This window comes from Musa acuminata, chromosome BXJ2-9 (assembly GCF_036884655.1).
Source record: "Musa acuminata AAA Group cultivar baxijiao chromosome BXJ2-9, Cavendish_Baxijiao_AAA, whole genome shotgun sequence".
Classification (NCBI taxonomy): domain Eukaryota; kingdom Viridiplantae; phylum Streptophyta; class Magnoliopsida; order Zingiberales; family Musaceae; genus Musa; species Musa acuminata.
The window spans coordinates 25,621,163-25,693,251 of NC_088346.1; the positions used below are offsets into that span (position 1 = coordinate 25,621,163).

Below are 72,089 nucleotides of genomic sequence, written 5' to 3' on the forward strand. Positions count from 1 at the left end.
GCAGCAATGTACTCCGCCTCTGTGGTCGAGTCAGCAGTGGTATCTTGCTTGGAACTCTTCCTGCACACTGCTCCTCCATTCAAGATGTACACATACCTTGAATTCGACTTGCTATCATCGACATCAGACTGAAAACTTGAGTCAGTGTAGCCTTCAACCTTAAGGCTATTACCTCCATATACTAGTAAAAGATCCTTAGTCCTTCTTAAGTACTTAAGGATACACTTTACTGCTTTCCAGTGCTCCAAGCCTGGATTCGCCTGATACCTGCTCGTGACACTCAGAGCATGCGCTATATCAGGCCTAGTACATAGCATGACATACATGATAGACCCTATTGCTGAGGCATAAGGTATCATATTCATGTTTGCCCTTTGGAATTTTCCATGCCAAACCTTTTGACAATGGTTTTTATGTACCTGGACTGGGACAAGCCAAGCATCCTCTTGGATCTATCTCTATAGATTCTAATCCCCAAGATATAGGATGCTTCCCCTAAGTCCTTAATGGAGAAGTGTCTAGATAACCAAGTCTTTACAGTGGATAGCATTCCTACGTCATTCCCAATGATGAGGATATCATCCACATATATCACCAAAAAGGTAATAGCGCTCCCACTTACCTTTCTTTATACACAAGGCTCATCTTCGTTCTTAACGAAGTCATAAGATCTGATTGCCTCATCAAATCTTATGTTCCAACTTCGGGAAGCTTGCTTTAGTCCATAAATGGATCTAAGCAACCTACACACCTTATCTGGGCAGTTCTTGGACACGAATCCCTCAGGTTGCATCATATACACCTCCTCCTCCAGGTTCCCGTTGAGGAATGCGGTTTTCACATCCATCTGCCAGATCTCATAATCATAGTGTGCTGCAATAGCCAATAGAATTCTGATGGATTTTAGCATTGCTACGGGTGAGAAAGTTTCGTCGTAGTCAACACCTTGCCTTTGACGATACCCCTTAGCCACTAGCCTTGCTTTATAGGTCTCTACCTTTCCATCTACTCCGATCTTTTTCTTAAAGATCCACTTGCAACCGATGGGTACAATACCTTCGGGCACATCAACTAGGTTCCAAACCTTATTGGAGTACATAGAATCCATCTCAGAATTCATGGCTTCTTGCCACTTCCCGGAGTCTATACTCATAATAGCCTCCTCGTAGGTCTGAGGATCAATATCCTCTACATCCTCTGCTCTAATATGTCCCACATATCTCTCAGGAGGATGAGATACTCTATCAGACCTGCGTAAAGTTGATACTTGTGTATTAGGTACCTGAACAGACTCGGGCTGTAGAGTGGTGCTTGAGCTTGGTTCTCTAACTTCGCTCAACTCTATCATTCTCCCACTATCTCCGCCAAGAATGTGTTCCTTCTCAAGGAACACTGCTCTCTTAGCTACAAAGACCTTTTGGTCCTCGAGATGATAGAAATAATACCCACAAGTTTCCTTGGGGTGTCCCACAAATTTGCATCGCTTTGTCCTTGATTCTAACTTATCGGGGTTGTGTCTTTTAATGTGGGCAGGGCAGCCCCAAATCTTAACAACCTTAAGATCAGACTTCTTCCCTTTCCATATCTCATATGGTGTAGACACTACCGACTTAGTTAGAACTCTGTTCAGAAGGTAAGCTGCGGTCTCTAGAGCATATGCCTAGAATAAGATGGGTAGGTCAGCGAAACTCATCATGGACCGTACCATATCTAATAATGTACGATTTCTCCTTTCAGAGACACCATTGAGCTGAGGTGTATAAGGAGGTGTCCATTGGGATAATATCCCATGGTCCTTGAGGAAGTGAGTAAACTCTGTACTTAAGTACTCACCTCCTCGATCTGATCGAAGAGTTTTGATACTCTTTCCAATCTGGTTCTCCACCTCATTCTTATACTCTCTGAATTTCTCAAAGGCCTCGGACTTGTACTTCATTAAGTACACATATCCATACCTTGAGAAATCATCAGTAAATGTAATGAAGTAGGAGTAACCTCCAATGGCATGAGTTGACATGGGTCCACATACATCACTATGTATGAGTTCCAACAACTCAGTGGCTCTCTCTCCAGTTCCACTAAATGGAGAGTTGGTCAGTTTTCCACGAATGCAAGGCTCACAAGTTGCATATGACACATAGTCGAATGGATCTAGATATCCATCATTTAGCAACTTTTGAATCCTTCTTTCATGGATGTGACCTAGCCTACAATGCCACAGGTATGCACTGTTCAACTCATCTCGTTTCCTTTTGGACACATTTATATTCATGATATGTGGAGTGGTGTCTAACATAAATAAACCATTATGCAATGTTCCTTTCGTGATGATCTTATCATCTAATAATATCGAACAACCATTGTTCTCAAAAATAAATTTATATCCACTAACTGTTAAACATGAAATGGAGATAATGTTTTTGATAATAGAAGGAACAAAATAACATGCATCTAATGCAATAAAAGCTCCACTAGGCAGATGTAGGGCGACCTCGCCAACAGCTAATACAGTAACTTTTGCTCCATTACCCATCTTGAGGTCCATCTCGCCTCTCTCTAGTCTCCTAGGCCTTGCCAGAACCTGCAACGAATTACATATATGATAAGCACTATCGGTATCTAATACCCATGTGTTATCATAAGAGTCTGACAAATGGAGACTGATCATGAATGTACCTGAAGCTTCATCAAGCTTTTGTTTCGCCCTTTCTGCAAGGTACTCTTTGCAGTTTCTCTTCCAGTGCCCATCTTTACCACAATGGAAGCACTGGCCTTTGTCCTTTGTTGGGTCTTTCTTAGCAACCTTTGCTTTACCTTGTTTGCCCTTGCCCTTTCCCTTCTTAAGGGACCTTTCTGCTTTCCTTTTCTTTCTGGTCTCACCAGTGTAGAGAACTGGCTTCTCTTTCTTAATAGTACTCTCTGCCTCCCTCAACATATTGAGGAGCTCTGGGAGAGTCACCTCAAGCTTGTTCATATTAAAATTCATTATGAACTGTGAAAAGGAATCTGGTAGGGACTGAAGCACAATGTCCACACACAAGTTATCCTCTAGGACCATTCCTAGACCTGTGAGTTTCTCTATCCACTCAATCATCTTTAGGACATGGTTCTGAACCGGTGTCCCCTCAGTCATCCTAGCGCGGAAAAGGCTCTTGGATATCTCATATCGTTGAGTCCTTCCCTGTTCCTCAAACAATTTACGGACATGTAGGAGAATGGATCTGGCATCCATCTTTTCATGTTGTCTCTGTAACTCTGGAGTCATAGAGCCCAACATATAGCACTGAGCAAGAGTGGAGTCATCAATGTACTTCACGTAGCGAGCGATCTCATCCTCGCTTGCCCCTTCTTCGGGCGTAGGCATCACTGTATCAAGGACGTACACGATTTTCTCCGCTGTGAGAACAATTCTCAAGTTACGGAGCCAATCCGTATAATTTGGACCAGTGAGGCGGTTGACATCAAGTATGCCACGTAAGGGATTTGAAAGCGATATTTTCTGAAAATAAAGATGTAGCAAAAATGAATAACATGCAGATTTTGCAAGAAATAAACTATCAAGATATGGACTTCTATCTTAATATGCTCCCACTATTTTACTAACGAGTCACGCGACACCCTCAGCACGTGAAACGGAAGTCTCCGGCAGACTTCTAGTGGGGATCAGGATCCAATCAGCGTCTTAGTGTAACCTCGAGGGACTCGACCAATCACACTAAGCCTAAAAGGTAGACAACTCTTGCCGATCACAACTCCTTGTGATTCCCGTCCTGTTCGGCCTCCGAATCACTATGGCCTCGAGGGACTCGACCAACCATGATGCTCGGTTAAGTCAACACCTTCGTTACAAGATGAGTCTGATTTGATGATATACCCTCGAGGGACTCGACCAAGCATATCATGCCCTCAGGTCACCGGTGACATCTCTATGTCGTAAGCAAGATAGCGAATCGCGATATAGGTGAGTCTCGAGGGACTCGACCAACTCAACCTACACCGGGATTCGGTTCCTACTCATAACGATGGAAGGCCACGTGGGTCAATCTAATTGCCTCACGTTTACCGACTTAATATTATCGAGAGATGTTTCTATGATTTGGTCTCCTAATATGACATGTCACACATATACATATTTAATATATATCTACATCGCATGCAAATATATATACATATCTAGTATGTGTATAAGCAATCACACCAGATGATCATGGACCACAACCTAATATGATTAGGCCCGAGCCAGTAGGCCTAATCACTCACATCAAGATCTATGTGTGCAACGGTGCATCTCCATGCCTTGTGATCGTCCATCTCGTCCTCGTCGGTTCCGTCGACATCTTGATGCATCTCCATGCATCACGATCGTCCGTCTCGTGGGTCCCGCTATGGCTTCCACGCTCCCGCTGTGCCTCCTCATGTGATTACAACTTAATCATAGGCACGCAGGCCCGACAATAAACGAGAAATATAATGGAGGTTCGCAGACCTCAATAATAATAATCACAAGTACACACATCACACGGTCCATGATCATCCGTCCACTCATCATACATCACATGTATAAATAATCATCATCATGTAGGACTACTAGATAATAATAAAAATAATAATCAACTAAACCTTTTAATTAATTAATATTTTCTGAAATCAGGGATATATAGGGAATTTCTCAATTCCTAAGGGTATTTTCGTAATTTGGACAAAAGACAGAAACTAGAATTTCTCAAATTCCGAGGGGGCAAAACTGTCTTTTTGCCCAGAAAACCCTAATGCCCTTCTCCCCCTTGCTGCTGCGCCGCCGCCGCCGCCACCCTGCTGGCGGCGGCCTGTGCGGCGAGGGCGAGGGCACTGCCCTCGCCTGCAGGTGGCACGCCCGCTGGGGTCGCTGCCGCTGCAGGTGGGCGCCCCCGCGGGCGCCGCCGCCTCCGCGGGCGATTCTGCCCGCGAGTCAGCGCCCGCAGGTGGTGCTGTCTCGCTGGCGGCCGCCCCTGCGGGGTTTTTGCCCGTGGGAGCAGCGGCCACAGGCGCCGCTGCCCTGCGGTGCCTCAGCCCGCGCTGCTGCCCCGCGGCGCCTCTGCCCGCGGGCTCAGTGGCCGCAGGCGCTTCTACCGAGCGGGCTGCCAGCCCCGCCAGCCGCAAGCCTGCTGCAAGCAGACCGCCGGCCGGCTGCTGCAGGCATGCAGATCGAGGGCAGCAACTGTTGCTGCCCTTCCTTGCTTTTGCGTCAACGATTTTGACGTCAATATTCTTCCTAAACACAACACACGCAGTTCAAAAACCAATCATTCGCACGAACAACCTGGCTCTGATACCACTGTTGGGAAATCATAGGGGGGGCGACATCATATGCACAGCGGAAGAACAAGAAAACAAAAATCCCCGATTCCCAAAAAGATGTTCATCGTCGTGCGAAGATTGGTGCGCAAAATCCGCAAAAACACAAAACTGCGTATAGAGATTGTGTTACCTAGGGAGATCGTATATCCCTGTTTCCTTGCAGATCCTTAGGAGAGGGTGAAGGAGGTCAAGCGTCCTCCTCTCTAGCGGTGATCCACACAGCAGGGTTGCGACGACGCTCCTCAAAACTCCAAGCCTACTCTGAGGTGGAGAGGGAGAGGAGAATAGGAAGGGCAAGCAAAGACTCTAGCCTATGAGGCTGTGAATCCCTCCTATTTATAGAGATCCCGTGTCAAAACCCTAATGGGTCCTTTCCCTAGTGGGTATTGGATCTGCATCCAATAAGACAAGGGCTCCGTCGGATATCTCATATCCGAACCTCTACTCATCGCAATGCCTACCATATGTGTGTGACCCTCTAGGCCCAATATCGAGCTGGCCGTGAGTCATACCTGTCAGAACTCCTTCTAACTCAGTGAATTATTATCTTTATAATAATTCACTTGACTCATCGACTACGGAAGTACTAGGCCACTACGCCGTAGTCCCTAGACGATACAGGGGAATCCAATCCATTGGACCTGTCTGTCCTCAGTTACCATGTACCTATAGTCCCTCATCCATCTAATATCCCAGAGACCGTATATCGAGCATGGTGCTGTCAGACCCATACGGTTTCTACTCGAGTCTCGCTCTAATCGGATTCTCCCGGAGAACTCTTTCTCTCTCAACCCGAATGACCCTGGCCAGGGATTTGTCTGAGCAAGAACATATGGGATATTCCTCTCATGATGCCGAGAGTGGATGATCCTCTGTCGACACTCAATAGCCCTCGTAAGGTCGACTACCACTCCCAATGACCAGCTGTACTAGATCTGGGAACAGCCAAACCTATAAGTCTGGTATCAAAGAGTGGAGCACTCATACAGGACATCCTTGGTGTCTCAAGTCTAAGGACCAGATACACCACTAGGACTACGGAATCGCTGTCTGACAATAAGGCATCATCAACCATCCAGCATTCCGTAAGCGGATCAATCAGTGAACTCATTCTCCAATGAGCACCTGTACTGTATCCCTAGTGTCCCTACACGAGCAGCTATGAGACCAGCTGCATCCATCATATGGACGGGTATACAGCACACCAGTCTATCCGGTTATCACGATGTCCCTCTCGAGTAACCTATGACCGGGATTATTTAGGATATGTGTTTAAAGGTGAATCGGTCTCATTATCGTGATCTCATCACGATCCGATTCCCATTGCACAAATCCAAGGACATCACAATATATATGCATTTATGCAATAGTTATAAAGTGATATACGCCAAAATATAATAAGCAAAAAGATTCTATATCAAGTCACACGTGCCATCACTCACGTGATTGGCTTGCTGGGCACTTATGACTAGCAGAACATGCAGAGGCAATCTCCAAGTACCTTGACAAGACTGAAGGGCAGAGGCCAAGAAATTTCGTAAGACTGGTGTCAACAAGTTTCTTATCAAGATAGCCGAAAGTGACGGACTTCGGGTCATGCAAGAGTGCACGACCAAGGAACGAAGTAGGCAGTACGTGGTACTATACCTTCACTACTCAAGGGAGTAGGCAGCAAGGTTAATGGAGAAGACGGTACAATCCCAGAGGCGACCTCATCTATTAGAGAATTACTCCAAGTTGGGGTGAAAACTTCCCGCATTCCAGAAGTTCGATGGCATTGAGAAGGTGAATCACAATAGTTAACTCAACGCAAGGAGTGCAAACACTTTAAGTGCTTCAGAAGTGTGAGCAAAGAGCAGGCGAAGGCCAGTAACCAGCTCGATGCATGAAGTACAACCTCGAGGAGGCGGGCGAAGTCAAGTAACCTTTTCCTTCTCAACTCTTAAGAGAATGGGCGAAACCAAGTACCCCAAATCTCTTATCTATCCAGCAGAGGAGCTTTGCACAAGTTCAAAGACCCTTCGAAGATAATGAAAAACAATAGTTGTCAACTCCTCACCAACGGTGATCAGTGCTACTGAGAGTAGATTATCCGCTTCATTTCCCAACGAAATGCCAATCGAAAGCGGAAGTGATGCGAACCTACTTGGATGTGACAACTAAGTGAAAGAAGAGTCAATGAGCAAATTTTATAGAGAAAGGACCCAAAACTTTAGAAGTTTGCGAGATGATGCTCGTTAAAGCTCCAACAAGCATCCACCCAGTTCAAGCAGCACGAGGAATTTGAGAGACTAGCGCAGTAAGGATGGTCTTTTCCTTCATCTGGGGGATCCGCAGGAATCAACAAGGATCAACACAACTCAGCCAACCCCACACCAGAGTCAGAGTCATTGGTGAGTTGAAGCAGCATGGCGGATCAAAGGTTCGACTACTCAAAAACAGCAGCAGAGAGCAGCTAGGAGCCAAGAGGCGCATTGCAGCTAGAGTGGAAGATTGAAGACTCAACAAAGGCGAGGAGTTGCAATGTTCACAAAGGCTTCGACGAGGACGTCGAAGGAATAAGTGGGGGAGAATGTCATGGACAAACTTCTAAACAAGATGTTTGATGTAATGCTTATGTATGTCCATGTCTTTTGGTATGTTCATACCTTGTACAGCATGTAGAGGGACGTTCGAAGGCTTAATAGTCCCATTTTACTTAGGTTGGTGGCCTCTTTAGGCTTGTAAATAAAAGTTGTGTCATGTGTACACGTGTGAGAGATTTTTGGTCTATAATGAACCATTTTACCCTTTGTTGTGCAACTGTTCAGAGCTTGTAAAGTCTGTTTGTAATTTGCATTGTCTATGAAGTGTTTTCGGAGATATTTGCTTATGGATCCCGAATGAGGCATTTTCTTTAACTCGTTCTCTCTTTTGTGGGTCCTAAGGGACATGAGAGGCTTCAGGGAGGTTGACCTTTGCGGACAAACACGCAAGGGTGCCACTCGACTTAGGCAAAACCAGCTAAGTCCGTGACAAGACGCTATAGGGGAATCCTATCCATTGGACCTGTCGATCCTCAGTTACCGTATACCTATAGTCCTTCATCCATTTAATATCTTAGAGATCGGATAACAAGCATGGTGATATCAAACCCATATGGTTTCTACTCGAGTCTCGCTCTAATTAGATTCTCCCGAAGAACTCTTTCTCTCTCAATTCGAATGACCCTAGTCAGGGATTTGTTTGAGCAAGAATACATGAGATATTTTCTCATGACACCGAGAGTGGATGATCCTCCATCGACACTCAATAGTCATCGTCAGATTGACTACCACTCCCGATGACTGGCTATGCTAGATCTGGAACCTCCAGACCTATAAGTCCTGTATCAAAGAATGGAGTACTTATATAGGATAATAAGGCATCATCAACCATCTAGCATTCCATAAGTGAATCAATTAGTGAACTCATTTTCCAATGAGCACCTGTACTATATCTCTAGTATCCCTACACGTGCAGCTATGAAACCAACTGCATCCATCATATTGATGGGTATACAAGACACCAGTTTGTCTGGTTATCTCGATGCCCATCTCGAGTAACCTATGACTAAGATTATTTAGGGTTTGTATTTAAAGATAAATCGGTCTCATTATTATGATCTCATCACGATCCGATTCCTATTATACAAATCTATGGACATCACAATATATTCAAGCAATAAGCAATATAAAGTAATAAAATGTCAAAAAATAATAATAAGCAAAAAGACTATGTCAAGTATGTTGGGAAATCTTTGTGGGTGACATCACATGCACAGCGGAAGAACGAGAAAACAAAATCCCCGATTCCCAAAGAGATGTTCATCGTCGTGCCAAGATTGGTGCGCAAAATCTGCGAAACTTAAAACTGCATATAGAGTATAATGTGTTACCTAGGGAGATCGTATATCCCTATTTCCTTGCAAATACTTAAAAGAGGGTGAAGGAGGTCAAGCGTCCTCCTCTTTAGCGGTGATCCACACAGTAGGGCTATGACGACGCTCCTCAAAACTCCAAGCCTGCTCTGAGGTAGAGAGGGGAAGGAGAATAGGAGAGGCAAGTAAAGGCTCTAGCCTATGAGGCTCTGAATCCCTCCTATTTATAGAGGTCCCCTGTCAAACCCTAATGGATCCTCGCCTAGTGGGTATTGGATCTGCATCCAATAACCCAAGCCTTTTAGATTAGTGGATCTCTATCCAATAATCTCTCATGGGCTCTTATTGGATCTTGTCCATGGGATCCAATAATTCAGGGGCTTATTGGATATCCAATAAGACAAGGGCTCCGTCGGATATCTCATATCCGAACCTCTACTCATCGTAATACCTACCATGTGTGTGTGACCCTCTATGCCCAATATCGAGCTGGCCGTGAGTCATACCTGTTAGAACTCTTTCTAACTCAGTGAATTATTATCTCTGTAATAATTCTCTTGACTCAACGATTACAGACGTACTAGGCCACTACGCCATAGTCCCCAGATGATACAAGGGAATCTAATCCATTGGACTTGTTTGTCCTTAGTTACCATATACCTATAGTCCCTCATCCATCTAATATTCCAAAGATCGTATATTGAGCATGGTTCTGTCAGACCCATATGGTTTCTACTCGAGTCTCGCTCTAATCGGATTCTCCTAGAGAAACTGTTCTCTCTCAACCCAAATGACCTTGGCCAGGGATTTGTCTGAGCAAGAACATATGGGATATTCCTCTCATGATGCTGAGAGTTGATGATCCTCTATCGACACTCAATAGCCCTCGTAAGGTCGACTACCACTCCCAATGACCAGTTGTACTAGATCTGGGACAGCCAAACCTATAAGTCTGGTATCAAAGAGTGGAGCACTCATACAGGACATCCTTGGTGTCTCAAGTCTAATGACCAGATATACCACTAGGACTATGGAATCGTTGTCTGGCAATAAGGCATCATCAACCATCCAGCATTCCGTAAGCAGATCAATCAGTGAACTCATTCTCCAATGAGCACTTGTATTGTATCCCTAGTGTCCCTATACGAGTAGCTATGAGACCAACTGCATCCATCATATGGACGGGTATATAGCACATCAGTCTGTCCGGTTATCACGATGTCCCTCTCGAGTAACCTATGACCGGGATTATTTAGGATATGTGTTTAAAGGTGAATCGATCTCATTATCGTGATCTAATCACGATCCGATTCCCATTGCACAAATCTTAGGATATCACAATATATATATATGCATATATGCAATTGTTATAAAGTGATATATGTTAGGATCGACAGCACTAAGAGGGGGGGGGGGGGGGGGGAGGGGGGTGAATTAGTGCAGCGGAAAACTTTCTGCGATTAAAATCGAAAGCTACGTTCGAACGATAAAAACAACTTATGTATGAAAGTTGATACTAATCAAGGTTAAAGTCAAACTAAGCAGGTAGTTTGCAGCTATGATGAAAACCAGAATATCGGCGCAAACTGAAATCCGACGTTCGTACGAAGAAACTGATTTACGTCTAAATGCTGATTCGTAAATCACTTGATTAGATAAGAGGCAGTTTAAGCAGGAGTATAAAGGCAGTGTGCAGTATTGGTAAAGCTCAAAACGTAAATGCAATATGCAATATGATGATCATACGAAAAAGCAGATTTACGTCTAAACGTAGAAACTTGTTCGTAAAATCGCAGAGGGCAGTAGCTATTGAGAAGTTTGCAGTGAAGGTAAAATGCTCAAAGGAAATACAAACCGAGATTTAGAGTGGTTCGGTCAATCTTGACCTACTCCACTTTTGGCTTCCTCCACCGACGAGGTCACCGGCGTCAACTAGAGGCCTTCCTTCAATTGGCGAAGGCCAACCACCTTCTTATAGATTCACTCCTTTTGACGGGCTTAGGAGACAACCCTTACAGAAGTTTTCTCTCCTCTCTTTACAACTCAAACTTTAAAGAACAGAAAGAGGAGAGAACTAGCAGTTTTGAGCTCTAAGAACCACAGAAAGATAGCAAGATTTCGAGTGTGTTCTGTGCTTTCAGTGCTGAATGGGTGGGGTATTTATAGGCCCCAACCCAATTCAAATTTGGAGCTCAAATCTGTCAATTCCCGGAATTCCGGGATCAGGCGGTTGCACCTCCTGACTGGGGCGGTTGCACCGCCTGGCAGAGCTCGAAGACTAAGCCTCTGGGCGGTGCCACCTCTGTTAGGGGTGGTTGCACCTCTCTGCCAGAGCTCGAAGACCGAGCTCAGGCGGTTGCACCGCCTGGCAGAGCTCGAAACTTGAGCTCTAGCGGTGCTACCTCTTGACAGAAGAGGTTGCACCACCCAGTCTCGCTCGGAGATTGAGCCCGGGGCGGTTGCGCCGCCCAGTCTCGCTGGGAGACATAGTCTGGGCGGTGCTACCTCCTGGCTTGGGCGGTTGCACCTCCCACAGCAATCAGGGTCCGAATGGGTTAATCCATTCGGCCCAATTTGATTCTTTCAGGGGCCCAATTGCCCCAAGATTAAGCTAATGGGATCACCTCCCATTTCTAACTTAATCAATGTGCTAACAACGATTATTTCCTAAGACATATTCTGCAGCTTGCTCCGGTACTTCAATCGCTTCTTCCAGCGAGTTTCCGGCGATCTTCCGTCGATCATCCAACGAACCCTCGGTGATCCTCCTGTGGACTTCTGGCAAACTCCTGGACTTGCGACGATCCACTTGGCAAGTTCCGACGAGCTCCTTTGGCAAGCTTCTGGACTTCTCGGATTTGTTCCCGCAGAACCTCCGACGACTGTCCGAACTTCCGTCGAGCTCTTGAACTCCCAACGTGATCATTGTCATGACTCCGGTGCAACTCCTGCTGCATGTCTTACTTTCATCGTAGTTAATCCTACACACTTATCTCAACACACAGATTAGACAAACAATTGACAATTGATTTCATCATCAAAATCTGAGATTCAACAATCTCCCCCTTTTTGATGATGACAATCAATTGATAATAGAGTTAACCTTAACTCCCCCTGTCTATATGCCATACTTCTTGAATTTAAAAACTTTATAAATTCAAGAGACATATTCCCATCATGATTCCTATCATGATGTATCTCTTTGAAGATGATGTCAAGGCTTGACATTCATTTTCAAATATAACAAGTTTGAATGATGGTAATTGTAGCAATTCATCATATTGTAAGATATCGACATGTAAAGTTGTGAAGCAAGATTTTGATATCATTACATGATATACACATTTCGAATATTTCGAATATTTAGCAAGTGTAGCATTGCATCACATGGTAAGATATCAGTTCGTACGATGAAAATTTTTGTTTGATATCTTGATATAGGGCATATAGCAATGATTGCAATCATATATTTCTTGGTGATGCAAGTATAGCTTAATCATAATAATGATAGCAATCATATATTTCTTGGTGATGCAAGTATAGCCTAATCATAGTAATGATAGCTGTTGAATCTCGTATTTTGATGATGAAACCACTTGATATGTGTTTATGATTTAAACTACATTTTGAGCGATGCAGGTCTACTCGATCAGGTTTAGACAGTTGACGCAGGAGGAATTGACATTGCGCCGGAAGAGATCATGTCAGGATATTGGATGGCTGAATGCTTCGAACGTTGGGCATCGGGCCAAGGAGAGCGAAATTGCGCCAAGGATATCGGGGTTGTGGAGGTCAACCGTCGATTGGGCAACAAGCCATAAGAGAGGACGATGCACTGAAGAATCGGACGAAGTGCCAACCAATGATGTGCCGGGCAACAGAATGTCAATTCGCGTTGTAATAATTGTCTAGATCGGAGTTGAGTTTCAGTTTGTGTGTGCAGGATTAACTATGATAACGATGAAGACACAAAGCGAAACAAAGTGCTAGAGTCAAGCGCGAAGGATTTGTTGCGAGTTCGAGAGTTCGACGGAAGTCCGAAGGTTCGTCGGGAATGCTGTCGGAACTAGCCGAGAATGAGTAGGGAGCTTGCCGAAGGGTTTTTCGGAAGCTCGCCGGAAGATTCGTTGGAAGTTCGCGAAGCTCATAGAGAAAGATCGGAGCTTGCCGAAGAAGCTCATTGGAACTCGCCAAGATCAAATCGTGAAGTCTAGGAGCTTGCCGGGAGTCCACAGAATGGTTTTCGAGAGTTTATCGAAAGACCGTCGGAAGTTCGCCGGAAGCTCGCCGGAAGAAGTCTTGACTTACGGACTTTGTAATAGCTTAGAAAATGTCTTTAAATTTGTAGTTAGCACGTTAATTAGGGTTAGGATTAGGTGTTAATCCTATAACCCAAGTAGGGGCCAATTGGGCCCGAGTTCGGACTGGTTTGGGCCAAGTTTGGAGCCCAACCAGTGAGCTGATTTGGCCTAGGCGGTGGCACCTCCTGGGCTGGGCGGTGACACCTCCTGGGCTGGGCGGTTGCACCGTCCAGCACCTGAGCACTGGGCGGTGGCACCGCCAGTATCGGGAACATAAGAGAATTCAAATTTTTGGAGCCCAAATTTGAATCCTCTTGAGGCCTATAAATACCCCTCAAGTCTCAGCTGAGAATACAACCTTTTGAGAAGCTAGAAGTTGAGAAAAGCTTTAGGAAAAGTCTTGTTTTCAATAGCTTGAGTGTTCACCTCCTTTCTTTTCATTGAAATCTTTGTAAAAGGGTGAACCACTTGTAAGAGGTTGTAAGAGGGGTGTAAGAAGGAGGTTGATCTTCGCCTAGTAAAGGAAGATCATTAGTGGATGCCAGTGGCCTCGACGGAAGAGGAATCAGAGGAGTGGATGTAGGTCACGATTGACCGAATCACTATAAACTACCATCTTCTCTGGTTTGCATTTTATTCTTGCCATTTACATACTGCAAACTACTTTACTTAGTCACTACGCTTCCATATGCTTCTAAGTTATTAAGCTTTTCAAGTTCGATTTTTTATCGTACGAAAGATTTTTCCAAAACCGAAGTTTTAATCCGCTGCACTAATTCACCCCCCTCTTAGTGCCGCTCCGATCCAAACAATAGCAATCATATATTTCTTGGTGATGCAAGTATAGCCTAATCATAGCAATGATAGCAATCATATATTTCTTGGTGATGCAAGTATTGCCTAATCATAGCATCAGTGATAGCAACCATATCAACATCAGTGATAGCAAACATATCAATTCATATATTTCTCCCCCTTTGTCATCAACAAAAAAGCATGGTAGATGTGATTCTAGGAGAACAATATAAGTAGGTTATCAAGCACATAAAGGAAGGCATGACACGTATAATGCTTTGAATACCTCTTCTCATTGTATGTTATAATTCTTTGTGCATGAAAGAGGAAACTCATTTTTCCAAAAAAAATTTACATAAGAGTGTACAGGAAAATCTGATTTTTGGCATTCAAATTGTTAAGCAAATCCGAAAATGAAATGAACTTTTCCAAAACATAATTTCCAACATGTTATTTGATCAAGTGATACCAAAGCATGTAATACTAATCAAGTGATTTGATCATTCAATAAAGTCCGAAAAATAATTTTAGCTAGTTTAAGTATTCGGACACATCAACATTCCTAATTCTCTTCTTATAAAATCAAATTGTTCTTCAATTAGAGGTTTTGTAAAAATATCAGCTAGTTGATGTTTAGTATCAATGAACTCTATGATTACATCATGATTCATAACATGATCTCGTATAAAGTGATGTCTAATATCAATATGTTTTGTTCTTGAGTGTTGTATAGGGTTCTTTGTTAAGCATATTACACTTGTGTTATCACATTTAATTAGAATATTTTTAAGATGAACTTTATAATCTTCTAAGGTGTTTTTCATCCATACAACTTGTGCACAGCATGCACTCACTGCAATATATTCAGCTTCGGTTGTTGATAGTGCAACCGAGTTTTGTTTCTTAGATGACCAGGAAACAAGGGCATGTCCTAAGAATTGACATGTTCCTGATGTGCTTTTTCTATCTAATCTACAGCCAGCAAAGTCCGCATCAGCATAAGCAATTAACTCAAGATTCTCTGATTTTGGGTACCATAATCCTAGATTTGTGGTACCATTAAGATATCTGAGTATTCTTTTAACTGCTTTGAGATGAGAAATCTTAGGGTTTGATTAAAATCTTGCACAAAGTCCTACACTGAACATGATGTCTGGTCTTGTTGCAGTGAGGTAAAGTAAACTTCCTATCATACCCCTATAAGTTTTTTGATCGAAGCTTTCTCCACTTTCATCAATTTCTAACTTAGTGGAGGTGCTCATAGGAGTGTTAATGGCTTTTGAGTTCTTCATATTAAACTTCTTTAGTAAATTCATAGCATATTGAGTTTGACTAATAAAGATGTCATTGCTTAGTTGTTTGATTTGTAAACCTAAGAAGAATGTTAACTCTCCCATTAAACTCATTTCGAATTCAAGACTCATAGTTTTAGCAAAAGATTCACAGAGAGATTCATTCGTAGAACCAAAGATAATATCATCAACATAAATTTGAACAATGAGAAAATTATTTTCAAAATTCTTGATGAATAATGTAGTATCAACCTTGCCTTTTATGAAATTATTTTCAATGAGAAAAGAACTAAGTCTCTCATACCAAGCCCTTGGAGCTTGTTTTAAACCATAGAGAGCTTTAGATAATCTAAACACATGATTAGGGAGACTATTATTTTCAAATCCAGGAGGTTGTTCAACATAGACTTCTTCGGAAATAAAGCCATTAAGAAAAGCGCTTTTAACATCCATTTGAAACAACTTAAAATTATTACTACTAGCGTAGGCAAGGAGCATCCTTATGGCTTCTAATCGAGCCACAGGAGCGAAGGTTTCTTCATAATCGATACCTTCTTCTTAGTTGAAACCTTTGGCCACTAATCTAGCCTTGTTTCTAACTACGATACCATTTTCATCTTGCTTGTTTCTAAAGACCCATTTAGTACCAATAACTAAATGGTCATTTGGCCTAGGAACAAGCGTCCACACCTCATTTCTCTCAAATTGATTCAATTCATCTTGCATTGCGATAATCCATGAATCATCTTTCATGGCTTCATCAACACATTTGGGTTCAATTTGGGAGAGAAAAGCAGCATTGGCACAAAATTTTTTAAAAGAAGATCGTGTTTGAACCCCCTTTGATGTGTCCCCTAAGATTAACTCCTTAGGATGAGCATCTACATACTTCCAATCCTTGGGTAAGGAAATTTGGGAAGTGGATGCATCCAAGTTGCCAGTTGGAGACAGGGTTTCATTTAAATTCAAGGAATCAAAATTAACATCATCATCAAGATCATTTTTCCTAATTTCGGAAATCTCATTGAAAACAACATGAATGAATTCTTCAATAATTAAAGTTCTTTTATTGAAGATACGAAAAGCTTTAGAAACCGAAGAATAATCAAGAAAAAATCCTTCATCAGATTTAGCATCAAATTTTCCTAAGTTATCCTTTTCATTCAAGATAAAACACTTACACCCAAAGACTTTAAAATATGAAACATTGGGTTTTTTATTATTCCATAACTCATAAGGAGTTTTGGTGAGTAGGGGTCTTACTAGAACTCTATTCAAAATATAGCATGCAGTGTTTACGGCTTCGGCCCAAAAATATTTGGGTAGGCTATGTTCATTCAACATGGTTCTTGCTATTTCTTGTAAATTTCGATTTTTTCTTTCTACTACCCCATTTTGTTGAGGATTTCTTGGAGTAGAGAAATTATGGTTGTATCCATTGAGTTCACAGAATTCTTGGAAATCATGGTTTTGAAATTCTCCACCATGATCACTTCTAATTGACGAAATCATAGAACCCTTCTCATTTTGAACAAGTTTACAAAACTTGGTAAAATATCTAAAGCATTCATTTTTCTGTTTTAAGAAGTAGGTCCATGTATATCTGCTATAGTCATCAACAATGACAAAGGCGTATTTGCTACCTCCTAGACTCGATGTAGAGATTGGTCCGAACAAGTCCATATGGATCAATTGTAAGGGCCTAGAGGTGCTTATTTGTTCTTAGTCTTGAAACTACCCTTAATTTGTTTACCTAATTGGCAAGCATCACATACATTATCTTTGATGAACTTGATATGAGGAATTCCTCTTACAAGTTCTTTAGATGATATTTGAGTGATTAGTTTCATGCTAGCATGACCTAATCTTCTATACCATAGCCAAGCATCCTCATTCAAAACCGAAAAATATATTTCATTGCACAAATCATTTATGTCAATAGTGTATATGTTATTTTGTTTTAATGCAATCATGGACATGTTTTTATGTGGTTTTTCAATGATGCAAGCATTAGATTCGAATTTGACAGTGTATCCTTTATCACATAATTGACTAATGCTCAAGAGGTTATGTTTTAAACCATCAACTAACAAAACATCTTCAATAAAGAGGTTGGATTTGTTATCTATGGTTCCCTTGCCAATGATTTTACCCTTTTTGTTGTCTCCGAAGGTGACATAGCCTTCGTCTATGCTAGTGAGCTTAGAGAATTGAGATGGATCTCCGGTCATATACCTTGAGCATCCACTATCAAGGTACCATCTCTTGCTCCTAGCTTGCGATGGTGTGGGTTTCTACAAGAAAGGATGATTTTTAGGTACCCATTTGCTTTTGGGTGCCTCAAAGATAGATCTACATTGTTTATCATGTTGCATAGAGTTTATCATGGTTCCTTTAGGAACCCAAGTCAGTTTGTTTGGACTTATTTTCTTGAATGGACAATAATGCGTCTTGTGTCCAAATTTGCAACAAAAGTTGCATTTGGTTTGGTGTTGAACATGTAAGATGGGGCCTTTTATGAAGGTGGTTGGATTTAGGTGAGGACTTCTCACAAATCCAATTCCACTCCTTTTTGGAACGTGACCCTTGTTTGCAAGGATCATGTTCAATGACTTGCTACTAACCTCGAATTTCTTCAAGGTGTCCTTAAGTAGCAGGTTTTCTTTTTGGAGAGTTTCTAGATCATGGCATTTGATACATGAATTTAAACTATCATGATATTCAGTTTTTAACTTATCAAAATCACAAGTAAGACTATCATGCTCCTCTTTTAGCAATTTATATTTTCTATTGATAATCTTGCATTAATCAAATAAGTCATGGAATGCATTTAATAATTCATCGAAAGATAAATCAGCATCTAATAAATTCGTTACCTCATCTCCGATGGCCATTAAGGCATAATGAGCAACTTGCTCGGTGTTGGACTCTTCTTCTTCGGATGCGCTCGAATCATCCCATGTTGCTTTGAGCGCCTTCTTCTTTGTTGTTCTCTTTTTGGCTTGGGGACAATCACTCTTGTAGTGTCCCGGCTTTTTGCACTCATAGCAAATAACTTGGTCCTTCTTGGGTTCAAGTTTATTTTTAGTGTCATTCTTAAACTTGTTTCTTTTAATGAATTTTTTAAATTTTCTTGTTAGAAGTGCCAAGTCATCGTCACGGTCCTCATCACTTGAGTTTTCTTTCAAGTGGTCTTGCAAAGTTCTAAGTGCCATATCCTTCCTGTTCTTTGGAAGGATGTCTTCTTGCTCTTTATGAGCTTTGCAAGTCATCTCATTGGTCATTAATGACCCAAATAGCTCTTCAAGAGGGAAGTTGTTTAGATCTTTTGCTTCTTGAATAGCAGTGACTTTAGGATCCCAACTCTTAGGAAGGGATCTTGGAATCTTATTTATGAGCTCAAAATCTGAAAAACTTTTTTCGAGTCCTTTTAGACCGTTGAGGACATCCGTGAAACGGGTAAACATGTCGCCAATAGTCTCACTCGGTTTCATTCGGAAAAGTTTGAAAGAGTGTAACAATAGATTGATTTTTGACTCTTTCACTCTACTTGTGCCTTCATGAGTCACTTCGAGTGTGTGCCAAATATCGAATGCAGTTTCACAAATCGAAACACGATTAAACTAGTTTTTATCAAGTGCGCAAAATAAGGCATTCATAGCCTTTGCATTGAGAGCGAAAGCCTTCTTCTCCAAATCATTCCAATCGATCATTGGAAGAGAAGACTTCAAAAAACCATTTTCGATAAGATTCCAAAGTTCAACATCCATAGAGATAAGAAAGATCCTCATTCGGGTCTTCCAATAGGTGTAGTCCGTCCTATTAAATATGGGTGGACGTGTAATAGAATGGCCCTCTTGGTTTCCGGCGTAAGCCATCTCTCTTGGGTTTTAATCCATTTGAGAGTTAACCGGGCTCTGATACCAATTGTTAGGATCGAGAGCACTAAGAGGGGGGGGGGGGGATTAGTGCAGCGGAAAACTTTCTGCGATTAAAATCGAAAGCTGCGTTCGAACGATAAAAACAACTTCTATATGAAAGTTGATACTAATCAAGGTTAAAGTGAAACTAAGCAGGTAGTTTGCAGCTATGATGAAAACCAGAATATCGGCGCAAACTGAAATCCGACGTTCGTACGAAGAAACTGATTTACGTCTAAATGCTGATTCGTAAATCACTTGATTAGATAAGAGGCAGTTTAAGCAGGAGTATAAAGGTAGTGTGCAGTATTGGTAAAGCTCAAAACGTAAATGCAATATGCAATATGATGATCATACGAAAAAGCAGATTTACGTCTAAACGCAGATTTACGTCTAAACGTAGATTTACGTCTAAACATTGAAACTTGTTCGTAAAATCGCAGAGGGCAGTAGCTATTGAGAAGTTTGCAGTGAAGGTAAAATGCTCCAAGGAAATGCAAACCGAGATTTAGAGTGGTTCGGTCAATCTTGACCTACTCCACTTTTGGCTTCCTCCATCGACGAGGTCACCGACGTCAACTAGAGGCCTTCCTTCAATAGGCGAAGGCCAACCACCTTCTTACAGATTCACTCCTTTTGACGGGCTTAGGAGACAACCCTTACAGAAGTTTTCTCTCCTCTCTTTACAACTCAAACTTTGAAGAACAGAAAGAGGAGAACTAGTAGTTTTGAGCTCTAAGAACCATAGAAAGATAGCAAGATTTCGAGTGTGTGTTCTGTGCTTTCAGTGCTGAATGGGTGGGGTATTTATAGGCCCCAACCCAGTTTAAATTTGGAGCTCAAATCTATCAATTCTCGAAATTTCGGGATCAGGCGGTTGCACCTTGTGACTGGGGCGGTTGCACCGCCTGGCAGAGCTCGAAGACTGAGCCTCTAGACGGTGCCACCTCTATCAGGGGCGGTTGCACCTCTCTGCCAGAGATCGAAGACCGAGCTCAGGCGGTTGCACCGCCTGATTGGGGAGGTTGCACCGCCTGGCAGAGCTCGAAACTTGAGCTCTGGCGGTGCTACCTCTTGACAGAAGAGGTTGCACCGCCTAGTCTCGCTCGGAGACTGAGCCCGGGGCAGTGCCACCTCTTGGCTGGGGCGGTTGCACCGCCCAGTCTCGCTGGGAGACATAGTCTGGGCGGTGCTACCTCCTGGCTTGGGCGGTTGCACCTCCCACAGCAATCAGGGTCCAAATGGGTTAATCCATTTGGTCCAATTTGATTCTTTCAGGGGCCCAATTGCCCCAAGATTAAGCTAATGGGATCACCTCCCATTTCTAACTTAATCAATGTGCTAACTACGATTATGCTTGCTCCGGTGCGTCAATCGCTTCTTCCGGCGAACTTCCGTCGATCATCCGACGAACCCTCGGTGATCCTCCTGCGGACTTCCGGCAAACTCCTAGACTTACGACGATCCACTTGGCAAGTTCCGACGAGCTCCTTTGGCAAGCTTCTGGACTTCTCGAATTTGTTCCCGCAGAACCTCCGACGATTGTCCGAACTTCCGTCGAGCTCTTGAACTCCCAACGTGATCATTGTCATGACTCCGGTGCAACTCCTACTGCATGTCTTACTTTCATCATAGTTAATTCTGCACACTTATCTCAACACACAGATTAGACAAACAATTGACAATTGATTTCATCATCAAAATCCGAGATTCAACAATATACGCCAAAATATAATAAGCAAAAAGATTCTGTATTAAGTCATAAGTGCCATCACTCACATGATTGGCTTGCTGGGCACATGACTAGCAATCTCCCACTTGACCGAAAGCCAATCACCTATGTGTTTGATCCCCATCAGACCCCTGTGACGCTCAAAGGCAATATGAGACAACGGCTTTGTCAGTGGATCTGCAATGTTATCTTCGGATGGAACTCTTTCCACTGCTACATCTCCTCGGGTTACGATCTCTCTGATAAGTTGGAACCTCTTCAGAACACTTCTGATGAGACCCAGGTTCCCTTATTTGAGTAATCGCCCCATTGTTATCGCAATATAAGGAGATCGGCTCCTCGCTACCCGGCACGACTCCCAAATCTGTGAGGAACTTCTTCACCCAGACTCCCTCCTTTGCTGCATCTGATGCAGTAATGTACTCCGCCTCTATGGTCGAGTCAGCAGTAGTATCTCGCTTGGAACTCTTCCAGCATACTACTCCTCCATTCAAGGTATACACATACCCTGAATTCGACTTGCTATCATCAACATCAGACTGAAAACTTGAGTCCGTGTAGCCTTCAACCTTAAGGCTATTACCTCCATATACTAGTAAAAGATCCTTAGTCCTTCTCAAGTACTTAAGGATACACTTTACTGCTTTCTAGTGCTCCAAGCCTGGATCCGCCTGATACATAGCATGACATAGTACATAGCATGACATACATGATAGACCCTATTGCTAAGGCATAAGGTATCATATCCATGTTCGCCTATTCTTTTGCAGTCTTTGGGGACATACTCGTAGAAAGCGATATCCAATGTCTCATCGGTATGAGACATCTCTTGGAATTTTTCATGCCAAACCATTTGACAATAGTTTCTATGTACCTGGACTGAGATAAGGCAAGCATCCTCTTGGATCTATTTCTATAGATTCTAATCCCCAAGATATAGGATGCTTCCCCTAAGTCCTTCATGGAGAAGTGTCTAGATAACTAAGCCTTTACTATGGATAGCATTCCTATGTCATTCTCAATGATCAGGATGTCATCCATATATAACACCAAAAAGGTGATAGCGCCCCCACTTACCTTCCTATACACACAAGGCTCATCTTCGTTCTTAACGAAGTTATAAGATCTGATTGCCTCATCAAATCTTATGTTCCAACTTCGGGAAGCTTGCTTTAGTCTATAAATGGATCTAAGCAACCTACACACCTTATCTGGGCAGTTCTTGGACACGAATCCCTCAGGTTGCATTATATACATCTCCTCCTCGAGGTTCCCATTGAGGAATACGGTTTTTACATCCATCTGTAAGATCTTATAATCATAGTGTACTGCAATAGCCAATAGAATTCTGATGGAATTTAGCATTGCTACGAGTGAGAAGGTTTTGTCGTAGTCAACACCTTGCCTTTGACGATACCCCTTAGCCATTAGCCTTGCTTTATAGGTCTCTACCTTTCTATCTACTCCGATCTTTTTCTTAAAGATCCACTTGCAACTGATGGGTACAATACCTTCGGGCATATCAACTAGGTTCCAAACCCTGTTGGAGTACATAGAATCCATCACAGAATTCATGGCTTCTTGCCACTTCCCGGAGTCTATACTCATAATAGCATACTCGTAGGTCTGACGATCAATATCCTTAACATCCTCTCCTCTAATATGTGTCACATATCTCTCAAGAGGATGAGATACTCTATCAGACTTACGTAAAGTTGAAACTTGTGTATTAGATACCTGAACAGACTCAAGCTGTAGAGTGGTGCTTGAGCTTGGTTCTCCAACCTCGCTCAACTCTATCATGCTCCCACTATCTCCGCCAAGAATGTGTTCCTTCTCAAGGAACATTGCTCTCTTAGCTATAAAGACCTTTTGGTCCTTGAGATGATAGAAATAATACCCACAAGTTTCTTTGGGGTATCCCACAAATTTGTATCGCTCTGTCCTCGATTCTAACTTATCGAGGTTGTGCCTTTTAACATGGGCAGGGCAGCCCTAAATCTTAACAACCTTAAGATCAGGCTTCTTCCCTTTCCATATCTCATATAGTGTAGACACTACTGACTTAGTTGGAACTCTGTTCAGAAGGTAAGCTGCGGTCTCTAGGGCATATCCATAGAATAAGATAGGTAGGTTAACGAAACTCATCATGGACCGTACCATATCTAATAGCGTACGATTCCTCCTTCTAGAGACACCATTGAGCTGAGGTGTATAAGAAGGTGTCCATTGGGATAATATCCCATGGTCCTTGAGGAACTGAGTAAACTCTGTACTTAAGTACTCACCTCCTCGATCTGATCGAAGAGTTTTGATACTCCTTCCAGTCTGGTTCTCCACCTCATTCTTATACTCTTTGAATTTCTCAAAAGCCTTGGACTTGTACTTCATTAAGTACACATATCCATACCTTGAGAAATCATCAGCAAAATTAATGAAGTAGGAGTAACCACTAATGGCATGAGTTGACATGGGTCCACATACATCACTATGTATGAGTTCTAACAACTCAGTGGCTCTCTCTCCAATTCCACTAAATGGAGAGTTGGTCAGTTTTCCACGAAGGCAAGGCTCACAAGTTACATATGACACATAGTCGAATGGATCTAGATATCCATTATTTAGCAACTTTTGAATCCTTCTTTCATGGATGTGACCTAACCTACAATGCCACAGGTATGCACTATTCATCTCATCTCGTTTCCTCTTGGACACATTCATATTCATGATATGTGGAGTAGAGTCTAGCATAAATAAACCTTTATACAATATTCCTCTCGCCAATCTCCCCTCGGCTTTACTAGAATTTACAATAAATTGTAGATGTGATAAGCAATACTGGTATCCAATACCAATGCACTATCACAAAAATCTAACAATTGGAGATTGATCATGAATGTACCTAAAGCTTCTCCAAGCTTCTATTTCGCCCTCTCTACAAGGTACTCTTTGCAGTTCCTCTTCCAGTGCCCATCTTTACCACAATAGAAGCACTGGCCTTTGTCCATTATTGGGTCTTTCTTAGCAACCTTTGCTTTACCTAGTCTGCCCTTTCCCTTCTTAAGGGACCTTTCTGCTTTCCTTTTCTTTTTGGTCTCACTAGTGTAGAGAACTGGCTTCTCTTTCTTAATAGTACTCTCTACCTCCCTCAACATATTGAGGAGCTCTAGGAGAGTCACCTCAAGCTTGTTCATATTAAAATTCATTATGAACTGTGAAAAGGAATCTGGTAGGGACTGAAGCGCAATGTCCACACACAAGTTATCCTTTAGGACCATTCCTAGACCTGTGAGTTTTTCTATCCACTCAATCATCTTTAGGACATGGTTCTGAACCGGTGTCCCCTCAGTCATCCTAGCGCGGAAGAGGCTCTTTGATATCTCATATCGCTGAGTCCTTCCTTGTTCCTTAAACAATTTACGGACATGTAGGAGAATGGATCTGGCATCCATCTTTTCATGTTGTCTCTGTAACTCAGGAGTCATAGAGCCTAACATATAGCACTGAGCAAGAGTGGAGTCATCAATGTACTACACGTAGCGAGCGATCTCATCCTCGCTTGCCCCTTCTTCGGGCGCAAGCATCACTATATCAAGGACGCATACGATTTTCTCCGCTGTGAGAACAATTCTCAAGTTACGGAGCTAATCCGTATAATTTGGACCAGTGAGGCGGTTGACATCAAGTATGCCACATAAGGGATTTGAAAGCGACATTTTCTAAAAATAAAGATGCAGCAGAAATGAATAACATGCAGATTTTGCAAGAAATAAACTATCAAGATATGGACTTGTATCTTAATATGCTCCCACTATTTTACTAACGAGTCATGCGACACCCTCAGCACGTGAAACAAAAGTCTCCGGCAGACTTCTAGTAGGGATCAGGATCCAATCAGTGTCTTAATGTAACCTCGAGGGACTCGACGAATCACACTAAGCCTAAAAGGTAGGCAACTCTTGCCGTTCACAACTCCTTGTGATTCCCGTCCTGTTCGACCTCCGAATCACCATGGCCTCGAGGGACTCGACCAACCATGATACTTGGTTAAGCCAACACCTTCGTTACAAGATGAGTCTGATTTGATAATATACCCTCGAGGGACTCGACCAAGCATACCATACCCTCAGGTCACCGGTGACATCTCTATATCGTAAGCAAGATAGCGAATCGCGATATAGGTGAGTCTTGAGGGACTCGACCAACTCAACCTACACCGAGAATCGGTTCCTACTTATAACGATGGAAGGCCACGTGGGTAAATCTAATTGCCTCACGTTTACCGACTTAATATTATCGAGAGAGATGTTTCTATGATTTGGTCTCCTAATATAATATGTCACACATATACATATTTAATATATATCTACATTGCATGCAAATATATATACATATCTAGTATGTGTATAAGCAATCACACTAGATAATCATGGACCACAACCTAATGTAATTAGGCCCGAGCCAATAGGCCTAATCACTCACATCAAGATCTACGTGTGCAACGGTGCATCTCCATGCCCTGTGATCATCCATCTCGTCCTCGATGGTTCCGTCGACATCTTGATGCATCGCGATCGTCCGTCTCGTGGGTCCCGCTATCGCATCCATACTTCCGCTACGCCTCCTCATGTGATTACAACTTAATCATAGGCACGCAAGCCCAACAATAAATGAGAAATATAACGGAGGCTCGCAGACCTCAATAATAATAATCACAAGTACACATATCACATGGTCCATGATCATCCGTCCACACATCATACATCACATGTATAAATAATCATCATCATGTTGAAATACTAGATAATGATAAAAAATAATAATCAATAAAATATTTTAATTAATTAGTATTTTATGAAATCAAGGACATATAGGGAATTTTGAATTCATAAGGGTATTTTCATAATTTGGACAAAAGACAGAAAATGGAATTTCTCAAATTTTGAGGGGCAAAACTATCTTTTGCCCAGAAAACCCTAAAGCCCTACTCCCCTTTGCTGTTGCCGCCGCCGCCACCCTACTGGCGGCGGCCTGTGCGACGGGGCCAGGGCGCTGCCCTCGCTTGCAAGCGACACGCTCGCTAGCGGCGCTGCCGTTGCGGGTGGGCGCTCCCGTGGGCGGTTCTGCCGGCGGGGCAACGCCCGCAGGTGGTGTTGCCCTTGCAGGTTGGCGCACCTACGGGCGCCGTCGCATCCGCCTCCGCGGCCGGTTTTCCCCGCGGGCAACGCCCGCAGGCGGTGCTGTCCCGCCGGGCGGCCGCCCCTGTGGGGGGGGGGGTTTCGCCCGCGGGAGCAGCGGCGGCAGCGGCGGCAGGCGCCGCTGCCCTACGGCACCTCACCCCACGGGAGAAGCGGCCACAGGCGCCTCTGCCCGCGGGCTGCCAGCCCCGCCTGACGCAGCCTGCTGCAAGCAGGCCGCCGGCCGGCTGCTGCAGACGCAACCCCTGTGCTGCCTACCTGCGGCTGCGCTGCACGCACGCATATCAAGGGCAGCAACTGTTGCTGCCCTTTCTCGCTTTTGCGTCAACGATTTTGACGTCAAAAGTTTTTCCTAAACACAACACACGCAGTTCAAAACCAATCATTGGCATGAACAACCTGTCTCTGATACCACTATTGGGAAGTCTTTGGGGGCACATCACATGCGCAGTGGAAGAACAAGAAAACAAAATTCCCGATTCCCAAAGAGATGTTCGTCGTCGTGCGAAGATTGGTGTGTAAAATCCACGAAACTTAAAACTACGTATAGAGTAGATTGTGTTACCTAGGGAGATCGTATATCCCTGTTTCCTTGCAGATCCTTAGGAGAGGGTGCAGGAGGTCAAAAGTCCTCCTTTCTAGTGGTGATCCACACAGCAGGGCTGCGACGACGCTCCTCAAAACTCCAAGCCTGCTCTGAGGTGGAGAGGGGAAGGAGAATAGGAGAGGCAAACAAAGGCTCTAGCCTATGAGGCTCTGAATCCCTCCTATTTATAGAGGTTCCCGGTCAAACCCTAATGGATCCTCGCCTAGTGGGTATTGGATTTGTATCCAATAACCCAAGCCTTTTAGATTAGTGAATCTCTATCCAATAATCTCTCATGGGCTCTTATTGGATCTCGTCCATGGGATCCAATAATTCAGGGGCTTATTGGATATCCAATAAGACAAGGGCTCCGTCTGATATCTCATATCCGAACCTCTACTCATCGCAATGCCTACCATATGTGTGTGACCCTCTAGGCCCAATATCGAGCTGGCCGTGAGTCATACTTGTTAGAACTCTTTCTAACTCAGTGAATTATTATCTCTATAATAATTCACTCGACTCATCGATTACGGACGTACTAGGCCACTACGCCGTAGTCCCTAGACAATATAAGGGAATCCAATCCATTGGACCTGTCTGTCCTCAGTTACCGTGTACCTATAGTCCCTCATCCATCTAATATCCTAGAGACCGTATATCGAGCTTGGTGTTGTCAGACCCATACGGTTTCTACTCAAGTCTCGCTCTAATCGGATTCTCCCAGAGAAACCGTTCTCTCTCAACCCGAATGACCCTAGCCAGGGATTTGTCTGAGCAAGAACATATGGGATATTCCTCTCATGACGCCGAGAGTGGATGATCCTCTATCGACACTCAATAGCCCTCGTAAGGTCGACTACCACTCCCAATGACCAGCTGTACTAGATCTGGGACAGCCAAACCTATAAGTCTGGTATCAAAGAGTGGAGAACTCATACAGGACATCCTTGGTGTCTCAAGTCTAAGGACCAGATATACCACTAGGACTACGGAATCACTGTCTGATAATAAGGCATCATCAACCATCCAGCATTCCGTAAGCGGATCAATCAGTGAACTCATTCTCCAATGAGCACCTGTACTGTATCCCTAGTGTCCCTACACGAGCAATTGTGAGACCAACTGCATCCATCATATGGATGGGTATACAGCACATCAGTTTGTCCGGTTATCATGATGTCCCTCTCGAGTAACCTATGACCAGGATTATTTAGGATATGCGTTTAAAGGTGAATCGATCTCATTATCGTGATCTCATCATGATCCGATTCCCATTGTACAAATCCAAGGACATCACAATATATATATGCATATATGCAATAGTTATAAAGTGATATACGCCAAAATATAATAAGCAAAAATATTCTGTATCAAGTCACATGTGCCATCACTCACATGATTGGCTTGCTGGGCACCTATGACTAGCAAAGACACATGTGTCATCACTCACGTGATTGACTTGTAGGGCACCTATGACTAGCATGTTTAGGCAGTACCACGCTTGTCTAGGCAGTACCATTGCTTGTCTAGGCGGTACCACTACCCAAACACTACTTGGAAGGCCGAGCCTCAAGCGGTTCCACCGCAAGCCCTGGTTGTGCCACTGCCTAACCTGGCTCCATGTCATTGAATGAGCCACCCAATAGGCCTAACTCAATACCAAATCAAGCATAATGGGCTCCTAATTGAGTTAGCCTAGTTACACCCAAAACTATCTCAATTAGACCTAGAATACTACGATCTAGACACACATGATTACAAGCATGAATCCTATGTTGTTCGACATGTCATTGGTTCATCAAACACTTCGTCTGATACTTCAATACATCATTCTCTCCTTTGATGAATTGCCCAATCAATATGTTGACCTTTTGTAATATCTGATCTTCTTTTATGCATTGTCCTATCATTTGGCTCGATGCCCAAACTCATGGCACGAAGTCCTTCCGGCATGTCGACCAGTCCTCCGACCCAATGTCCAATCTTCTAACAAGTTCCATTTTAGCCCAACATTTGATTCTTCCTACTTTAGATGATTTACCTTTCTAAGATTAAAGTTAGTCCTATGTCACTAAAACGGACATTAGATCATAACTTCATCAATTGATTTCATCATCAAAATATGAGATTCAACATAAGGGACGCGTGAGGTCTTATTATAAAAGTGAAGTGTGAAGGTTCTCTCTTAAGCGTGTGAAAAGGAGGAAAGAGTTGTAACAAGGGTAGTCGATCTTCGCCCATTGAAAATAAGATCGGTAGAGAAAGCTAGTGGCCTTAAGGGAAAAGGAATTAGGAGTGGATGTTGGTCGAGACAACCAAACTATTATAAATCTGGTTTATATTTCTCTTTATGCTTTTCCTTACTATTACTAACTAATCTAGTTGCTTGCTACCCTTACTCATATTCTAAAGTTTAATGCACTTCTGGTACGGATTTATCGATCGAAAAGTTTGAAATTGGAACTTTATTTCGAAAGCACTAATTCACCCCCATACCCCATTTAGTGCCACTATGATCCTAACAATTGGTATCAGAGCCTGGTTCTTTCAGTTGGTTTAACACCTAAGAGAGATTAAATAACTTTTTTTGGGAATGAATAGGGTCACTCTTTTACTCGTCCTCCTATGTTTAGCGGGACAGACTACACTTATTTGAAGACATGAATGTGTATTTTCTTGATTTCTATAGATTTTGATTTGTGGAATGTTGTTAAATGTGATTTTCAAAAATCTTCTAAAATAATGAATGAATAGAATGATCTTGAGAAGAAAATATTTTCTTTAACTGCTAAAGCTATGAACATTTTATTTTGTGTATTAGCCACAGATAAGTTTAATTGTGTTTTGACAGACACTTGAAGTTACTCATGAAGGCACAAATAGAGTAAAAGAATCTAAGATTAATCTTTTGGTACATATTTATAAATTATTTAGAATGAAGCTAAACGAAACTATTAGTGACATGTACACCCGATTTACAGATCTTATCAATGGTTTAAAAGTTCTTGGTAAATGTCATACTAACATTGAATTGGTTAATAAAATTTTAAGATCTTTTTCAAAAAGTTGGGATGCAAAGGTAATTACAATTCAAGAAGCAAAGGACTTGAACAATTTTCCTCTTGAAGAACTCGTAAGATCTTGAGTCGGAGTTGTATTAGGAGTTGGTTAAAAGTAGGAGTTTTGAGTATGAGTCATATTATGAGTGTTAGGAATAAGTCGGAACTAAGAGGGGGGGTGAATTAGTGCAGCGGTAAAATCACCGGTTTAAAAATTCTTCGTATAATAAAATTGATCGGAAATATATTAACTTGGAAGCATAAGGGAGCATAGTGAAAGTAATAAGAAGGTAAAGCAGTTTGCAGTAAAGATAAATTGATCAAAAGGAAATGCAAACCGATTTTATAGTGGTTCGGTCATCATGACCTACATCCACTCTCGATTCCTCTTCCGTTGAGGCCACTAGCATCCACTAACGATCTTCCTTTAATGGCCGAAGACCAACTACCCTTTTACACCCCTCTTCTCCTTTTTATAGGTTTAGGAGACTACCTTTTACAACCTTTTTGGCAAGGTATCCCTCACACACCTCCCTTAGAACTCTCTCTAAGCTTTAGGAGGAGGGAACTCAACTTTCTAATAGGGTTTATAATAGAGTTTTGCTTAATCTTTCTTGTTACTCCATGCAAGAATAGTTGGGGTATTTATAGACCCTAAATGGCTTCAAAACTTAGAGCCAAAATTTGTTGAATCTCGGATTTTGATGATGAAGTCAATTGTTATTTGTTGATTTAATCTATATGTTGAGAAAAGTATGCAGAATTAACTACGATGGCAGTAAGACATGTAGCAGGTGTTATGCCAAAGTCAAGATTAAGATCACATTGGGAGTTCGAGAGTTCGTCGGAAGTCCGGACGTTCGTCAAAAGTTCTACGGGAACCAAGCGAGAAGTCCAGGAGCTTGCCATTGAAACTCATCGGAACTCGCCAAGAAGATCAACGCTAAGTCTAGGAGCTTGCCGGGAGTCCGCCGGAGCATCGCCGAGAATTCGTCAGATATTCACTAGAAGTATGTCGGAAGCTCGCCGAAAGAAGCGATTGACGCATCGGAACACGAATTGCAGTAATCATGTCATAATTGTCGTAGTTAGTATGTAGATTAAGTTATGATTGGGAGATAATCCCACTAAATTAATTAGGGGCCAACTAGGCCCTTAACAGACCTAAATTAGGCCAAATGGAACAGCCCATTCGACCCTTGAATTCTTGGCCTACGGTGGCACCGCTAGGGAGATTCGGTCTCCTAGGAATTCTGGGCGGTGGTATCGCCCCTGTCAGGTGGTAGTACTATCGATAGTTATTGTTGCCAACGATGGTACCGCCCTTGTCAAGCGGTGGTACCACCAGAGCTCGGTCTCCGAGCCCTGTCAGGCAGTAGTACCACCCAGACTGAGCTGTTGTACCGCCCATTGTCAGATGACAAGCGGTAGTACCACCCAATAATGGCGGTGGTATCGCTAGGACCTCAAAAATATAGAATTGGACACTTTTAGGCTCTATTTTTGAACTCATTGGGGCTTATAAAAATTCCACCCTTTCTTGCATGAAAGGGCATGAAATCTTAAAAGACACTTGAGTCTTTGAGGCCTTAAAGTGTTATAAAAGCTAGAGTTCTCCCTCCTTCTTTCTAAGTGTTGAGATCATTCAAAAGAGCAGTGAAGCTTGTAAGGGTTGTCTCCTAAGCTCGGCAAAAGGAGAAAAGCTGTAAAAGGGTGGTTGGCCTTTGCCTATTGAAGGAAGGCCTCTAGTGTACGCCGATGACCTCGTCAGAGGAGGAAGCCGAAAGTGGATGTAGGTCACGTTTGACCGAACCACTCTAAAACTCGGTTTGCATTTACTTTGAGCAACTTTCTTTTATAACAAACTGCCACTCTTCCTTACTGTGCTTTAACTACGTCTATATACGCTTTGACATAAACATCTTCCGAGATTGACTTTTATCATACGAAGACTTTACGAAATCGACGCTTTTCATTTGTGCAACTTACATTGCTGCAAATCACCTTAGTCTTCTCTTGCATTTTCACTTAAGGTTTCAAGTTCAAATTCCTTCCGAAACGGATTGAGTTAAATGTTTAATCTAGGATTTTGATGATAAAATCAATTGATGGGTTAATTGATCTAATCCATATTATTGAGTTAAGTGTCCAGGATTAACTACGATAACCAGAATACACAAAGCAAGAATGCCGGAGTCAAGTTCGATAGACATTTAAGAGTCCGAAGAATCGTCGGAGATGCTGTCGGAACCAACCAAGAAGAATTCAGGAACTTATCGAAATTTTCAGAAGTTCGCTGAAGAGATCGTCGGAGGTTCGCGGAGATCACCGAGAAGGCTCGGCTACTCGTTGAAGTCGTCACAAGATCTGGAGCTTGCTGGGAGTCCGTCGGAAGAAGTTCGTCGGAAAGCTCGTCAGAACAAGACTCGACGTTCGCGGTTGAAAACTTGCTTAGGATGTTTTTAGTTATGTAGTTCACATGTAATTAGGATTAGGATTAAGAGATAATCCTATATCCTGGTTAGGGGCCAACTGGGCCCAAAATTAGACTTGGTTTGGTCTAAATTTAAAGCCCAACCAGTGAACCGAAGGGTCTGGCGGTGGCACCGCCATACTGGGCGGTTGCACTGCCCAGCACCCGAGAGCCAAGCGGTGGCATCGCTTAGCTGGGCGGTAGCACCGCCAGTCCACTGTCAGTGTCAGACACTGATAGGCAGTGGCACCGCCAGTATCGGGAACCAAAGAGAATTTAAATTTTGGAGCCCAAATTTGAATCCTTTTGACGCCTATAAATACCCCTCAAATCTCAGCTGAGATTACAACTTTTTGAGAAGCAATTGATTGAGAGAAAGATCTTAGAAAAGTCTTAGCAAGTCTTGTTTTCAATTTGTTAGTGTTCACCTCCTTCTTTCTTGCTGAAAATCTATAAGAGAGTGAACCACTTGTAAAAAGTTGTAAGAGGGGTATTTGCCCTTCCCCTTCAAGAGATTTGCTAGTGGAAGGTGGGAGCCTCATCGAAGAGGGCCTTGCAAGTGGATGTAGGTCATTTGACCGAACCACTTTAAAATCGGCGTGATCTCTGGTTTGCATTTCATTATTACTATTTACATTACTGCAAACCTTCTTACGTGCTTTATTCCCTCATTAACCTTGCTGCATACCTTTACGAACATGCGTTCAAGTTAAGCACTTTCAAGTTCGATTTTTATCGTACGAAAGATTTGTCAAAACCAAAGTTTTAATCTGCTGCACTAATTCACCCCCCCCTCTTAGTGTCGCTCCGATTCTAACAATTGGTATTAGAGCTAGGCTCACTCTCATATTTGGTTTGATACCCAAGAGAGATGGCTTACTCCGGCATACATGAGGGTCATTCTGTCGCACGTCCACCCATGTTTAATGGGTCGGATTATACTTATTGGAAGACTCGTATGAGGATCTTCCTCATTTCCTTGGATTTCGAGCTTTTGACTATTGTCGAAAACGGATTTCAAAAATCTTCTCTTCCGATGAGCGAATGGAATGAATCGGAGAAGAAGGTTTTTGCTTTAAACACAAAGGCTATGAATGCCTTGTTTTGTGCACTAGGAAAAAATGAATTTAATCGTGTTTCAATTTGTGATTCGACTTTTGATATTTGGAGAACTCTTGAGGTCACTCATAAAGGCACTAGCCAAGTGAAAGAGTCCAAAATCAACATCCTTGTGCACTCTTATGAACTCCTCCGAATGAAACCAAGTGAGTCCATCGGAGACATGTACACCCGGTTCACGGATGTCATCAATGGACTCAAAGCTCTTAGTAAAGAATTTACTAACTTTGAACTAGTAACTAAAATCTTAAGATCCCTCCCTAAAAGTTGGGATCCAAAAGTTACGGCCATTCAAGAGGCCAAAGACCTTAAAACATTCCCTCTTGAAGAACTTATTGGGTCTCTAATGACCTACGAAATGACATGTCAAGCTCATAACGAGCTCAAGAACCCCCTTCCAAAGAACAGGAAGGATATGACACTCACATCACAAGAAGACCACTTGAAAGGAATATCAAGTGATGAGGACAGTGACAATGACATTGCACTTTTGACTCAAAAATTTAAAAAAAATTTAAGAAAGAATAAATTTAAAAATAATACAAAAAATAAATTCGAACACAAGAAGGACCAAGTGATTTGCTATGAGTGAAAAAAACCGGGACACTACAAGAACGATTGTCCTCAAGCCAAAAAGAGAACATCAAATAAGAAGGTGCTCAAGGCAACGTGGGATGATTCAAGCACGTCCGAAAAAGAGGGGTCCAACACCGAGCAAGTTGCTCATTACACCCTAATGGCCATCGGAGAAGAGGTAACATATTTAATTGATGTAGATTTACCTTATCATGAATTATTAAATACCTTCCATGAGTTATTTGATGAATGTAAAACAATTAGTAGAAAATACAAATTGTTAAAAAAGGAGTATGATAGTCTCACTTGTGATATCGATAAATTAAAAACTGAATATCATGATAGTTTAGCTCCATGTATAAAATGCCATGATCTAGAATCTCTCTAAAAGGAGAACTTGCTACTTAAGGACACCTTGAAGAAATTCGAGGTTGGTAGTAAGTCTTTGAACATGATCCTTACAAATAAGGGTCACGTTCCTAAAAGAAGTGGAATCGGATTTGTGAGAAGTCCTCACCAAAATCCAACCACCTTTATTAAAGGCCTCGTCTTACATGTTCGGCACCAAAGCAATTGCAACTTTTGTTGCAAATATGGACATAAAACTTATAAATGTTCATTCAAGAAAATTAGTCCGAACAAACTAATTTAGGTTCCTAAAGGAACCATGATCAATTCTATGCAATATGATGAACAAGTTAAATCAGTTTTTAAGGCACCCAAAAGAAAATGGGTACCTAAAAATAATCCCTTCTTGTAGAAATATACACCATCACAAGCTAGGAGCAAGAGATGGTATCTAGATAGTGGATGCTCAAGACATATAATTGGAGATCCATCTCATTTCTCTATGCTCACTAGCAAAGAAGAAGGGTACGTCACATTCGGAGACAACAACCAAGGCAAAATCATTGGCAAGGGAACCATAGGTAACAAATTAAAATTTTCTATTGATGATGTCTTACTAGTTGATGGATTGAAACATAATCTCTTGAGTGTTAGTCAATTATGCGATAAAGGTTATAACATTAGATTTGAATCAAATGTGTGTATTATGGAAAAACCACACCATAACATAACTATGATTGCATTAAAATAAAATAATGTCTACACCATCAACCTTGATAAACTAAGTAATGAAATGTGCTTCTCTGCTTTAAATGATGATGCTTGGCTTTGACATAGGAGACTAGGCTATGCAAGCATGAAACTAATATCTAAGATCTCATCTAGAGAATTAATGCGAGAAATTCCAAATATAAAGTTTATTAAGGACAAAGTATGCGATGCATGTCAACTAGGTAAACAAATAAAAACTAGTTTCAAACCAAAAATTCAAATTAGCACCACTAGACCATTACAATTGATTCATTTGGACTTATTTGGACCAATTGATACGACAAGTCTAGGAGGAAGCAAATATGCATTTGTAATTGTGGATGACTATACTAGATACACTTGGACCTATTTCTTAGCTCACAAAAGTGATTGTTTCAAGTGTTTCTCTAAATTTTGTAAACTCATTCAAAACGAAAATGGCTTCATGATTTCATCAATTCGAAGTGATCACAGTGGCAAATTTCAAAACCATGTCTTTCAAAATTTTTGTGAAGTTAATGGATACAATCACAACTTCTCCACTCCGAGGAATCCCCAACAAAATGGAGTAGTTGAAAGAAAAAATAGAAACCTACAAGAAATGGCTAGAACGATGTTAAATGAACATAGTCTACCCAAGTATTTTTGGGCCGAAGCCATGAATACGGCTTGCTACATCATTAATAGGGTTCTAATAAGACCGTCCCTATCAAAAACTCCCTATGAATTATGGAATAACAAAAATCTAAATTTACTATTTTAAAGTTTTCGGTTGTAAATGCTTTATTTTGAATGAAAGGGATGCCTTAGGAAAATTTGATGCTAAATCCGATGAAGGCATCTTTCTTGGTTACTCTTCCGTTTCTAAGGCTTTTCGGGTTTTCAACAAAAGAACCTTAGTAATAGAAGAATCTATTCATGTAGTTTTTAATGAAATTTCTAATTTAAAGAAAAATAATTTTGATGATGATCTTGGTTTTGATAATTTGAATTTAAATGAACCCCCTCCTTAAAATAGCAACTTGGATGCACCTTTTTCCGAAATGTCCTTACCCAAGGAATGGAAGTGTATAGATGCTTATCCAAAGGAGCTAATTATAGGAGAAACATCAAAAGGGGTTCAAACTCGTTCCTCTTTCAAGAATTTTTGTGCTAACAACGCCTTCCTTTCTCAAATCAAACCTAAATGCATTGATAAGGCCTTAAAAGATGTTTTTTGGGTTATTGCAATGCTAGAGGAATTAAATCAATTTGAGAGGAATAAGGTATGGAAGCTTGTTCCTTGACCTAGTGGCCATTTAGTCATTGGTACTAAATGGGTCTTTAGAAACAAGCAAGACGAAAATGGTATCGTGGTTAGAAACAAGGCTAGATTAGTGGCCAAAGGTTTCAACCAAGAAGAAGGTATCGATTACGAAGAAACCTTCGCTCCCGTAGCTCGATTAGAAGCCATAAAGATGCTCCTTGCCTATGCTAGTAGTAATAATTTTAAACTGTTTCAAATGGATGTCAAAAGTGCTTTCTTGAATGGTTTTATTTTTGAAGAAGTATATGTCGAACAACCTCCCGGATTTGAAAATTCTCTTCTTCCTAATCGTGTATTCAAATTGACTAAGGCTCTCTATGGCTTGAAACAAGCTCCTAGAGCTTGGTATGAAAGACTTAGTTCCTTTCTTATTTTAAATAATTTTACCAAAGGCAAGGTTGATACTACATTGTTTATCAAACATTTTAAAAATAATTTTCTTATTATGCAAATTTATGTTGACGATATTATTTTTGGCTCTTCGGATGAATCACTATGTGAATCATTTGCCAAATGTATGAGTCATGAATTTGAAATGAGTTTAATGGGTGGATTAACTTTCTTTTTGGGATTACAAATCAAACAACTTAGTGATGGTATATTTCTTAACCAATCTAAATATACATTAGAATTGTTAAAACGATTTAACATGGATAATTCAAAAGCAATAAACACCCCTATGAGTACTTCGACTAAGTTAGATATGGATGAAAATAGTGAAAATTTCGATCAAAAAACATATAGGGGAATGATAGGTAGTCTACTCTACCTCACCGCGACTAGACCGGATATTATGTTTAGTGTAGGACTTTGCGCTATGTTTCAATCTAATCCTAAATTATCTCATCTTAAGAGTGTTAAAAGAATATTTAGGTAACTTAAAGGAACTCCAAATTTAGGATTAAGGTATCCAAAATCTGAAAATTTTGATTTAATAGTTTATGCATATGTCGATTTTGGCGGATGCAGGATAGATAGAGAAAGTACATCCGGAACATGCCAATTTTTAGGACATGCACTTGTTTCTTAGACTTCCAAGAAATAAAATTCAGTTGCACTATCTACGGCAGAAGCCGAATACATTGCTGCAAGTGCATGCTATGCACAAGTTGCTTGGATGAAAAATACATTAGAAGACTATGGAATTCACTTCAAAAATGTTCCCATAAAATATGATAATACTAGTGCCATATGTGTCTTACCAAAAATCCAATTCAGCACTCTAGAACTAAGCATATCGATATTAGGCATCATTTCATACGCGATCATGTCCTTAACAATAATGTTGTTTTAGAATTTATTGACACAAAGCATCAATTGGCAGATATTTTTACAAAAGCTTTAAATGAAGACCAATTTGAATTCATTAGAAGGGGGAACTAGGCATGTTAAATTATCCCTGAAAATAAGCTTGTTTGAATATATTTTCCGAAAAATGTCTCATCCTTTTCCGTTCTTCTATGTATTTGACTTCATCATTCTCCTTCGATTCAAAATGATATATTGAAGTACAACTCATTATCTTAACCTATCTTGAGTCAAACACCTCTGAAAAACAAAAGGGGGAAGAAAAAATTTTTTTCTTCTTCCGCAGCACGCCAACGGTGGCACCGCCAGAACCGGCGGTAGCACCGCTTGAGCGCTCGGGCGCCAGGCGGTGGCACTGCTCGGTTTGGTGGTGGCACCGCCCGAGACACCCTATAAATTCCAAATGGTTAGGACCGACGGTGACACCGCCCCCAACCCATGCAGACCTCCCTCAAACTCTCCCAAAAACTTCCTAACTCTCATCCTCCAAGAAACACTCCATAATGTAAAATCTTTCCTTCCCCTTCTTCTTATTTTACTTACTTATTACAATTTCATATTTTTTTTATATCATCTTGTCTAGACAATGGCCCCTAAGAGATCAAAAGGGAAAAGGATTGAAGGAGATTCATATGACCACGATCTTTTTAGATCCAAAGAAGAGGCCCTTAGGTTTCCAAAATTTGAAACAAGATGTATCCATAAGGGTAAACACGTTGATCTCAATGAACTAGGAGACTTAGAACCCATTAGGTGGTTTGCTCATCTAGAGGCCCTACCTCTCCTACAAATAGATGAACCAATTTATCCCAAGTTAGTTAGGCTCTTTTATGCAAACCTATGGGTAGACAACGATAGCCTAAGTACTTACCTTTTAGGAACACAAATTAGGATTTCTGATAATACTATTTGTGAACTAATTGGAATCACTGAAAAAGATAGGGGCTGCTATTTTAAAGGTAAATGGGATGTTAATATAATAGGAGCAACTTACACCGAAGCTGTCGAAACTATTTTTGCAAACTCGGACCTTGGAATAATACCCAAGAGTTACGAACACTTACTACCTTTTAACTCTAAGATTCTTCATCATATCATAACAAGCATACTATTCCCTAAGCAATATCATATTGATGAAATGAGTCTAATAGAGATAAGCACCATGTATTGGATTATGACTGATCAACATAACTATTTTGGATACTCAATACGGCAACACATGCAGGATATTACAACTAAAGATACTATGTTGCCATATGGGGGATTAATCACTAGATTTCTTCGTGCCTATGACATTTGCATCCCACCCGATGAAGAAACAATTCAAAGTGATAGATATAACATCATCAATAAAAATCTACTAAAGAGACTTAGGTGCACATTTAACAATGGAATATGGGTAAGACAACCTAGAAGGACTGATCCTATTCCTCCACCAGTAGAACAACCAGAAACACCAATTTTTAGGGGAAATGAATCTCTTCCTCCTAGTCCCTTTGGCGCAGCACCTTCAGCTCATGTTTCATCCTCTGAAGGACTTATTATGGCAGAACTATCTCAGATCAAATTCCAACAAGACCAACTCAAATCGCAGCAAGAACAAATTCAACTCCAACAAATTGAAATTTTGAAGGAACTACGACAAATGAATCAAAAAATAGATGTTATGTATCAGCACTATGGATTACCTCCTAAGGATTAATTGATGTATCTTTTTATTCTGTTCTATTTACTCTTAATATCAAGTTCGAAGCTTGTCATCTTTTGAACTAAAACTGAACCTTCTTCTTAGATGTATTTTTAAAATTCTGGATATATGTTGATTTTTAGATGAGTTCTGGATAAATATTTTTGGCAAACTTGAATGATTAATCTTAATGCTGGATTTTTTCTCTATTGATTTGATGATCACAAATTGTGTATTTCAAAGTCTCATCTCCTTTTTGTTGATGACAAAGGGGGAGAAAAGTGATGACTTGTACCATTTTGATAGCATTACAAAAGTTTGTGTGATATGAATATCTTATATGCCTTGCAAAATCTTTGAGAATATCGCAAGATTGATTGATCATATTGAAAGCATGCCTTACATCTATATCATGAAATTCATGTTGAAAATCTTTATCTCCTGTTGCAGTAAAAATCGTCCCTTATCATTCGACTTGAAAATGATTTTCATCAAAGTTTCGTATTTACTTATGCTTAATGAGAATAACGATAAGTTCAATGGTTAGAACTTCTCGGTTTATGCTTGAATTCAATGAGATGGAATTCAAGTGTTTTTATCTTCTCATAATATGACATATAGATAGGGGGAGTTATGTTTAACTCCGTCATCAATTGATTGTCATCATCAAAAAGGGGGAGATTGTTGAATCTCGGATTTTGATGATAAAATCAATTAATGGGTTAATTGATCTAATCCATATTATTGAGTTAAGTGTGCATGATTAACTACGATAACCAGAAAACACAAAGCAAGAATGCCAGAGTCAAGTTCGATGGACGTTTAAGAGTCCGAAGAATCGTCGGAGATATTGCCAAAACCAACCGAGAAGAATTCAGGAACTTGTCGGAATTTTCGGAAGTTCGCTGAAGAGATCGTCGGAAGTTCGCGGAGATCACCGAGAAGGCTCGGCTACTCGTTGAAGTCGTAACAAGATCGGGAGCTTGCTGGGAGTCCATTGGAAGAAGTTCGTCGGAAAGCTCACCGGAACAAGACTCGATGTTTGCGGTTGAAAACTTGCTTAGGATGTTTTTAGTTATGTAGTTCACATGTAATTAGGATTAGGATTAGGATTAAGAGATAATCCTATATCCTGGTTAGGGGCCAACTGGTACCAAAATTAGACTTGGTTTGGGCTAAATTTAAAGCCCAACCAGTGAACCGAAGGGTCTGACAGTGGCACCGCCAGACTGGGCGGTTGCACCGCCCAGCACCCAAGAGCCAGGCGGTGGCACCGCCAGTCCACTGTCAGTGTCAGACACTGACAGGCGGTGGCATCGCTAGCATCAGGAACCAAAGAGAATTCAAATTTTGGAGCCCAAATTTGAATCCTCTTGAGGCCTATAAATACCTCTCAAATCTCAACTGAGATTACAACTTTTTGAGAAGCAATTGATTGAGAGAAAGGTCTTAGAAAAGTCTTAGCAAGTCTTATTTTCAATTTGCTAGTGTTCACCTCCTTCTTTCTTGTTGAAAATCTGTAAGAGAGTGAACCGCTTGTAAAAAGTTGTAAGTGGGGTATTTGCCCTTCCCCTTCAAGAGATTTGCTAGTGGAAGGTGGGAGCCTCATCGAAGAGGGCCTCGCAAGTGGATTTAGATCATTTGACCGAACCACTTTAAAATCAGGGTGATCTCTGGTTTGCATTTCATTATTGCTATTTACATTACTGCAAACCTTCTTACGTGCTTTATTCCCTCATTAACCTTGCTGCATACCTTTACGAACATGCGTTCAAGTTAAGCACTTCTGAGTTCGATTTTTATCATACGAAAGATTTGTCGAAACCAAAGTTTTAATCCGCTGCACTAATTCACCCCCCCTCTTAGTGCCGCTCTGATCCTAACATTAAAATGATTCTTGTTGAATCGACTTTAATCGAAATAAGGTTTTTGAAATAGTGAAAGTTTTTTGCTGCACTAATTCACCCCCCCCTCTTAGTGCGCTCTTAATCCTAACAATTAGTATCAGAGCGAGGCTCACTCTCAGTTGGTTTAAAACCCAAGAGAGATGGTATTTGCCAAAAATCAAGAGGGTCACTCAATTACACGTCCGCCCATGTTCAATGGGATGGATTACACCTATTGGAAGACTAGAATGTGAATCTTCCTAATTTCTATGGATTTTGAGTTTTGGAACATTGTCGAAAATGGTTTTCAAAAGTCTTCTCTTCCAATGAACGATTGGAATGAGTTGGAGAAGAAGACTTTCACTTTAAATGCCAAGGCTATGAATGCCTTATTTTGTTCACTAGATAAAAACGAGTTCAATCAAGTTTCGATTTGTGAAACGACTTTTGATATTTGGCACACACTCGAAGTGACTCATGAAGGCACTAGTAGAGTGAAAGAGTCAAAAATCAACCTTTTAGTATATTCTTATGAATTATTTCGATTGAAATCAAGTGAGACCATTGGAGACATGTACACCCGTTTTACGGATGTCGTCAATGGTCTAAAAGGACTTGGTAAAGGTTTTTCGGATTTTGAGCTCGTTAATAAAGTTTTAAGATCCCTTCCAAATAGTTGGGACTCTAAAGCCATGGCCATTCATGTAATATCCCTCGCTTTTAAAAATTATTAATAAAGATTTATATGTAAATTGGAGGACCTATATGTAAATATAGAAATTACAAGGACTAAACTGCTAAGTTGCAAAAAAAAAAAGAAAAAGAAAAGGGAAAACCGAAAATTCGGTATTATCCCACCGCCTCCCACGCACTCTGTTTCTTCCAGAAACAGAGAGAGCGGTGGGGCGTGAGGAGAAGAAGGAGAGTGGTAGAAGAAGAGAGGAAGAAGAGGGAGAAGAGAAGAAGAAGAAGAAGAAGAAGAAGAAGAAGAAGAAGAGGAGGTGGCTGCAGCGAGGGCTGCAGCGAGGAGCTGTGGGGCGTGGGGAGAAGAAGAGAAGAAGAAGAAGAAGAAGAAGAAGAAGAAGAAGAAGAAGAAGAGAGGAGGATAGCTGCGGCAAGGCTGCAGCGAGGAGGTGTGTGGCTTTGGGGAGGAAAAGGGAAGAGGAGAAGAAGAGAAGGAGAAGAAGAGGGAAAAGAGAGGCAGCTGCAGCAGCCAGGGCTGCAGCACCTCTGTTTCCCGCAGGTGGAAACAGAGGAGAGGATGTGTGGGGCGTTGAGGATGAAAAGGGAAGAAGAAGAAGAAGAAGAAGAAGAAGAAGAAGAAGAAGATAGCTGCGGCAAGGCTGCAGCGAGGAGATGTGTGGCCTTGGGGAGGAAAAGGGAAGAGGGGAAGAGGAGAAGAAGAAGAAGAGGAAGAGAAAGAGGTGTGATACCTCTGTTTCCTGCAGAGGAAACAGAGGGGAGGGTGTGTGTGACGCCGGGGAAGAAGGGGCTGCAGCTGCGGCGATGGCAGCTGCAGCTGGAAGAGAAGAAGAAGAGGAAGATGAGCAGGGGAGGAGGGAGAGGTTGCGGCCGTGGCTGCGGCCGCGACTGCAGCAGTTGCAGCGGGGAGAGAAGAAGAGGAGAGGAAGAAGAGAGGAAGAGGAGAAGGGGCTGCGGCTGCGGCGATGGCAGCTGCAGCTGTGGCAGGGAAAGAGAAAAAGGAAAGGAAGAAGAAGAGAAAGGGAAGGAGAGGAAGAAGAGAGGAAGAGGAGAAGGGGCTGCGGCTGCGGTGATGGCAGCTGCAGCTGTGGCTGGGAAAGAAGAGAAGGAAAGGAAGAAGAAGAGAAAGGGAAGGAGAGGAAGAAGAGAGGAAGAGGAGAAGGGGTGGCAGCTGCGGCGATGGCAGCTGCAGTTGGAAGAGAAGAAGGAGAGGAAGATGAGCAGGGGAGGAAGAAGAGGCTGCGAGTGTGGTGGCTGCGGCCGTGGCTGCGACTCCGGCTGCGGCTGCAACGTTGGCTGCGGTAGCTGCGGCAGCGGTGGTGGCTGCAGTAGCTGCTTTTGGGAAAGAGAAAGAGTAGGAACGAGAGAAGGGAAGAAGGAAATAGTGCAGTGGAAGGGGGCTGTGGTTGTGACCGCAGTTGCGGTCGTGGCTGCGATTGTGGCAGCGGCAGCGGCGACGGCTGTGGCAGCTGCGTTTGGGAAAGAAAAAAAGAAGGAATGAGAGTAAGAGAGAGCAGGTGACTGTGCCTCGATGTTCGACACGTGATGTAGTTGCGAAGAAAGGAAGAAAACGGGAGCACAAAACGAAACAGAGAGAGGACACGGAGAAAAAGTAGAAGGATTTGGGCTGGCACCTTCTTTGGATCTTCGGATCGAAATCTTTGAAAGGCAAGTTCCCTGATCGTTTCTCCTATAATTGCTTTGATATTTCTTATTGCAAGTTTCCCGCTTGTTTCAATCCTTTCTATTACAAGTTCCCTGTTCGTTTCTCCTATAATTGCTCTGATATGCCTTATTGCAAGTTCCCTGATCGTTTTTCCTATAATTGCTCTTATATGTCTTATTGCAAGTATCCTGATCTTTCCCCACTGTCATTTTTATCTCTACATTTGCTTTGATTATGAGGAACTTTGAATTGTACTAGCCTTGCATTTGTTATATCTCCTGTTTACATGTAACGATTCGAATCTGTGCAACTTTTGAGATTCTGATCTTTTGATACCGAACTGCCTATAAGACTTTGTGGTAACTCTGATTTGTTCAAAACTGATTTCATTGGAAACTAGACTCGTAGACCTTTCTTTGATATATGGATTGAAAGATTTGGAATCCAAACACCAGCCCAGTTATCTGTTGAATCTGACATTATGAATTCTGCCAACAGAGATTTTGTTCTACGACACTTGCTTACCAAATTATTTGTAACTCTCTCTGTTGGACAGTTCAATTCATATGAAGCCTGTCTTATCTGAAAGTATTATCCAATGATTATTTCTGAGTAAATTGGAGCACGATTGATAGTTTGAATCATTTGTTCAATGTGCCTTCTGTATTCTGCCAGAAATCGAGCTTTGGTCGATTTCTCATATTCTGGTTTCATTCCTTTGGAAATTGATATCCTTTAGCCTTCTTATTCAATTGAGCTTTATATTACTACTTTGAATTCTTGTATGCTCTTGTCCTTAAAATTATTGCATTCTTGAAAACTGTTGTGTAACGTTTATGCTATATCGTATTGACCCATATAGGCACATGTATATTCCTTTGTTCCGCATTTGCTCCCGGTATGTACCTATTCCAGTTTCATTCCTTTGGACATTGAATTCATCAAATCTTCTTATTGAATTGAGTTATTTGTGATTGCTTGGATCCCATATGTGCCCTTGCTTTCAATTCCCTTCAAATCTGAATATACTTGTGAAAGATTATTGCTTACTTCGGATTGACTCGTAAAGGCACATGTACGTTTGTTGTTCCGCGTGTGCTTCCGATATATGCTACTTATTGTTGAAACTGTCCTTTTGTACTCTGGTGTGTGGGATCGTCTGGACCTTTGCCAGAAATGGTAAAAGGTATGCACTGATTTGCCCGCTTTGTGGGGTCCCGCTTTGTGGGATATTCTGGTATGCGCGATTTGCCCGCTTTGTGGGGTCCCGCTTTGTGGGATATTCTGGTATGCGCTTATTTGCCCGCTTTGTGGGGTCCCGCTTTGTGGGATATTGCTGACTGAGATCCCACTACACCCTCTATATGTTTGAATGACATCCAGAGTTTTGGTGAGTTATTTCTGTTCGTGCTCTGGATAGTTATGATATGATTGCAACGTCAAAGACGACGTTTGAGCTTCTGTACGATATTTGTTTTCGATATGCTCTGAAATGCTTCATTCACTGATGATATGCTTCGAAATGTTCCATATGCCGTTGATATGCTCCGGAACATTTCATATGCCATTGATATGCTCCAATTACTCTGTGCTCCATTTGCTATGAACTGATATGTTCTGAAATGTCCTATCTGCCATTGATATGTTCTAATTACTCTATGCCCCATTCGTTATGGATCAAATATGTTTTGAATGACATAATACGTATGATTTGGTATCTATTGAGATGGTATCCTTGAGAATTCTTGTATTCTGCCTTGCATTATGATACCTTACTCGTTTGAAACCGTTCCTTTTGTTCTGAATATGCTTTGTCACTTGCTGAGCCGTTTTTTTGGCTCACTCCGTTGTTATATAAATCTTTCAGGTCAGCTTGTCACTCTTCGAGATGTTTGATTTGGGCTGAGGCAGTGGATAGCTATTCAGAATAATGGGCAAGTCTGGTTGGTTATTACGATATTGTTGTATAAGTATGTCTTGTATGTAATGAAATGTTGTCGATGAACCGAAATGGATATACTGTGTCAAAGTGTTAGGAGATCTCTCTTATTTGGAATTTCAGAATGTTAAGTCTAATTTATGGTGATATGAACTTGTGGTGAATAGTTGGAGTTCTGATTGTATAATTTATTTAGCTTGTGGATTTATAAATGTTGTTCATGTTTGTCAAGTTGGCTTGGGTTGCCATAAATGTGAATTATCGAGTGATGTGATATATGATTATAAACTGTACAGGTTTTATGGATGTGAATATGAATAGAATGTTTTCAGTGTCCTCAAACGTTAGTTTGGATCCTGGATTGGCCTGTGACGAAAATTTTAAAAAATCATGGATATTTTGAGGGGCGTGACAATTCAAGAGGCCAAAGATTTAAATAACTTTCCTCTTGAAGAATTAATTGGGTCACTAATGACCTATGAAATGACATGTAAAGCTCATGAAGAGCTTGAGGACACCCTTCCAAAGAACAAGAAGGATATTATACTAAGAACACAAGACCAATTGAGAGAAAACTCAAGTGATGAGGACTTTGATGATGACTTGGCACTTTTAACAAGGAAATTCAAAAAATTCATTAAAAAAATAAATTTAAAAATAACACTAAAAATAAATTTGAACCCAAGAAAGATCAAGTAATTTAGTACGAATGTAAGAAACTAGGACACTACAATAGTGAATATCCCCAAGCCAAGAAAATGACACCAAAGAAGAAGGCGCTCAAAGTAATATGGAATGACTCAAGCGCATTCAAAGAAGAGGAGCCATTGGAGAGGAGGTATCAAGTTCAATTGATGCAAATTTATCATTTGATGAATTATTATATGCTTTTCATGATTTATTTGATGAATACAAAATAATTAGTAAAAAATATAAATTGTTAAAAAAGGAGCATGATTCTCTTGTTAGTAATTTTGATAAATTAAAAATTAAGCATAATGATAGTTTAGCTCTATGTACAAAATTTTATGATTTAGAAATACTTCAAAAGGAAAACTTGCTACTCAAAGATACCTTGAAGAAATTTGAGGTTGGGTAGCAAGTCCTTAAACATGATCCTTATCAATAAGGGTCATGTTCATAAAAGAAGTAGAATCGGATTTGTGAGTAGCTCTCATAAAAATCCAACCACCTTCGTTAAAGGCCCTATCTTGCATATTTCACCTCAAAACAAATACAACTTTTGTTGCAAATGTGGACATAAAGCTTATCATTGTCCATTTAAAAAGTGTAGTCCAAAAAAATTGATTTGGGTTCCAAAAAGAATCGTAAAGAATTTCATGCAACATGATAAGCAATTTAGATCGATTTTTGAGGTAACCAAGGTCAAATAGGTACCTAAAAATCATCGTCTATTATAGAAACGTATACCATCACAAACTAAGAGCAAGAGATGGTACATTGATAGTGGATGCTCAAGGCATATGACCAGAGATCCATCTCAATTCTCTAAGCTCATTAGCGTAGAAGAAGGATGTCACATTTGGAGATTGACAAAGGAATAATAGGTAACAAATCTAACTTCTTTATTGAAGATGTTTTGTTACTTGATAGTTTAAATCATAAACTCTTGAGGATTAGTCAATTGTGTGATAAAGGATATATTGTTAAATTTGAATCTACTGCTTGCATTATTGAAAAACCATACAAAAACACATCTATAATTGCATTAAAACAAAATAACGTATACACCATTGACATTAATGATCTTTACAATGAAATGTGTTTTTCGATTTTGAATGATGATGCTTGGTTTTGGCATAGGAGATTAGGTCATGCTAGCAAGAAACTAATCACCCAAATTTCATCTAAAGAACTTGTAAGAGGAATTCTTCATATCAAGTTCATCAAAGATAATGTATGTGATGCTTGTCAACTAGGAAAATAAATAAAAGGTAGCTTCAAACCTAAGAACCAAATAAGTACCTCTAGACCTTTGCAATTGATCCATATGGACTTGTTCGGACCAATTTCTACATCAAGCCTAGGAGGTAGCAAATACGCTTTTGACATTGTAGATGATTATAGTAGATACATATGGACTTATTTTTTGACACACAAAAGTGAATGCTTTAGATATTTCACCAAGTTTTGTAAACTTATTCATAATGAAAGGGTTCTATAATTTTGTCAATTCGAAGTGATCACGGTGGTGAATTTCAAAATTGTGATTTTCAAGAATTTTGTGAATCCAATGGATACAACCACAACTTCTTTACTCCAAGAAATCCTCAACAAAATGGAGTAGTAGAAAGAAAGAATAGAAATTTACAAGAAATGGCAAGAATCATGTTGAATGAACATAGTCTATCCAAATATTTTTGGGCCGAGCCGTAAACATGACATGTTATGTCATGAATAGAATTCTAGTAAGACCCTTACTCACCAAAACTCATGAGTTGTGGAACAACAAAAAACCCAATGTTTCATATTTTAAAGTTTTTTGGTGTAAGTGTTTTATCTTGAATGGAAAATATGCTTTAGGAAAATTTGATGCTAAATCCGATGAAGGAATTTTTCTTAGCTATTCTTCGATTTCTAAAGCATTTCGTATCTTTAATAAAATAATTTTAATTATAGAAGAATCCATTCATGTTGTTTTTAATGAGGTTTCTGAAATTAAGAAAAATGATTTTGATGATGATGTTAATTTTGATGCCTTGAATTTAAACGAAACCCCTTCTCCATCTAGCAACTTGGATGCATCTACTTTCAAAACATTCTTACCCAAGGATTGAAAATATATAGATGCTTATCCTAAGGAGTTAATCATAGGAGACACATCAAAAGGAGTTCAAACACGTTCTTCTCTTAAAACTTTTTGTGTCAACGCCGCTTTTCTCTCCCAAATTGAACCAAAATGTATTGACGAAGCCATGAAAGATGATTCATGGATTATCGCAATGCAAGATGAGTTAAATCAATTTGAAAGAAATGAGGTGTGAAAGCTTGTTCCTAGGCCAACCATTTAGTTATTGGTACTAAATGGGTCTTTAGAAACAAGCAAGATGAATCTGGTATCGTGGTTAGAAACAAGGCTAGATTAGGCCAAAGGTTTCAATCAAGAAGAAGGTATCGATTACGAAGAAACCTTCGCTCTAGTGCCTCGATTAGATTAGTGGCCAAAGGTTTCAAATCAAGAAATAAGTATACTCCTTGAATATGCTAGTAGTAATAATTTTAAGTTATTTTAAATGTATAGATTAGTGGCCAAAGGTTTCAATCAAGAAATAAGGATACTCCTTACCTATGCTAGTAGTAATAATTTTAAGTTGTTTCAAATGGATGTTAAAAATGCTTTTCTTAATGGCTTCATTTCCGAAGAAGTTTATGTTGAACAACCTCTCGGATTTGAGAACAATAGTCTCCCTAATCATGTGTTTAAATTAACTAAAGCTCTCTATGGTTTAAAACAAGCCCCAAGGGCTTGGTATGAGAGACTTTGTTCATTTCTTATTGAAAATAATTTCTTTAAAGGCAAGGTCGATACTACATTATTTATTAAAAATTTTAAAAATAATTTTCTTAATGTTCAAATTTATGTTAATGATATCATTTTCGGTTCTACGAATAAATCTCTTTAGGAATCATTAGATAAAAGTATGAGTCTTGAATTTCAAATGAGTTTGATGGGAGAATTAACCTTCTTTTTGGGCTTACAAATCAAACAACTAAGTAATGATATTTTTCTTAGTCAAACAAAATATGCTTTAGATTTGCTAAAGAGGTTTAATATGGATAGCTCAAAGGCTATCAACACTCTTATGAGCACCTCCACTAAGTTAGAAATTGATGAAAGTGGAGAAAGCTTTGATCAAAAAGTTTATAGGGTTATGATAGGAAGTCTACTATATCTCACCGCAACAAGACCAGATTTCATGTTTAGTGTAGGTCTTTATGCTAGGTTTCAATCTACTCTTAAGATATCTCATTTTAAAGTAATTAAGAGAATACTTAGATATCTTAAAGGTACCACTAATCTAGGATTATGGTATCCAAAATCCAAGAACTTTGAACTAATCGCATATGCTGATGCGGATTTTGCTGGGTGTATATTAGATAGAAAAAGCACATCCGGAACATGTCAGTTTTTAGGATACGCACTTGTTTCTTGGTCATCTAAGAAACAAAACTCAATTGCACTATCTACAATCGAAGCAGAGTACATTGCTACTAGTGTATGCTATGCACAAGTTGTGTAGATGAAAAACACTTTAGAGGACTATAAGATTCATATTAAAAATATCCCCATAAAATGTGATAATAAAAGTGTAATATGTTTAATAAAGAACCTCATTCAACACTCTAGAATAAAACATATTGACATTAGGCATCACTTTATACGAGATCATGTCACAAATCATGATGTAATCCATAGAGTTTATTGATACAAAACATCAATTGGCCGATATTTTTACAAAACCTTTAAGTGAAGAATAATTTAATTTTATTAGAAGAGAATTAAGACTGTTAATTTGTCCGAATGCATGAATCTATCAAATTTTGATTTCGGACTTTCTTGATTCTTTGATCACTTACTTCAATTCGGTGTTGAAAATTTTATCATATGAATTTTACATGATGATAAGATTGTGTGCCTCAATAACATGTTTATTTTGATGTTGAAAATTTTGTGCTTTGATGCTAAAAGTCTCTATGATTATGAGCATGTTATCATACAATGATGCAATATCATATTTACTTTGATGATTATGATTTCTATTGAATATTGAGAAGTTTTAATCATATATCATATTCTTAATCTTTGAGTATTACAAAGCACTAATGATTTTGCCTCATGATAAAAAGCTATGACAAAACACTTTATAAATGCATGAATTTGATGTATCTTTCCAGACTATCTTAATATATTTCTTGAAAGGAGCTTTCTTGAGTCTATGCCATATCAAGTTTATTTCGTATTCATGCTCCATCACTTAATGACTTTTGATACATGGAATTAATTGACAAATACATTTCTCATGGATTTATCTCTTGTGAATTTTTAAATTGAGAAATGGATTTGATATGATGATTCTTTTACATGAATTCCTTCTTGATGAAGGAAGAATTTTTTTATTGAGATGAACACTTGCAAGGATTTAATTTCACATGAATATCTTGATCCATGTGAAAAATGAAGCATAATTTAATGAAACTCTCTTATCATTTTTAATTTCATTCAAAGTTGGTTCTCAATGATTTTTCCTCCTTACTTTCCTCTTTCATGCAAAGTTTTGATGATAAATAAAAGGGAAGAAATAATGAATGCTATCTCTTTAATGTTGAGAACTTTTGAATGATACCATGTCATGAATGCTTGAAATATGATTGATATAAATTTCTTTACAAAATTGAAATATGACATGAATATTTACCACACTTGCATATATTGTTGAATCGTTCTCCTTTTTTTTTATGACAAAGGGGGAGAAATTATACCAAAAATTTGGTAAATTGATGATAAATGATGCAATTTGATATGTTTGCATTATGATAAGATATCTAGAGCTTAACTTATAATTTTACAAATTGATATCTTGCTATAAAATGAATTGCTATGATTGTTATCCTTCATATTTGAAATATAAGACTTGAAAATAGATGTCATGCCTTGACATCATTTTCAGAATGTTACATCATGAAAGAAATCATGATGTGTGTATTGATAAGTTCAAATGAACTTAACTTATCAATATGTCTCTTGAATTCAAAGGCTTTGAATTTAAGAATGACTTTTCTCAAGTATGGCATATAGATAGGGGAGGTTAAGGTTAACTCCGTCAACAATTGATTGTCATCATAAAAAATGGGGAGATTGTTGAATCTCAGATTTTGATGAAGAAGTCAATTGTCATTTGTTGATCTAATCTATATGTTGAGAAAAGTGTGCAGGATTAACTATGATGGCAGTAAGACATGCAGTAAGTGTTATGCTGGAGTTAAGATCAAGATCACGTTGGGAGTTCGAGAGTTCGTCGGAAGTTCGGACGTTCGTCGAAAGTTTTACGGGAACCAACCGAGAAGTCCAAGAGCTTGCCATAGAAACTCGTCAAAACTCACCAAGAAGATCATCGCGAAGTCCAGGAGCTTGCCGAGAGTCCGCCGGAGCATCGCCGAGAGTTCGTCGAATGTTCGCTGGAAGTACGCCGGAAGCTCGCCGGAAGAAGCGATTAACGTACCAAAACATAAATTATAGTAATCATGTCTTAATCATCATAGTTAGAGTGTAGATTAAGTTAGGATTGGGAGGTAATCCCACTAACTTAATTAGGGGCCAATTTGGCCCTTAATAGATCTAAATTGGGCCGAATAGAACAGCCCATTCGGCCCCGGAATTCCTAGCCAACGATGGCACCGGTTGGGAGACTCGGTCTCCCAGGAATTCTGAGCAGTGATACCACCCCTGTCAAGCGGTAGGACCACCGGCAGTTATTGCTGACAGTAGTGGTACCGCCCCTATCAAGCGGTGGTACCGCCAAAGCTCGGTCTCCGAGCTTTGTCAAGCGATAGTACTGCCCAGACTGAGCTATTGTACCACCCAGTGTCAGATGACAAGCGATAGTACCGCCCAATGATGGCGGTGGTACCGTCAGGACTCCGAAAATCCGAGATTGGACACTTTTAGGCTCCATTTTTGACTCATTGGGGCCTATAAAAATCCCACCCTTTCCTGTATGAAAGGACACAAAATCTTGAAATACTCTTGAGTCTTTGAGGACTTAAAGTATTATAAAAGCTAGAGCTCTCCTCCTTCTTTCTAAGTGTTGAGATCATTCAAGAGAAGAGTAAAACTTGTAAGTGTTGTCTCCTAAGCCCGGCAAAAGGAGAAAAGCTGTAAAAGGGTGGTTGGCCTTTGCCTATTGAAGGAAGGCCTCTAGTAGATGCCGGTGACCTCGTCGGAGGAGGAAGCCGAAAGTGGATGTAGGTCATGTTTGACCGAACCACTCTAAAACTCAGTTTGCATTTACTTCGAGCAACTTTCTTTTATAGCAAACCATCTCTCCTCCTTACTGTGCTTTAACTACGTCTATATACACTTTGACGTAAACATCTTCCGAGATCGGCTTTAATCGTACGAAGACTTTACGAAACCGACGCTTTTCATTTGTGCAACTTACCTGCAAATCACCTTAGTCTTCTCTTGCATTTTCACTTAAGGTTTCAAGTTCAAATTTCTTCCAAAATGGATTGAGTTGAAATCATTCTCGTTGAATCAGCTTTAATCGAAATAAGGTTTTTGAAATAGTGAAAGTTTTCCGCTGCACTAATTCACCCCCCCGCCTCTTAATGCGCTCTTGATCCTAATAAAATTTAAATCCTTGAGATTTCGGGGTATGGTTGGTACCATCGCCTACAACTTGACACTAGGTGGTACCACCGACTAGTCTGGTGGTACTATCACCTAGGAGACTATGTCTGGGCAGTACCATCACCCAAACTAGTGGTACCACTGCCCAAAACTGGTGATACCACCGCTTGACCATCTCAGAGACTGAGTCTGGGCAGTACCACCGCCCGACATAGTCTTGGAGATCGTGCCATGATGGTTCCATCTGTTGGGTCATTGTTTGGGCCTTTCACTTGGCCCAACATAGCTCAAACTTGGGCTAAGTTGATCCCTAATTGAGTTGGTCTAATTACATTCAAAACCGACTCAATTAGACTTTAAACTAACTTAATCTAGACATAATCGATTATAAGCGAATCTTTTATTGTTCGGCATGTCATTAGTTCTTCCGGCACTTCGTCCGATCCTTCGGCGCATCGTCCTCTTCTTTGGCGTATTGCCTAAATAACATGTTGTCTTCTCGCAACATCTGATCTCCTTGGCGCAATGTTCGATCTTCTTGGCCCGATGCCCGAATTCATGAATCGAAGCCTTCTGCTGACATGTCGACCGATCCTCTAGCTTGACATCCAATCTTTTAACATGTTTGCTCTAGTCTAACATTTGATTCCTCCTGCTTAAATCGATTTGCCTCTTCTAATCGAAGCTAGTCCTGCGTCACTCAAACATACATTAGATAAACATTATCAATTGGTTTCATCATCAAAATCCGAGATTCAACAATCTCTCCCTTTTTGATGATGACAACCAATTGATAATGGAGTTTAAACAAACTCCCCCTATCAATATATCATATTGATAGAAACTTTGAAATCATAATATTTCAACATTGCATGCAATATGAGTATTGAAATAACCAATTTATCACATCATTGCATGCATGATAAAATCATGCATAATCAAATTTACAATACATCATTCCATGCATGATCATTATCATAACTTCTCCCCCTTTGTCATCAACAAAAAGGAGAAATGCATCTATCAAGTTTTAAATATATGAAAGCTAGCAATTTAGCTAGTGAGTTCTTTCTTCTTATTTTTAGAAGAGCAAGCTAGCAATTTTTTGCTTCCTTTGCAATGTTCAAGTTAATAATTCTAGCAAGTTTTACATCATGCAAGCTAACAAATTTTCATATCATTTTAGAAAATGTAAGCTAGCAATATTTGAGATGTTCAAGAAAGCAACTTTTGCTTCTTGAAATATACAAGTTAGTAATCTTTGCCTCTCTTTTGAGATGAGCAAGTTAGCATGTTTTTTCATCTTCTTGAATTGTGTAAGATAGCAAATCTTTCTTTTTTGAGATGTGCACACTTGCAATTCTTTCTCCCCCTTTGTCATTGGTAAAAAGGAAGGGAATAACAATGCAATGGTGCAATTCATTTCTGTAATATCCTTTATTTCTAAAATTTATGTAAGGATTTATTTATAACTCGAAGAATTTATATGTAAATATATAAATATCAAGGACTAAACCGTTAAGTTGAAAAAAAAAAAGAAAAAAAAAGGAAAGGGTGGCGGTTTTATCCCAACCCCTCCCACGAGATAGAAGCTGTGGGGGCATTGGGGAGAAGAAGAGAAGTAGAGAACAAAAGAAGAAGAAGAGGGAGAAGAAAGGGAAGAAGAAGAAAAGAGGAGGGTGGCTGCGGCAAGGGCTGTAGCGAGGAGGTGTGGGGCGTCAGGAAGAAGAAGGGAAGAAGAGGAGAAGAAGAGGAAGAAGAGAAGAAAAGAAGAAGGAGAAGGAGAAGAGAGGGAAGAGGGAGAGGAGAGAGAGAGGTGGCGGCAGCTAGGGCTGCAACACCTCTGTTTCCCACTGGAGGAAATAGAGGAGAGGATGTGTGTGGCGTCGGGGAGGAGAAGGGAAGAAGAGGAGAAGAAGAGAAGAAGAAGAGGAGGAAGAAGAAGAAGAAGAGGGAGAAGAAAGGGAAGAAGAAGAAAAGAGGAGGGTGGCTGCGGCAAGGGCTGCAGCGAGGAGGTGTGGGGCATCGGGAAGGAGAAGGGAAGAAGAGGAGAAGAAGAGAAGAAGAAGAAGAAGAAGAAGAAGAAGAAGAAGAAGAGGAAGAAGAGAAGAGAACAAAAGAAGAAGAAGAAGGAGAAGAGGAAGAAGAGAAGAAAACAAAAGAAGAAGAAGAAGGAGAAGAGAGGGAAGATGGAGAGGAGAGAGAGGTGGCAGCAGCTAGGGCTGTAACACCTCTGTTTCCCACAGTAGGAAGAGGAGAGGATGTGTGTGGTGTCGGGGAGGAGAAGGGAAGAAGAGGTGAAGAAGAAGAGGATGGAGGAGGTGGCTGTGGCACCACTACTTATCGCAGGAAGAAACAGAGGAGAAGAGAGGCAGTGCATCGGGGAAATGAAGGGGAGGAAGGAGAAGAAGAAGAAGAAGAAGGGAAGGAGAAGAAGAAGAAGAAAAGAGAAAGAAGAAGGGGTTGCAGCGGTGGTAGTGGCAGCTGTAGTTGGAAGAGAAGAAAGAGAGGAAAAAGAGTAGAGGAGGAAGAAAAGGCTGTGGTTGTGGTGGCTGCAGCCATGGTGGCTGCGACTGCGACTGCAGCAGTTGCAGCTGGGAAAGAAGAGAAGGAAAGGAAGAAGAATAGGGAGAAGAGAGGGAAGAAGAGAGGAAGGGGAGTTGTGGCTGTGACTGCCTGCGGTAGCTGTGGCAGCGGTGGTGGCTACAATAGCTGTGTATGAAAAAAGAGAAAGAAAGGTAGGGAAAAAAAGTGGCCGCCGCTGTGGTTGTGGCTGCGGCTGCGACTGCAGCAGCTGCATATGCGAAAGAAGAGGAGGAAGAAAGTAGTGCAGTGGAAGGGGCTGCGGTTGTGAAAGTGACTGCGACAGCTGTGTTTGGGAAAGAAAACGAAGGAATGAGAGTAAGAAAGAGTAGGTGACTATGCCTCTATGTTCTGCATGAGCTGTAGTTGTGAAGGAAGAAAGAAGATAGATGTAGAAAATGAAACAGGGAGAGGACACGGGGGAAAAACAGAAGAAGGATTTGAGCTTACACCTTCTTTGGATCTTTGGATCAAAACCTTCGAAAGGCAAGTGTTCTAATCTTATTGTAATTTTATCTCTGCATTTGTTTTGAATATAAGAAACTTTGAATTGTTCTAACTTTGCATTTGATACATCTCCTGTTTAGACGTAACGATTTGAATCTGTGAAACTTCTGAGATTTTGACCTTTCTACCTTGTTATGGTTATAATTTATTACATCGACCTCTAATTTGAGAAAAACTAAATTCATCCAAAAATAGACTTGTGAATCTTTTTTTGATACCTTATATGAAGAATTTGAAGTAAATTTGCCTACCCAAACTTCTGTTTCAAATGAGCCTATGGATTCTGCAAAACAGAGATTATAATTTCTAACCTTTTGATACTAAACTGCTAAGTTCCAGTTGGAAACTCTGATTTATGCAAAATTATTTTATTGGGAACTAGACTTGTAGATCTTTCTTTTGATATATTGATTGAAAAATTTAGAATCCAAATGCCTACCCAATTATCTATTGAAACTGACCCTATGAATTCTACAAAATAGTGATTTTGTTTTCTAACCTTTGGTTACTAAATCAATTGTAACTTTTTGTTGGAAACTTTAATTCATACGAAATTTATTTTAACTGAAAATAGATTGAAATATCTTTCCACAATAGCTTTCTTGAATGTATTTGTTAGGACTCTAGCTTGGAGAGTCCTAATTGAGAGGGGCATTCATGTAAAACTGTTAGGACTCTAGCTAGGAGAGTCCTAATTGAGAGGGACATTCTGTTAGGACTCTAGCTAGGAGAGTCCTAATTGAGAGGGGCATTCATGTAGGAGGTTTTTTCTTAGAGAAGAATTAGGAGTTGTAAGGGAATAGGAGTCTTGAGTAGGAGTCCTATTAGGAGTTGGTTAGAAGTAAGAGTCTTAAGTAGGAGTCCTATTAGGAGTTAGGGTTTAGAAGCCCTATAAATAGCCATGTATTCCTTCTCTTTTCTTAAGCAATAGATGAATCTTTTCTGTAGCCTTTGAGCAGCAACTTGGAAGGAGGAATCCCTATAGAGTTCCAAGGAGGCCGATCCCCTAAAGAGATCAACCCCAAGTTTAGAATCTGCAAGGGTTCTATCACCTGGTATCAGAGCAGCGTTCTTGGCATCTCTCTGCCCTTCCACTGCCATCCATCAGCCCTCAACAACTGCCCAAAGCAATTCCCACAATTGCTTAAAAGATCGTCGCCGAATTTCGCCATCATCTCCACCGCCGCGTATCATCCTTTGATCTCCCCGTGAATTGCAACAGGTTCTGGTTTCCTACCTTACTGCTGCTGCAATTTAGTTATCCTTTTTCGAAAATCCAAAAAAAAAACTGTTCCTATATTGCTGCATAAACCTTTCATCATAAAGTTTTCATCTCTACGACGAAAGATATATTATAGAATTCCAGCCGCATAGTACCATCTGTTTGATCTTGCTACTATGCTTTTTCTATCTAAATTTTTATGAAATTTTTATGACATCTTTGACACTTACTAACAACAGATTTCTCTTTGGTTTTTTCAAAAAATTCTCAATATAAACCATTGATCTTTTACGTCAAATCTGCTATACTTTGTAAAATTTCAGCCGCATAGCACTGTTTGTTTGATCTTGATACTACATTGTTTCTATCCAAATCTCTACGAAATTTTTATGATAGCTTTGACACTTCCTAACATAAGATTTTCCTTTGGTTTCATCAAAAAATTCTCAATATAAACCACTGATCTTTTACGTCCAATCTGCTATACCTAAAAATCTGTGCTGCAGAAAATTTCAGCCGCATATTGTTGCCTTAACCCATCTATTTGTAATCTTTTTGAATGAAATTTCTTATACACTTCATAGATCATCTTGGCTTCCATCTAAGATTGATCTATTTATTAAGAAACTCATCTCTAAAAATGATTTTATGTTGCTGCAAATTTTCGTTGTAACCCGCTGAAATTTTTGGACGAGAATTCTGCAATCGCAACTTGCACCAATTTCCTTGCTGCAACTTCCACTGATTTCTATCAAACCTTTGCTACCATCTACCATAGATCCAAAACAGTTATCCATAGCCCTAAAACTTCACCGAACCACACCCTTAAACTGCACCCAAAACAGCCACAAAACAAGCTTAAATCGTAGCCTACATCCATCGATCCACCAATCCTTTCGACCATCACTTCTCTCAACTATACATGCCTTTAACCTGACAACAAAAGAGAGATCTTAACATCATAGATTTGGAGGCATATACTTTGGCATCTAAGGAGGCAATCAATGCTAAATTCGAAGCCTTGGAGGCATGAATGGAGGATAAGATTCAGACGCTCTTTACCGAACTCAGATTGGGCCGACCACTAAGCCCAAAAAAATCATATCACGGAGAGAGCTTTGCCCAATCGCATCAAGCTCGAAGAGATGAGTTCCAAGGGAGGGGAGGCTCTATGACTGAACCCAACTATCCTTGGATGAGAGTGGACTTCCCTAGATGTGAAGGAGACCCGATTGGTTGGATCTCGCGTGCGGAGTGATATTTTCAGTACTACAAAACCGCGGATGCATCTATGGTGAAAATTTTAGCTATACATCTTGAAGGGGATGCTATACAGTGGTTTGACTGTTTGAACATACTTATGGAGTCCTTTCATGGCAACAATTCAAAGAAGGACTGCTGATCCGCTTCAGACCAACCGATTACGAGAATATTGATGGACAACTAGCAAAGACCCGATAAACTTCCACCATTCAGGAGTACCAAACCAGGTTTGAAAGGTTATCTAATCAAACTCATGATTGGTATCAAAAATAGCTATTGAAGACCTTCATTGAGAGCTTGAAGCCGGAGATCCGAGGAGAAGTTAAAGCACGACAACCGTATATGCTTATGGCAGCCATCTCTTTCGCACGACATCAAGAGGAGCAATTGAACCATGAAGCTCGGAGGACTAGGGTCACTCCTCAACCAGTAATATTGAAACCCTCAGCCCCCCCTACTATTGACCAAGTCCCTACACCAAAGAGGTTAACAAGAGAAGAGCTTCGGGAGCGATATGCGAAGGGGTTATGTTGGCATTGTGACGAGCCGTGGAGCCGTGAGCATCGTTGTAGTAAAGGAGGACTTCTTATGATTGAACCGATAGAAGAAGAGGTCATTGAACATTCAGAAGAGAGCCTTGAACATGAAGAAAAAGATGCAGAAGAAGAGCCACAACCGACTGAAGTTACGGTACATACATTAGTTGGCTACTCAAACCCGCAAACGATGAAAGTTGGAGGCCTTCTCAAACAACAACCGATCATTGTTCTCATCGACACGGGTAGCACTAATAACTTTCTAAATAGTAAGGTTGCTGTCCATATGAACTTACCTATTGAGAATTGCAGCAGGTTTGTCGTTAAGGTCGCCAACGGACGGATTTTGAAGTGTGATCATAGGTGCCCGTAGATGAAACTGTTGCTGCAGAACCAAGAGATAATTACAGATTTCTTCCTCCTCCCTCTTGATGATCATGAGGCCATACTCAAAATTAAATGGTTGATGACATTAGGTGATATTTCTTAAAATTTTATGCAACTAATTATAAAATTTTACAGTAAGGAGAAACAGGTGATACTGCACGGGAAACGTGAGGGTGACGTAACGACGATTTGCACACAACAAATGGAGAAGGTTTTACAAAAAGCATACAGTGGCTTTTTGGTACAACTTGAGTAGCAAACTAAGGGAGAGCCAACAAAATTTGAAGATCCAAATCTACTTCCTTTGCTTGCTAAATTTTTAGATATTTTTGACGAACCGCGCAACCTACCTCTTACCCGTCGGCATGATCATTGTATAACGATTCTTCTAGGCAAATCTCCGGCAAATGCTCAGCCATATTAGTATCCACATCTCCAGAAGGATGAAATAGAAAGGATTGTAAAAGAGATGCTCAAAACAGGAGTTATTCGGCCATGTTGCAGCCCCTACTCTTCACCGGTGCTCCTCATACGAAAGAAGGATGGAATATGGCGATTATGTGTTGATTTCTGAGCTCTCAATGGCATAACCATCAAGGATAAATACCCTATTCCAGTAGTAGATAAGTTGCTAAGGGAGCACAAATCTTCACAAAGCTGGACCTTCGATCCGGGTATCATCAAATACGAGTATGCGAAGAAGACATACCGAAAACCACCTTTTGAACACACATCAACCACTATGAATTTTTGCTTTCTTCAAAAGAAGGTGGAATATCTTGGGCATATCATATCAGAGGAAGGTGTGGCAGTAGACCCCTTCAAAATTAGAGCAATGCAAAACTGGCTGACCCCGAGGAACTTAAAATTGCTACATGGCTTTCTGGGTTTAATAGGCTACTACTGGAAGTTCGTGAAAAACTATAGAGAGATCAGTGCACCACTTACTTCCTTACTAAAAAAAGATGTCTTCTAATGGTCGGATAGAGCCTCCACTGCCTTCGACAAACTTAAGGCAGCCATGACGACGATGTTGGTGCTAACACTACCAGATTTCAACCGACCCTTCATTATTGAGGCTGACGCATCTGGAGTCGGAATTAGAGCCATTCTCATGCAAGATGGTCGACCACACATATACACTAGCAAGACATTATCTCCCTCCCATCAAAATAAGTCAACATATGATAAGGAGATGCTCGCCATTGTGCGCGCAGCAACGAGGTGGAGACCCTACTTGATTGGCCGACGATTTCAAATTAAAACCGACCATAAAAGCCTCAATTACTTTTTGGAGCAAAAAATATCATCCCCTGTGCAGCAAAAAAGGGTAATAAAACTTCTTGGATTTGATTATGAAATAAAATACTAAAAGGAGAAAGAGAATGTTCTTGCAGATGCGCTTTCGCAGCTACCCGAGCAAGTTGAAGTTTCGGCCGTTTCACTTTCGACCAGCGACTTTCTTAAGGATATTAAGATGGAATGGCTGGAAGATTCAGAGACTAGTAAGATTATAAAAAAATTAGAGGAAGCACCAAGCTTCGTGGCTCATTACAATCGGGACTCAAAAGAATTATGCTATAAGGGACGCATTGTGCTTGTGACAAATTATACATGCATCTTCAAGAGCAGATTTTAGACAAAGTTATTCCATATGCAGGGTACTAAATTGAAAAGGAGTATGACATATCACCCACAAACCAACAACCAGACGGAAGTTTTAAATAGGTGCTTGGAGACAGCCCAAAGCCACCCACCAAATATGACTACCCAAAGAGAACTTCAGACCTAGCCAAGTGCCATTATTGATCGACGGATCATGACTTGACAACGACAACCCACTAATGAAGTGCTAATACAGTGGGCGAACCTACCAATAGAAGATGCCACTTGGGAGAACTATGACGACTCGAAGATCAAATTCCTAGAATTCACGAATCATCAGCCTCGAGGACAAGGCTGATTTGAAGAGGGCGGGTCTATTAGGACTCTAGCTTGGAGAGTCCTAATTGAGAGGGACATTCATGTAAAACTGTTAGGACTCTAGCTAGGAGAGTCCTAATTGAGAGGGGCATTCATGTAGGAGGTTTTTTCTTAGTGAAGAATTAGGAGTTGTAAGGGAATAGGAGTCTTGAGTAGGAGCCATATTAGGAGTTGGTTAGAAGTAAGAGTCTTAAGTAGGAGTCCTATTAGGAGTTAGGGTTTAGAAGCCCTATAAATAGCCATGTATTCCTTCTCTTTTCTTAAGCAATAGATGAATCTTTTCTACAGCCTTTGAGCAACAACTTGGAGGGAGGAACCCCTATAGAGTTCCAAGAAGAGCGATCCCCTAAAGAGATCAACCCCAAGTTTAGAATCTACAAGGGTTCTATCAGTATTAGAGCATAATTGACAGTTTGAAGTATTTGTTCAACGTGCCTCTCGAATTCGGCTAGAAATCGAGCTTTGGTCGATTTCATATATTTTGGTTTCATTCATTTGGAAATTGATTTCATTTAGTTTTCCTCATTCAATTAAGCTTTATATTACTACTTTAAATTCTTGTATGCTCTTGTCCTTAAATTATTTGCATTCTTAAAATCTATTGTACAAAGTTTTTGCTGTATCGTATTGACTCGTATAGGCACATGTATATCCCAGTGTTCCGAATTTGCTTTTGATATGTGCCTCTTCCAGTTTCATTCCTTTGGACATTAAATTCATCTAACCTTCTTATTTTAATTGAGCTATATATGATTGCTTGGAATCCTTGTATGCTCTTGTTGTTATTTCCTTTTAAATCTGAATATATTTGTGAAAGATTATGTTTTCATCGTATTATCTTGTAAAGGCATATGTTCGTTTTGTTGTTCCGTATGTACTTCCGATATATGCTAATTTTATTGTTCATACTATCTTTTTGTACTTTGGTGTTTGTTGGATACTGTGAACCTTTGCTAGAAATTATAAAGGGAGTTATGCTTAGAGCTCGTGATGCTCTGTCGGCCCCCCTATGACTTCACTCAGATGTGGGTGGATGAAGCTCCCAAACGTTAGAGACTTATGTTTGGTAGTCATTCAGAAATGGATGTATCATATTATATTATGGTCTTACTTCACCTTTTATGTGTTTGATATGATATCCAAAGCTTTGGTTATGTGTTTCTATACATGCTTTGGATAATAATGATATTGTTAGGATCAAGAGCGACACTGAGAGGGGAGGTGAATTAGTGCAGTGAAAAACTTTTGCGATTTCAAAAGTCTATGTTTCGATTAAAATCGACTTCGACGAAAATTATTTCGTAAGGAGTTTCATTTGAAAGTGTATGTGAGTGTAGAGAAGGCAGTAAGAAGGTAACGTAGCTTGCAGTAATGAAACTTTCATAAATTGAAAAGCAAACCAGGATTTAGAGTGGTTCGGTCAACGTGACCTACATCCACTTTCGGATTCCTCCTCCGACGAGGTCTCCGGCGTCCACTAAAGGCCTTCTTTCAATAGGTGAAGACCAACCACCTCTTTTATGGCACTTTCTCCTTTTCACAGGTTTAGGAGAGAACCCTTACAAGTCTCACTCCTCTCTTGAATGATCTCAAAACTTAGAAAGGGAGGAGAACTCTAGCACTTGTGTACAACACTTTTATACCCAAACAACTCAAGATTATCTCAATGTTTTCATGCCCTTTCATGTAGAAAAGGATGAGGTTTTTATAGGCCCCAATGGCTTCAAAATTAGAGCCAAAAAGTGTCACATCCCCGAAATCCAGGGTATTGACGGTACCACCGTTGTTTCTGGGCGGTACTACCGCCACTGATATGTCACTAGGCGGTACCACCGCCGAACAGGGGTCGTAACACTGCTGGCAGCACTGCTGCTAGCGGTACCACCACCCAGAAAACTAGGGGCATTGCCTTCCAAGCGGTGCCATTGCCGGTCATGTTTTCAGGGGCTGAATTGGGTGCTCAATTCGGCCCAATTCAGCCCTATTAAGGGCCTAGTTGGCCCATAATTAAGTTCGTGGGATTACCTCCCAATCCTAATTTAATTTACGCTCTAACTACGATAATTAAGACACAATTTACAGTGCTTCTTGTTTCGGTGCGTCAATTGCTCTTCGGGCGAGCTTCCGGCGAACATCCGATGAACTCTCGGCAATGTTCCGACGGACTCCCAGTAAGCTCTTGAACTTAACGACGATCTTCTTAGTGAGTTCCGACGAGCTTCTTTGGCAAGCTCTTGGACTTCTCGATTGGTTCCCGTAGAATTTCCGACGAACGTCTGGACTTTCGTCGAACTCTCGAACTCCCAATGAGATCTCGATCTTGACTCTGGCACAACACCTGCTTTATGTCTTACTGCTATCATAGTTAATCCTATACACTTTTCTCAATATATAGATTAGATCAAACAAATTACAATTGACTTCATCATCAAAATCCGAGATTCAACAATCTCCCCCTTTTTGAAGATGAAAATCAATTGATGATGGAGTTAACCTCAACTCCCCTATCTATATGCCATACTTGAAAAAAGATTTTCTTGAATTCAAGGCCTTTGAATTCAAGAAACAAACCGATAAGATAAGTTAATTAAACTTATCAACATGCACATCATTATTCCTATCATGATCTATCATTCTCAAAATACGATGCCAAGTATTTATCAAAATGATGTCAAGGCATGACATCCAATTTCAAGTATGATATTTTGAATATAAAAAATGACAAAGATAGCAATTCATCATTCTATGGCAAGATATCAATTACAAAATAGCAAGTTAAGCTCTAGATATCTTATCATAATGAAAGAAATTTATCAAGCAAACATTTCAAGTATATATGATGAAATACATTGCATACATTTGTCATCAATTTACCACATTTTGTTATTATTTCTTCCCCTTTGTCATCAACAAAAAGGCAATTCAACAATGCAAGTGTGATAATAAAAACAAGCAAGTTTCACACTCAAAAGTTCTCTTCATTAGATGTTATCAACGATAGATTCCAACAACTTCTCCCCCTTATCATCATAATTTTACATGAAGAAGAGGAAAGAAGGCAAGGAGGGAATCTAAGTTTGTGAAATTATTTGAATCAAGTCAAATATGTTTAAACATACTTTCATTTTGACAAAGAGAAGGGATTCTTAAAAAGGATCTATATATCCATATAAAATCAAATCCTCACAAAAATTAACACACACATGCTTTCATTATCATACACGAGAATTCATCTTTCAAGGGAGAGGAGTATCACATGAAGAAGAAATTCATGAATAAAACTTAATAGTGAGAAGAGCATTACATCAAATCCATTTCTCATCAAAAATTCATAAGAGTGAAATCCGTGAGAGATGCATTTGTCAATGACTTTCATGAATCAAATATCAAGATATGTATAAATACTTCATGCATTTATAAAATGTTTTGTCATAGCTTTTCATCACTACTTGCATGAGGTACATTAGTGCTTTGTAGTACTCAAAGATTAAGAATCCGATGTATGATTAAAACTTCTCAATATTCAATAGAAATCATAATCATTAAAGTAAACATGATATTGCATCATTGTATGATAACATGCTCATCATCATAGAAACTTTTAGCATCAAAGCACAAAATTTCCAACATCAAAGTAAACATGTTATTGAAGCACAAAACCTTATCATCATATAAAATTCACATCATAAAATTATCAGCATAGAATTTAAGTGAGTGATCAAAGAATCAAGAAAGTCCGAAAATAAAATTTAACAAATTCATGCATTCGGACAAATTAACATTCCTACTTCTCTTCTAATAAAATTAAATTGTTATTCACTTAAGGGCTTTGTAAAAATATCGGCTAATTGATGTTTCATATCAATAAAATCGAAGATTACATCATGATTATTAATATGCTCTCGTATAAAGTGATGCCTAATATCAATATGTTTTGTTCTAGAGTGTTAAATGAGATTCTTTATTAAACATATTGCACTTGTGTTATCACATTTTATGGAGATATTTTTAAGATTAATCTTATAATCTTCTAAAGTATTTTTCATCCACACAACTTGTGCACAACATGCACAAGCTGCAATGTACTCGGCTTCGGTTGTAGATAGTGCAACCGAATTTTATTTCTTAAAAGACCAAGAAATAAGTGCGTGTCCTAAAAATTGACATGTTCCGGATATGCTTTTCCTATCTAATCTACATCTAGCAAAATCCGCATCAGCATATGTAATTAATTCAAAGTTTTTGAATTTTGAATACCATAATCCTAGATTTGTGGTTTCTTTAAGATATATAAGTATTCTCTTAACTGCTTTAAGATGAGATATCTTAGGATTAGATTGAAACCTAGCATAAAGTCCTACACTAAACATGATATCCGGTCTAGTTGCGGTGAGGTAAAGTAAACTTTCTATCATACCCCTATAAGCTTTTTGATCAAAGCTTTCTCCACTTTCATCAATTTCTAACTTAGTGGAGGTGCTCAATGGAGTGTTGATAGCCTATTTTAGCAAATCTAAAGCATATTTTGTTTTACTAAGAAATATACCATTACTTAGTTGTTTGATTTGTAAGCCCAAAAAGAAAGTTAATTCTCCCATCAAACTCATTTCAAATTCAAGACTCATCAATATAAATTTGAACAATAAGAAAATTATTTTTAAAATTTTTGATAAACAATATAGTATCAACCTTGTCTTTAGAAAAATTATTTTTGATAAAAAATGAGCTAAGTCTCTCATACCAAGCCCTTGGGGCTTGTTTCAATCCATATAGAACTTTAGTCAATTTAAATACATGATTATGGAGATTATCATTCTTAGATCCGGGAGGTTGTTCAACATAAACTTCTTCGGAAATAAATCCATTAAGAAAAGCACTTTTAACATCTATTTGAAACAACTTAAAATTGTTAATACTAGCATAGGCAAGGAGCATCCTTATGGCTTATAATCATGCCATAGGAGCGAAGGTCTCTTCATAATCGATCACTTCTTCTTGGTTGAACCTTAGGCCACTAATCTAGCCTTGTTTCTAACCACGATACCAAATTCATCTTACTTGTTTCTAAAGACCCATTTAGCACCAATAACTAAATGGTCATTTGGCCTAGGAACAAGCTTTCATACCTCATTTCTCTCAAATTGATTTAACTCTTTTTGCATTGCAATGACGCATGAATTATCTTTTATGGCCTCGTCAATGCATTTAGGTTCAATTTGGGAGAGAAAAGTGGCGTTGACACAAAAGTTTTTAAAAGAAGAACGAGTTTGAACCCCTTTAGATGTGTCTCCTTTGATTAGCTCCTTAGGATGAGCATCTACATACTTCCAATCCTTGGGTAAGGATATTTCAGAAGTAGATGGATCCAAGTTGCTAGATGGAGAAATGGTTTTATTTAAATTCAAAGCATCAAAATTAACATCATCATCAAAATCATTTTTCTTAACATCGAAAACCTCATTAAAAACAACATGAATAAATTATTCTATAATCAAAGTTCTTTTATTAAAGAAACAAAATGCTTTAGAAATAAAAAAATAGGCAAGAAAAATTCCTTCATCGGATTTAGCATAAAATTTTCCTAAGGCATCTTTTTCATTCAAGATAAAACACTTACACCCAAAAACTTTAAAATATGAAACATTGGGTTTTTTATTGTTTTATAACTCATAAGGAGTTTTGGTGAGTAAGGGTCTTACTAAAACTCTATTCATGACATAGCATGCTATGTTTATGGCTTCGGCCCAAAAATATTTGGGTAGGCTATGCTCATTCAACATGGTTCTTGTCATTTCTTATAAGTTTCTATTCTTTCTTTCTTCTACTCCATTTTGTTGAGGATTTCTTGGAGTAGAGAAGTTGTGGTTGTATCCATTAGATTCACAAAATTATTGAAAATCATGGTTTTGAAATTCACCATCGTGATCACTTCAAATTGATGAAATCATAGAACCCTTTTCATTTTGAACAAGTTTACAAAATTAGAGAAAAATCTAAAAATTTACTTTTGTATACCAAAAAATAAGTCTATGTGTATCTACTATAATCATCCACTATGACAAATGCGTCTTTGCTATCTCTTAAGCTTGATGTAGCAATTAGTCCGAACAAGTCCATATGGATCAATTGCAAAGGTCTAGAGGTGCTTATTTGTTTCTTGGGTTTCAAGCTACCTTTTATTTGTTTTCCTAGTTGACATGCATCACACACATTATTTTTGACAAACTTGATATGAGGAATTTCTCTTACAAGTTCTTTAGATGAAATTTGAGAGATTAGTTTCATGCTAGCATAACCTAATCTCCTATGCCAAAGTCAAGCATCATCATTCAAAATCGAAAAACACATTTAATTGCAAAGATCAGTAATGTCATAGTGTATACGTTATTTTGTTTTAGTACAATCATAGATATGTTTTTGTATGGTTTTTCAATAATGCAAGCATTAGATTCAAATTTAATAATATATCATTTATCACATAATTGACTAATGCTCAAGAGGTTATGCTTTAAGCCATCAACTAACAACACATCTTCAATAAAGAAGTTTGATTTGTTATCTATGTTTCCTTTGCTAATGATTTTACCCTTGTTGTTGTCTCTGATGGTGACATATCCTTCGTCTATGCTAGTGAGCTTAGAGAATTGAGATGGATCTCCGGTCATATGCCTTGAGCATCCACTATCAAGGTACTATCTCTTGCTCCTAGCTTGTGATGGTAAACGTTTCTACAAAAAATGATGATTTTTAGGTACCCATTTGACCTTGGGTGCCTAAAAAATCGATCAGCTTAACTTATCATTTTGCATGGAATTCTTTATGGTTCCTTTAGGAACCTAAATCAATTTGTTTGGGCTACACTTCTTAAATGGACAATGATAAGCTACATGTCCAAATTTACAACAAAAGTTACATTTATTTTAGGGTGAAATATGTAAGATAGGGCCTTTAACAAAGGTGGTTAGATTTTGGTGAGAGCTACTCACAAATCTGATTCCACTTCTTTTATGAACATGATCCTTATTTGCAAAGATCATGTTCAAGGACTTGCTATCAACCTCAAATTTTTCTAAGGTTTCTTTGAGTAGTAAGTTTTCCTTTCTAAGTGTTTTTACTTCATGGTATTTCATACATGGAGCTAAACTATCATTATGCTCAACTTTTAATCTATTGTAATCACTAACAAGAGAATCATGCTCCTTTTGTAATAATTTATATTATTTACTAATTGATTTATATTCATCAAATAAATCATGAAAAGCATTTAATAGTTCATCAAATGATAAATTTGCATCAGTTGAACTTGTTACCTCATCTTCAATGGCCATTAGTGCATAGTGAGCAACTTGCTTAGTGTTTGTTGGCTCCTCTTCTTCGGATTCACTTGAGTCATCCCATGTTGCTTTCAAAGCCTTCTTCTTTGGTGTCCTCTTCTTGGCTTGGGGACATTCGCTCTTGTAGTGTCCTGACTTCTTGCATTCGTAGCATATTACTTGATCTTTCTTGGGTTCAAATATATTTTTTGTATCATTTTTAAATTTATTTCTTTTTATGATTCTTTTGAACTTTCTTGTTACGAGTGCCAAATCATCATCAAAGTTCTCATCACTTGAGTTTTCTTTGAAGTGGTCTTCTTATGTCCTCAAGCTCTTTATGAGCTTTACATGTCATTTCATAGGTCATTAGTGACCCAATTAGTTCTTCAAGAGGAAAGTTATTTAAATTTTTGACCTCTTGAATGACCGTGACTTTAGGGTCCCAACTCTTTGGAAGGGATCTTAAAACTTTATTAACAAGTTCAAAATCCGAGAAACCTTTACCAAGTCCTTTTAGACCATTGACGACATCCCTAAATCGGGTGCACATGTCTCCAATGGTCTCACTCGGTTTCATTCGAAACAACTCATAATAATGCACCAAAAGATTAATTTTTGACTTCTTCACTGTACTAGTGCCTTCATGAGTCACTTTGTGTGTGTGCCAAATGTCAAAAGCCATTTCACAAATCGATACTTGATTAAACTCGTTTTTATCTAATGCACAAAATAAGGCATTCATAGCCTTTGTATTTAAAGCGAAAGTCTTCTTCTCCAAATCATTCTAATCGTTCATTGAAAGAGAAGACTTTTGAAAGCCATTTTCTACAATATTCCATAATTTGAAATCCATTGAAATTAGGAAGATCCTCATTCTAGTTTTCCAATATGTGTAATCCGTCCCATTAAACATGGGCGGATGTGTAATTGAATGGCCCTCTAGGTTGCCAGCGAATGTCATCTCTCTTAGGTTTAAAACTAAATGAGAGTGAACCTTGCTCTGATACCAATTGTTAAGATAATGAATGGCACTAAGAGCGGTTAAATTAGTGCAACGAAAAATTTTCGCGATTTCAAAAGTCTACGTTTCGATTAAAATCGACTTCGACGAAAATCGTTTCATATGGAGTTTAACTTGAAAGCATACATGAGTGTAGAGAAGGCAGTAAGAAGGTAATGTAGCTTGCAGTAATGAAACTTGCATAAATTGAAAAGCAAACAAGGATTTAGAGTGGTTCGGTCTGCTAGTCATAAGTGCCCAGCAAGCCAATCACGTGAGTGATGGCACGTGTGACTTGATACAGAATCTTTTTGCTTATTATATTTTGGCGTATATCACTTTATAACTATTGCATAAATGCATATATATTGTGATGTCCTTGGATTTGTGCAATGAGAATCGGATCGTGATGAGATCACGATAATGAGATCGATTCACCTTTAAACACATATCCTAAATAATCCCGGTCATAGGTTACTCGAGAGGGACATCGTGATAACCGGATAGACTGGTGTGCTGTATACCCGTCCATATGATGGATGCAGCTGGTCTCATAGCTGCTCGTGTAGGGACACTAGGGATACAGTACAGGTGCTCATTGGAGAATGAGTTCACTGATTGATCCGCTTACGGAATGCTGGATGGTTGATGATGCCTTATTGTCAGACAACGATTCCGTAGTCCTAGTGGTGTATCTGGTTCTTAGACTTGAGACACCAAGGATGTCCTGTATGAGTGCTCCACTCTTTGATACCAGACTTATAGGTTTGGCTGTTCCCAGATCTAGTACAGCTGGTCATTGGGAGTGGTAGTCGACCTTACGAGGGCTATTGAGTGTCAATAGAGGATCATCCACTCTCGGTATCATGAGAGGAATATCCCATGTGTTCTTGCTCAGACAAATCCCTGGCCAGGGTCATTCGGGTTGAGAGAGAAAGAGTTCTCCGGGAGAATCCGATTAGAGCGAGACTCGAGTAGAAACCGTATGGGTCTGACAGCACCATGCTCGATATACGGTCTCTGGGATATTAGATGGATGAGGGACTATAGGTACATGGTAACTGAGGACAAACAGGTCCAATGGATTGGATTCCCCTGTATCGTCTGGGGACTACGGCGTAGTGGCCTAGTACTTCCGTAGTCGATGAGTCGAGTGAATTATTACAGAGATAATAATTCACTGAGTTAGAAGGAGTTCTGACAGGTATGACTCACGGCCAGCTCGATATTGGGCCTAGAGGGTCACACACATATGGTAGGCATTGCGATGAGTAGAGGTTCGGATATGAGATATCCGACGGAGCCCTTGTCTTATTGGATGCAGATCCAATACCCACTAGGGAAAGGACCCATTAGGGTTTTGACACGGGATCTCTATAAATAGGAGGGATTCACAGCCTCATAGGCTAGAGTCTTTGCTTGCCCTTCCTATTCTCCTCTCCCTCTCCCCCTCAGAGTAGGCCTGGAGTTTTGAGGAGCGTCGTCGCAACCCTACTGTGTGGATCACCGCTAGAGAGGAGGACGCTTGACCTCCTTCACCCTCTCCTAAGGATCTGCAAGGAAACAGGGATATACGATCTCCCTAGGTAACACAATCTTTATACGCAATTTTGTGTTTTTGCGGATTTTGCGCACCAATCTTCGCACGACGATGAACATCTTTTTGGGAATCGGGGATTTTTGTTTTCTTGTTCTTCCGCTGCGCATATGATGTCGCCCCCTTTGATTTCCCAACAGTGGTATCAGAGCCAGGTTGTTCGTGCGAATGATTGGTTTTTGAACTGCGTGTGTTGTGTTTAGGAAGAATATTGACGTCAAAATCGTTGACGCAAAAGCAAGGAAGGGCAGCAACAGTTGCTGCCCTCGATCTGCATGCCTGCAGCCAACCGCAGCCGCAGCCAGGCAGCACAGCGCCGGCGCATGCGCAAGCGCTGTGCCTGCAGCAGCCGGCCGGCGGTCTGCTTGCAGCAGGCTTGCGGCCGGCGGGGCTGGCAGCCCGCTCGGTAGAAGCGCCTGCGGCCACTGAGCCCGCGGGCAGA

At 40.1% G+C, this 72,089-nt stretch overlaps 1 protein-coding gene across 1 annotated transcript; it reads left to right on the forward strand.

Moving 5' to 3' along the window:
- The first annotated feature begins 42,273 nt into the window (after positions 1-42,273).
- Positions 42,274-46,112, forward strand: LOC135623896 (uncharacterized). Its single transcript, XM_065127358.1, has 2 exons — positions 42,274-43,944; positions 45,810-46,112. Exon 1 carries the CDS (start codon positions 42,836-42,838, stop codon positions 43,775-43,777), a length of 942 nt encoding a protein of 313 aa, XP_064983430.1. The 5' UTR covers positions 42,274-42,835; the 3' UTR covers positions 43,778-43,944; positions 45,810-46,112.
- The last annotated feature ends 25,977 nt before the right edge of the window (positions 46,113-72,089 follow it).

Excerpts from the sequence above, each read along its gene's own strand:
- LOC135623896 (XM_065127358.1), top strand. The coding sequence starts at position 42,836 with ATGTGTGGGGCGTTGAGGATGAAAAGGGAAGAAGAAGAAGAAGAAGAA.